We start from the raw sequence: 72,089 nt of genomic DNA, 5'->3' as shown, positions 1-72,089 counted from the left end.
GCGCGCAAACATGACCTGGCCGCGCTTCCCTCACCATGGAGCTCATTAGGCATACTAGCATGTTATAAATATCCTGGCCATGGATGCATTAATCATTGCATCTGTCTTTCAAAGATGTCTGGTAAAAAACAAATAAGCATCCTGTCCTTCGCCCAAAGAGGAAAGCCCCCTAAAAAGGCCAGATTAGGCCCAGAGAATGTAAACACATTAGAGGAGGAGATGGTGGAAGAGGAAGAGACAGTACAGGTGGAAGAAGAAGAGACAGTACAGGTGGAGGAGGAGGAGACGGTGGAAGAGATGGTGGAAGAAACAGTGGAGGAGATGGCTAGAACAAAAGGGAGAATAGTCCCAGGAGCAGCCACCTACAAGACCTCTTTTAATAGTGAATGGACCTCTAAATGGCCATTTATTACTGTAGGAAGCACCAGCTCATATTACTGGTGCTCTATCTGCCGCCAAGAGAACTCCTGTGCCCATCCAGGTGTGCGGGATGTGACAAGGCACATAGGCAGTAAGGGGCATCAGGCCAAACAGCAGGCACTGAAGTCAACCAGCGCAGTCAAAAACTTTTACTTGCCAGTGACTGCAGAGATGAGTGTGCAAGAGGTCAAGGTACATTTAAATGCATAAGGTTGACTACAATGTTCATGAATACCATTTTTCCTAATTAATACATCCAATTCTATGACTATGGCATATATAATTGGAACCAACACCAAAAATGATAAGAGTCCAAAAAGGCAACAAACACCTACAATAAACAACACAAGTCATAATTCTCTCTCCCAAATTGAATTAATACTTAGTAATTGGTTGAATTGTCAGTGCCATGTGTCACATCTTTTCTGCAAGTCTGATCAATTATTAACAACAACAAAACACTAATAATAATATGGGGGGAGGGGGGGCAGGGCTAGTCTGTGGGCATACGGCAGGGGAGGGGCGGGCGGAATGGGGGCGTGGCCGGGAGGGGGGGATATGTCACTCTTGCCTGTCTTCAAAACTTGAGAGCCCTGATATACACCTGTCTCCGAAAGGAGATAACATGCTTTAAAAGTGATGATTTACAACCCAGAGAAATCTTCCTCGTGGATGAAACCAGCCGACCATAAACCGATAGCTTATCCTCAATCAAGCTATCAACAATAAAAGGTGGAACGTTAGATATAATAACTTTCTCAGAAGGGGAACTAAGTGGAAGTACGGTTGTGTATGCGTCATTTAGCACAATACCTGTTACAATTAGCTGTCTAGCTTTCTCAATCGTAGCAATAAATACTACGATGGCACTGTTCATACGGGAGGCCAATTTAACATTCTCATGGCCAACTACATCACCAATTGCAAGACTACACTCCTCAACACTTGCAGAGGACTGAATTTTGACACCATGTTGTCTTGTGAGACGCTGAAATTCCATTATAGCCGCAGCAGTCACGCTGCCAGCCAAAGGTGGCTAACTCCTTGGGAGGGCAAAACAAAAAAATAAAGCAAACTAAAAACTATCCACAGCGTCTGTAGAGTTTGATAACAACGAAAAATAAAAAATAAACAGTTCAAAAACTCAACCACACGCGTAACGAGAGAGAGAGAGAGAGAGAGAGAGAGAGAGAGAGAGAGAGCATGATCAACAAAGTAGGACAGTGAGCTAAGTAGGCCACTGGTAACTGGCATGCAACACACAGTGTAATGACACACACACACACACACACACACACACACAAACATAAATGGTACGTTTTTTAAGTGATATAACACACAATACGCATTCCGTAATGTATTCCATATGTCGTGTCATTTTATCTAAAAAGAAAGTAGGTGGCTTCTGGTGCTCAAACTCCCTTTGTTTTCTGAAAAGCCCTGAATCTTTTTAGGTGTCTGACGGGAGTGGAGCCAATTCCATTACTGTGTAAGCATCGCCGTCCATCGACCCCCTACTAACCTACCCCAGGCCTGAGGTGTTTTATATACAGGTTGGTGTGCATAGATCAGTAATGTGTCACTTTAACATTACAGTGGTACATAACAGTCTGCTGGAAATGATCATTGTGGTTGAGTGCAAAGAAAATACAACATAGGCTACTACAAACATGCATTCATTTGACAATTTTTAACAACAGCTTTAAAACTCAGACACACAAGAGACTGTGTATAATTTCTGTAAAAAATGTATATGAAATTGCAAAATGGGTACAAAGTAGAAAATTTACGTACAGTGACATATTGTATTTATTGTTAAAAATAACACAATTCAATGATTGTTTATAATATTATTCATTTTATTGCATGCGTTTACATTTTTTTTAATTTACAACCAAGCAAGCTGAAATGACTATGATAAATATTAAGAGAGGGCTAAAAGTGAGAGAGCACATGTCTGCTCTCTCAGGTGAAGAGAAGGAGAAGGAGAAGGGCTTCATCAGATCAGCAACAGAGACATCTCAGAGTGGAAAACATCAAGAGTGGAAAACATCAAGAAGAACACAGCGTACATGCATATCTGTGGTTAAACACACACACACACACACACACACACACACACACACACACACGCACACACGCTCTCACACATACAAACTAAACCTCAACTGCCATGAGGTGCTGTACATTTTGTACAAAGGAAATGGCAGACCTGTAATCTAAGTATATCACAAATGAGCAAACGTACGACCTATTACCTGTGGTAATTACCCAATAATACACTATAATTTACCATATATTTACCAGCTAAATACTTAGTAATTAGGGGAATGTAAAAGGAAGAGTTACTAAACTGACATTTGGTGATGTGAAGTGAACTACAGCACCGCAGCCAGCGTCAACCTGAAGCAGGGAGAGACAGCGGGAGGACTGTCTACCTCAGACACCGTCTCCTCCCTCCTACCTGAACAGTTGTGGCTCGGCTGATTGGGTCGAGTCCATGGACTTTACATGAACTGTGACCTGGAGGACACCACCTGTTGAGCCTTGGTGGATACTGGGTCCACCATCTCCCTTATCTGGACAGACAAACCAGATGAGAGGCAAGAAGTCGCTGTGGTTGACTGTTGCTAGTCGACCAGTCCAGCATCTGTTTTGGCTGGCCATCTCATGAATGACTCTACTTTTGTTTCTGTTATGTGTTGTATGTGTATAGAAACACGAATCTAGAGTTTTCTATAATCATGTTATTGAACCTAACCTTTGGTCCTTGTGCACAATGATCAGTAAAGACACAAACGTTTCAGTCATCCTGTCTTACCTCACCGCTCGCCTCTTCTTTTTGAACAGTCTGAGGAAGTGTTTTCTGAAAATGTAGATACACGTACATCAGTGTTTCTCAAACTTTTTCAGACCAAGGACCACTTAGCCAATAAAAAAAACTTGCGGACCATCTAACTAAATAGTATATCCCCGGAACAACAGGCCTCCTACCCAGACCTGGCACCAGACAATTGTTAGCGGCACGTGATTTTCGCGGATGGGCACTCCTTTTTTATCGGTAGGCTAGTTATAGATATGACAATACGCTAGGCAAAGCATCTGGAACCCTGCTCCATGCGTGACTTGGTTAAGTTACAAACTATAGTTCACAGCCTCATACTCCCATCACACACTCAGACACGCCAATGTATCACTAAACACCAATAAACACAACGATGCGCATACCGACCAAGCGACCGCAGTAATTCACTACCAACCGTAGGCTAGCCGACTGGCATTAATATAGCCATCCTAGTAGTCAACTTTTCATAATTATGAGTTGTCATTGTCCAACGTCACACAACACAGATTAAAGTTATCATCTTGCTGTCTCCGCAGCGGGAGAAAAGAAATGCTGTTTGAATGCAGCTCTGCGGCGGGAGTGACCCTGTGTCAGAGGCATTATCATTTAATTTTCTTTTCATTGTCCCTGTCTTAAGCCACTGATCCATGATCTTCTTAATAGATTAGGCTACTCTTTACTAGATTAGGCTTCGACTGACTGTGTTCTCTTCGTTCTGAGTTGTATGTTAGAAATGTCGCAATCATTTACTTGTGGCCGTCGCGGACCACTACAGGGCACTTGCGGACCACACTTTGAGAGTTTGAATCACAAACAACATAAGAATATTTAATCAGCACTATACATTGCGAACTCCTGAAGTAATGTGTAAAGTCATAATATTGATGCCTGCAATGGTCTCAATTTGACTCTGAGACCATGCATGTGTCATGTAATGCAAACATTTGACAACAAACCCATTTTTATTGTTGTTGTTGTCATTGTTGAATTATGACATTATGATGTACTTAAACAAACACTGAGAAGTTAGGTGGACAAATGTATAGCAATGTGTGCAAAAACAAAGTGTGTCAGTTTTAACCCAAAAAAGAGTTTGAGGTATGCTTTGTTTGTACACATGGTAAGAATCAAGAAGAATAAAGGCTGTGTAGATTTGAAAGAGCATTAAGGTGTCTCGCCTGTCCCTTTTGCAAGTTTTTGACAGAAATAGTTCCAAAGTTATTGAAAAATAGATTCACCTCTTAATTTAACTGAAGAATACATTTCAATAGGCACAAATTACATGGGCTAACATGTAGGCAACAGGGGGAGTAGCAGTATGTAGTGTGTGTGTGTGTGTGTGTGTGTGTGTGTGTGTGCGTGTGTGCGTGCGTGCGTGTGTGCGTGCATGCGTGCGTGCGTGCGTGCGTGCGTGTGTGGAGCAGGTAGCAGATATGAAAACTGAAAGGGCAGCATTTCATTGCTTTGCAAACACTCAGAGGTTCTTGATTTTGTAGATAACAGCTCTCTATGTAAAGCAGGGAAGGAATGGTACCATGCAAAATCTATGTTCATCAGTTACAACCAAATTACATGAGGTCACATGTAGTCAACAAAGGGAAGGTAGCAGTACCAAAGAGTAGTCTGTGTGTGCGCGTGTATGTGTGCGTGTGTGTGTATGTGTGAGTGCGCGTGTGTGTGCACGTGTGTGTTTGCCTGCACTTGTGTGTGTATGCATGTAGTGTATGTGTGTGCGTGTGTGTGTGTGAGTGTGTGCGTGTGTGCATGTGTGCGTGTCTTGGTGGATAACTTGGTGGAGCAGGTAGCAGATATGAAAGCTGAAAGGGCAGCATTTCATTGCTTTGCAGACACTTAGAGGTTCTTGATTTTGTAGATAACAGATGTGCAGACATTTCCATCTGGAATCATCAAGATCTAAAGGAGATATGCATGGTATTATTATTATTTATCTAACAGTTGGAATTTTCTTTGATATAAAAGCAAAGAATATATAACTTACTGGCATCTGTTCAGTAATATGATCAAGGTCATCTCTATTGTTGTAGCCTCTATGGTTGGCATTGGCTATACAGTATATAGGGGAAAAAAGAATTAGCTGATTATCTAAAGGTTTTGTTTAGAATTATCAATCATGAAGCGTAATCTAAGAAAACTGGAGATGTACAGTATGTCACTTTGAAAAATAGTAAATGTAATTACAAGTGCATATTCAGGTCATTTGATCAACATTGCAAAGTGTGTTATTTTGTTCTTTCAGTCATGACAACGCGCACTGAGACATGCTCATGTAATGCATTCTAATAACTATTATTACAGATGATATACCTTTGTCATGTTTGTGGTTCCTGTCTTGGTAAATTAAAATGACCAAGTAACATATGAGCACAAAACACAGTCCCAACACAGCAGCCAAGTGAGCCAACACATAAACAACAGGATCCACAGCTTTTTCTGGAAAACAGCAGAAAACAACACGCTGAATGTAAAGACACTTCTCTGTGGCACATCATAAAATAACATGCGTCAAGTCATCTGTTAATGCTGCTACATGCTGCAACAATGTTTCTCATCTGCAATAATCATATTTGATAAAAACAAATACCTGTGTTCAACACTGTCTTCTTTTCAGTGTTCATTTGTTCACAGTTGGCCACTGCACAGATGAACGCTCTATCCTCATTAAAGCTGAGGTCAAACTGTCTGTGTCCTATATTTTAAAGAAAGTTGTAAATATAAAAGTGGTTAAAATGTCTCAATACTCCTAAATTGTTGGGGCGTTCTGTTGAAACACACATGTATTACCTTTGAGAGCCAAAAACGTTCCACTTCCAAATGTAACCTGTTTATGCAATGTCCCTGCGCAGTAATACATTGCTTCATCAGATGATGTGAGGTTTGCGATGGTCAGATAAAATGTTCCATAAAATGTTCCTTCAGACTGCTGTATGTTCATCCGTCCATTTTGAGAGTCTTCAGAAAACGAAGGATTCCAGGATGTAGTGGCTCTAAAAGACCTAGCCACCCAAAAAGGCTTTTGTCCCAGTGTTTGTTTGTACCAGGACAGTGTTTCATGTTTGAAAGCCTCAGGGAAAAAGCAATCTAAAGTCACTGTATCTTCAAGTGCAGCTTCGGTTACTCGATTTAATTGAATAACATCTTGTGCGTTGTCTAGAAAAGTATGAGGGTAAAGTATATGAGTCGATTTCATGATGTAGTAGTCAAACCATTGCATCAGACATTACACTCAGAAACACCAATTACTTTATCAAACAGAAAAAAATCTTTAAAATGCAATACTTTAAAATAATAATAATTATAGCAATGCAAATTATTATTAAATTATAATTATAGTATTATATTATTATATTATTATTATATTATATTGCATTAATAAGTTAATTATTTTTAAACTTACACATGTTCATAGGAAGGATTATAAGTATCCAAAGCATTATTCAAACAGTACGAGTTTCTTGCAAGAGCACTAAGTCCACTAATATCCAACTACAGACAACACACACAGATAAATTACTGTCTTTTCAAGTACACTCAATGCAGAGTGAAAGACTTAAATTGTGCGTCAAAAAATATCACTTCCTGTTGAATTCTCCATCCAGTCGAGGAACAAACATGTGATGTCACTGGAGACCAGGTTCAGCCTCCTTGACACACACTTATTAGCATAAATCTTTTCAATTTCAAGTCAATCAGATGAGCAATCACATAATATACTTATCTAATGACAGATTCACAGAACACAGCATTGCAGCACCTGAGCTGACTGCTTTAATTCTATGTACTGCTGCTGTAACTCTATGCAAGCAATGTGATGACATGAACAATGCCTTAGCACAGTATTGGAGGTAGCTATAATACCTAGTTAGTGACAGACAACAACAATAACGTTATAAAAACAATTCAGCCCCTATATCCTACATGGTAACCTAATGTTCTGATATAAATGTTCATGGTCTTTCACTCACGTTTCTGCTTTTAGGTGGTATGGTCACAGTTCTGAAAAATCTCTTGTCAATCAGCGGTATTGAGTAAGCTCGGTTTTCCAGGACTAATAGCTAGAGTGAGTATCTAAACAGGATATCTGGCTGAATAGGCAGCCATGTCTTTTGAATAACACAAAGCCAACTGGCTCTATCGCAGGTGGTAGCCAACAGTGGATTTGCATCTGAAATTGAAATTGAAACTGCACTAGAAGTGTGAACAGAACTGGAGGTGTGGGGGTTTCTGTGACTACACTGTGTCAGAAGACCAGAGAGAATTTGTCTGGTTTAAAGCCTGTCCATCTGTTCAAACACACATAATCTAAATGTCCTTGTTCAGATTAATATTACTTTCTGTCTGACACATTTGGCTATGATGTGAGTCTTGCATAAATCAGGGGAGGAGTTCTGCCATTCTTTCATTATGTAAATTTGAAATTTTCCTCTGAGGTTGCTAGCGGTACCTAATTCCCATCAGTACCGGTGTAGTATTTCCCAGTCCAGGGCCTAGAACACTCTCTTCTATCTTGTGCAGAAAGTGAGAGGCGATCTTTGAGATAACCCCTCAAACATATTGTAGTGTGCAATGGAATAAGAATAAGAATGTTACTGTTAAATTCTGCGTCTAAAGTTCCATTTCAGAATGTACTTGTGTTTGCCTGTTTGTGTTTATGTTAGCGTGTATTTCTGTCATCACTTTGAGTCCGTATGTCATGTGTAAATATCTGTTTGTAGGCCCCTGTCTCTTTTACTGCTCACGCTCACCCTCTGTATTCAGAGATTTGGTCACACTTTATTTGGATGGTTCCCTATAGACTACCTACAGATGCTCAGATTATAAGCAAACTATGTACTTGATAGAATTAATTTCAAAACACTTAATGTTAATGACTTAAGAATGTACTAATCAAGTGCCTTGTATTAATCATGTAAGGTCTGTGTTCTGTCCGTGTTTAATTTCTGCGTTTGTCTCCCTTGTGTTGTCACATGTTTGTTCCCTTGTCTTGTCCTCGTGCTTCCTTGTTCCCGCCATGTGCTTTCCTATGTTTGTTTGTCTATGCCATGTGCCCTCTTGTTGTTGTCCGTGTCTCTACCCCTCACCTGTTCCCAATCTCCCGGTTTGTTTGTATTATTGGTTTCACCTGTGTCCTGTTAATTCCCCTTGTTTAGTCCACCTGTGTCTTTGTCTGCCCCGCCTTGATTGTTCTCACCTGTCCCTCGTTATCTGTTGCCTGTGTGTATATATAGTACTTGTTTTCTTGTTTCTCGTTGCGTCGTCGTAAATTGTTGTGACCTGGTATGTTCCTTGTTTTTTTCCCCCCCGCTGTTCCTTGTGTTCCTAGCAATTAGCGCTCTCTCCTTGTTAAAGTGATTACTCGTGCTTCTGACCTCTGCCTGTACTACGACTATTCTCCTGCCTACTCCCTGTTTGGATTTGTTTGCTATTCTTGGACTGCCTACCTGTGTACCGAACCCGGCTAGAAAAACCTTTCACCCTTTCGATCTACCCCTGTGCTGAGTCGTGCAATTGAGTCCTTCACCCACCAGTCGTAACAAATCATTATCTTGTATGAATCATGTGCTTATGTAAGCAGGTCAAGACAACTTAGATATGTGTAATATATGTATGTATGTATATGTACATATGTGTAAGAGCATGTTTGGGTCAGAGGTGATAAGGAGGGTCGAACTGTGCTTCTTTCGACCTTGTGTAAAACTGACATCCTTGCATGACAGAAAGCATAGTAAGATGACCTCGGACGTCGGAGACCCACCACGTGGTTATCCCTGCTGACCTTGAGTGATGTGTTTAATTCTGCTTCTCTCTCGTCTGCTTCCATCTGGGAGTGAGCCCGGGTTCCCTCTCTGAGAGAAGGCCCGTGCCGTTCTCTGGCCTGCCAGGATGTGGGTGAGCCCGACAAGCTTGTTGTTGTTTAATAAATATACTTATATGCAACTCTGGAGTCCTGAGGTAACTTGAGTGAATTTTCACCTAACAGTACTGAAACTCCGTTTTCTCTGTTTCTGTTTCTCTGCTTGCAGCTGTGGGAGCACATTAATCTCAGTGCTCCTGGGTTCTTGGCAGCAGTCCTGGACAAGGCAGAGTGGCTGGAGCACGTCCTCTGGTCCTCCAGCTAAATGGATTGTGTGTGCGCAAAGCTGACCTAGAGGATAGCAGGGAGGCGACTCATCAAGCAGCGGTATATATAACCCGTCAAGGTCTTTGTCATGACATGACTTGACATGACTTGTAAATGTTGTTTCTTTAGTCCAAAATGTGCCGCTGTAGTTGAGGTCAAGGAAAGTATTCATGACACAGTTAGTAAAGCATTTGACAGTGTTATAACACTTAATGACATCTTAATCCAAATTGTACCACTGAAGCTGTAATTCATGACACAATTATAACTCATCTCATCACAGCCAATGTCCAAACCAACCTCATATGACAGTTCAATGTAATATTAACACATAAAGCTAAAACTAGTTTGGCAGTTTTGGCCTGCCATGTTTCATGACAACTTATGCTATCTTGATTAATGTCATGTTGTCACAACAAACAATGTCAACTTGACATTAAGAATTACATAATTGACCGGATGGCAATGAATGACAACATTCATAAACATTCATAAAGACTCCTTGATGTTCATGACAGGTCATGGTGATGACAATGTCATGTCAAGCTTTATGCACAGCAAATGTCACCAAAAATGTATTGATTGTTGAGCGCACATGTCATGAGCATACGGCTTGTTTGCTGGTATCTAATAGACTATATTCTGCTCCATGCTCCATGCATCGATCCACAAAAGGAAACCAGGGTTCTAAATTCTATCCTTCCAATCACCAACCGCCCCCTTTAGTAAAACATTATAATGCTTTCATTGATGCAGACTAATACAAAACAATTTACGTAATCCAAATACGCAGTGAACGTTCATACAGTACATGGACTTAAGGGCTTTCTTGGGACAAACCAATGCTGGTAATTTGAAAGGTTTTAGCCCACCTGTTTACGGCTAATACAAACAGGAAAGACATGGCAGATATGACCCCTACTAAGGCCTGTGTTACCCATGCAGTGTGTAGACTCAATGCTAATCTTAGGCATATAGTGAGCATTTCTAATGAGCATACTGTATATCATACAACAATTCAATTTGGCATATAACATCCAATTATGATGTTAAGAATGGAAAAAATGTGAAATCACATCTCTCAAACTATAAGACGCGTAGCAGCCCCTAGGCTGATTTACATTAAAACACGCTTAGGACAAGGCATATGTCATCGCTGCGACTGGCACGGTGCCTGTCACGGTACTCAAGACTCACTCACCCTTGTTGTAAAATATATACGGTCTTGACAGTCAAAAAATGTACAACTATTGTTTCCCAGGGGAAACCTGGAGTGTTTTCAGCACCATGGACAGAGTCAGATAAAATTGGTTCCTGATACTATTCTCATTCTCTTTATACATAGTCAGTGTGTTCTATGAAATAACAGTCAGGACTACCTTACCACAGTCAAACGGAAGAGGATCATTATATCACATACATCACATATATCACGCACCACATCCTCACTATATGGCTCCACCATTTTCATTTTCTAAAGTTAAGTTTCAAACTTATTTTTTGGTTACAAGGGCAAACAATACATTTGATTAACCACCTTCATAAGGGAAAAAAGCATTAGCAAGAATAACAATACTAAAATCCAGACAGTTCTCTGATTATTGAAAAGCACACACATTCTACTAGTCCTGGTAAACAGTAGCAACAAGGCCTTTAGGGGTAATCATACCCATACAGTTATATTCAAAGACAATACTGATTCATTAAAAACCATCAATGACAATACATTAAATCATTCCCATTTGTTGTATTTGACTTTATTGACTGAACCTGTTTGGCTGGTCAGCTACAGTGCACACAAATAGGATGATGGTTCTATCATGTGAGTCAATTTCATTACAATGTGACAAATACAATATTCATCAGACATATCCTCTTCAGTCCATAATGTGAAATGTGCTATGTTATACTGTTGGCCCTATGAATAGTCTTTAGAGCAGGGACCTATCATTTACAGCCACTTATTGTGAAAGGCCTTGTGCTTAAATATAGGGTCATGCTGCCCTCTTCTGGCAATGACAAAATGTTCTGAGACAGCAGTCAAAGGCACAGGGGGCAGCATTGAGTCTGAAATGGAAAAGTCAAACAGTGACATGGCATGGGAGGGAGTTGTCAATCAAAAAGTACAGTGAAAATTAATAGAGCAAGACAAAATAAACCATATATGTAATGAACATGTTTCCAGTTCTATGGAGCAGCATATACTGAGTAAGAGTACCTGTTGTTTTTATTAGAAAGATTTTCTGTCAGTTGACTATCCACAGTTCACTAGCACAGAACCAGCAGCAGTGGTGGCAGCAGGAACAGCCAGTGTCTCCATCTCAATGGTGCGATTTTGTAAGCTGTCATTGATCAGGCACTGAGCTCAGCGTGTCCCCAGCCTTTCATCCTTATGACTTGGTTAGTACAAAATCTTTTAAATCAGGATTGTATTTAGTCTATGACCACATGTTTGACTAGTACAGGTGATATGTTTCTCTTGACTACCAGCATACCAAACCAAAGCTGTGTGATCTCAGACAAATATAACCAGTGTTGCTTTCACAAGATGGCACTAGAGGTCAAGAAATGTAATGAAAACCTAGAACTGATTTCTCAAATATATAATAAATTGCAGGGTCCTGGTGTGTCTCTGTAATGAGAGGGGGTCAGAGATGTGTGAAGTTTCCACTGGTGTTTGCAACCAGTCTGCTGAGACACCATGATATGAATAACATTGTTGATAGTAAGAAAGTTGGTGGCTGGAAACTTCTAGACCCTGTGTGGTTTTCAGGTTTGCACTTAAGAGGCCAGTCTTTCTGCAGTCTTTTCTTTTGTTGTTAATTACAGTTGTATTGCCCTGGTCTCCTCAGCTGTGCTCTTTAAGTCTATTGCTGTGCACGCAGGTCTAAGGTCAGTGGGCTGATGCATCATGTTGAAAGCACAAACAGCAGTAGGGGGTAGTGAGGTGAGGCTGATTCTGGGAAATAACAGCCCTGCATAATAATGGCTGGGGCTGAGAATCCTCTGTGGTCAAGCCGTAGCGCTCAAGGTGTGAGAGTGGTGCACAGAAAGCAGCGCTCTGAGAAACAAACAGGACCTCAGAGAGAGAGAGAGAGAGAGAGAGAGAGAGAGAGAGAGAGAGAGAGAGAGAGAGAGAGAGAGAGAGAGAGAGAGAGAGAGAGAGAGAGAGAGAGAGAGAGAGAGAGAGAGAGAGAGAGAGAGAGAGAGAGAGAGAGAGAGAGAGAGAGAGAGAGAGAGAGAGAGAGAGAGAGAGAGAGAGAGAGAGAGAGAGAGAGAGAGAGAGAGAGAGAGAGAGAGAGAGAGAGAGAGAGAGAGAGAGATCAACAAAGTGGGACAGTGAGCTAAGTGGGGCCTGCAACACACAGCGTGATGACACACACACACACCCAGAGAGAGACAGACACACGTCCAGAAAAACATAAATGGTCCGTTTTATAAGTCATATAACACACAATTCGCATTCAATTCAATTTATTCCATGTGTCGAGTCTGTATGCATGTTTGTAAAAAGACCCTAAAAATGAAATCAGGTGGCTTCTGGTCCTCAAACCCCCTTTGTTTTCTGAAAAGCCCCAAATGTTTTTAGGTCTCTGACTGGAGTGGAGACAATTCCATTACTGTGTAAATATCTACATCCATCGATCCACAACTAACCTACTCCAGGCCTGAGGTGATTAATGTACAGGTTGGTGTGCATTGATCAGTATTGTATCGCTTTAACATTACAGTGGTTAACAGTTAACATTCTGCTGGAAATGAGCATTGTGGTTCAGCGCACAGAAAATACAGCATAAGCTTGGATTCATAAACATGGATTTATTTGACAATTTTGACAATTTTGACAATTTTGAACAACAGTGCATTAAACCACACACAAGAGACTGTCAAAAAATGTATATGAAATTGCAAAATGGGTACAAAGCAGAAAATGTACGTACAATGACATATTGTATTTATTGCTAAAAAATAACAGAATTCAATGATTGTTATAATATTATCTATTTAATTGCATGCGTTTACAAATTATTTATTTACAACAAAGCAAGCTGAAATGACTATGATAAATATTAAGAGAGTGCTAAAAGTGAGAGAGCACATGTCTGCTCTCTCAGGTGGTTGAGAACAGAACGTCTCATAGTGGAACAAATTAAGAAGAACACAGCGTACATGCATATCTGTGGTTTAAGACACACACACACACACACACACAGACAGACACGCACACACACACACACACACACACACACACACACTCACACGTACAAACTAAACCTCAACTGCCATGAGGTGCTGTACATTTTGTACAAAGGAAGTCGCAGACCTGTAATCTAAGTATAGTTACAAAAAAAAATCACAAATGGACAAACTTACGACCTATTACCATTGGTAATTACCCAATAATATAACATAATTTGCCATATATTTACCAGGTAAATACTTAGTCATTAGGGGAATGTAAAAAAAGAGTTACTGAATTGACATTCGGTGAAGTGAAGTGAACCACAGCACCCCAGCCAGCGTCAACCGAGGCAGGGAGGCACAGAGGGAGGACTGTCCCCCTCAGACACCGTCTCCTCCCTCCTACCTGAACAGCTGTGGCTTGGCTGATTGGGTTGAGCACATGAACTTTACCTGAACTGTGACCTGGAGGACACCACCTGTTGAGCCTTGGTGGATACTGGGTCCATTATCTCCCTCGTCCGCCCCATTACGTTCCCAGGACAGACGAACCAGATGAGAGGCAAGAGGTCGCTGCGGTTGACTGGTTACTGGTAGACCAGTCCACCATCCGTTTTGGCTGGCCATCTCATAAATGACTCTACCTTTGTTTATGTTATGAGTTGTATGTGTATTAAAAAACGAATCCAGTGTTTCTATAATCATGCTAATGAAGCTAACCTTGGGTGATGTGCACAATGATCAGTTAAGACACTCTCTAGTCGCAGTGTCCCTTTTGTGTCATGCTTTTTTTCAAACCCCTTTTCCCTCACACAACATTTGCCTCTACTTTTTGAACAGTTTGGGGAAGTGTTTTCTGACAATGTAGATACATGTGCATTTATGCTCACACCACATAGGCCTAATCTGTATACTTACATATTCTTTACAGTGATTCTGGAAGAACTTGATATGCATTATTATTTGTGAGCTGATACCTAATTTGTGTTCTGTTCTATAATTGTTGGTAAATATTTTGATACAAACAATTTAAGAATAATTAATCAGGACTATAAATTGCAAACTCCTGAAGTAATGTGTAAAGTAAAGTCCTAATACTGATGCCTGCAATGGTCTCAATTTGAGTCTGAGACCATGCATTTGTCATGTAATGCAAAAATTTGACAACAAACCTTAATGATGTTGTTGTCATTGTTGAATTATGACATTATGATTTACTTGAACAAATATTAGGAAGTTAGGTTGACAAATGTATAGCAATGTGTAAACAAAAACACAGTGTGTCATTTTTGACAATAAATAAGAGTTTGAGGTATGCTTTGTACACATGGTAAGAATCAAGAAGAATAAAGGAAGTGTAGATTTGAAACAGCATTAAGGTGTCTTGCCTGTCCCTTTTGACAGTTTTTGACTAATACCCAAATAAAATTGAACATTGCAGCACGCAAAGTTATTGGAAAATAGATTCACTTCTTTATTAAACTGAAGAGTACATTTCAACGGGCAAAAAACATTTGTATTTTAAAAGTTTTCATTCAGCAGAAAGGGCACTTTTGCACTGTAGCATGTTGTCACAATACAGCTCTCTATATACAGCAGGGAAGGAATAGTACCATGCAAAATTCATGTTCATCAGTTACTACCAAATGACATGAGGTAACATAAAGGGAACAAAGGGGGTGTAGCAGTAACAACGAGTAGTGTGTGTGTGAGTGTGTGTGTGTGTGTGTCTGTATGCATGTGTGTGTGTGGGCATGTGTGTGTGTGTGCGGCGTGTGCGTGTGCGTGTGCGTGGCCGTGCGCATGTGCGTATGTATGTGTGTGTCTTGGTGGCTAACTTGGTGAAGCAGGTAGCAGATATGAAAGCTGAAAGGGCAGCAATTAGAGGCTCTTGACTTTGTAGATAACAGATGTGAAGACATTTCCATCTGGAATCATCGAGATCTAAAGGAAACAAGAATGGCATTGTAAATCTATATCGGACAGTTTTGTCTTTGACATGAAAACAGATAATATAAAACTTACTGGCATCTGCTCAGTAATATGATCAAGGTCATCTCTATTGTTGTAGCCTGTATGTAGGGAAAAGAAGGATTAGGTGATACATTCTAAACAAAAATGACTAAATACTAAAAAATATGACACAATCCTGAAGCCTTATCTGAGAACACTGGAGATGTATGTCAGATTAAAAAACAGTTAATGTAACTGCAAGTGCATATTCAGGTAATTTGATCAACATTTCAAAGTTTGTTATTTTCTACTTCTACTTCTACTTTCTACTAGTCATGCCAATGCTCAGTGAGACAAGCTCATGTAATGCATTATAATAGCTATTATCACAGATGATATACCTTTGTCATGTTTGTGTTTCCTGTCTTGGTATTTTAAACAGATCAAGTAACATACGAGCACAAAACACAGTCCCAACACAGCAACCATCCCATAAATAACAGGATCCACAGCTTTTTCTGAAAAACAGCAGAAAACAGCACGCTGTTTGTAAAAACACTTCTCTGTGGCACATCGTAAAATAACATGCGTCAAGTCATCTGTTAATGCTGCTACATGCTGCAACAATGTTCCTCATCTGTAATAATCATATTTGATGAAATCGAATACCTGTGTTCAAAACTGTCTTCTTTTCAGTGTTCATTTGTCCACAGTTGGCCACTGCACAGATGAATGCTCTATCTTCATTATAGCTGTGGTTAAAACCTACATTTTAAAGAAAATAGTAAATATGAAAGTGGGTGAAATGTTCCATAACTCCTGAATTGCTGGGATGTTCTGTTGAAACTCATGTGTATTACCTTTGAGAGCCAAAAACGTTCCATTTCCAAATTTAACCTGTTGATACACTGTCCATGTGCAGTAATATGTTGCTTCATCAGATGATGTGATGTTTGTGATGGTCAGATTAAGTACTCCATCAGACCTCTGTATGTTAATACGACCATTTTGAGAGTCTTCAGAAAACAAAGGATCCCAGGATGGAGTGCCACCAAATGACTTAGCCACAAAAAAAGGCTTTTGTCCCAGTGTTTGTTTGTACCAGGACAGTGCCTCGTGTTTGAAAGCCGCAGGGAAAAAGCAATCTAAAGTCACTGTATCTCCAGGTGCAGCTTCTGTTACTCGATTTAATTGAATAACATCATGTGCTTTGTCTAGAAAAGTATGAGGGTAAAGCATATGAGTACATTTCATGATGTAGTAGTTAAAGCATTGCATCAGACATTACACTCAGAAACACCAATTACTTTACCAAACAGAAAATAATCTTTAAAAATCTTTAAAATGCAATAATTGAAAATAATAATAATTATAGCAATGCAAATTATTAATAAATTATTATTATTATTATTATTATTTTATGAAAATAATAATACCTTAAATTAACTTACACATGTGCATGAAAGGGATTATAAGTATCCAAAGCATTATTTAAACAGTATTAGTTTCTTGCAAGATTTGTCTGTGCACTAAGTGACAACTTAGCCAACTAAAGACAACACACAGAGATGAATGGCTTTGTTTCAAGTACATTCAATGTGGAGTGAAAGACTTAAATAGGTGTGCGTCAAAGAAGAACCACTTCCTGTTGAACAGACATGTGATGTCTTTGGGGACTAGGCTCCAGTCTCCAAGTCATACGCATATGAGCATGAACCTAGTTTCTGGTGAAATGTGCAAGTCAATCAGATGAACAATCCTGTTGCAATGGTCTGTGAACATGATAAACTGACAAATATCTTTAGTATGGTTACGCATTTATTCTCTGTGAAACAAGATGATGCGTTCAGAAGATGTGCTCAAATATTTGTGGGATTTGTCCAACGATTTGTAACTGATAAGGAGGTAAATTCACACCTGAAGAGCTGAGGTGTTAATCGAATGGCGAGCGGCTCTAGAAAATCAAAAAGGTATTCAAACACTCAAACTTCAATGCATATCAATTTATTAGACCAACGTTTTGGCAATTACACGCCTTCGTCACGGTCATTACAAACACATTGTCACTAATCCTAGGTTAAAAAAATGTGGTATGTTACCTGTGACAAATCATTACATGTCTCTCACTACAAAGCATACAGTGCATGACACACATATGAGCAGACAGACAGAGAAGAAAACAAAGCACCAAACCATCATTTCCTGGTGAAGAGGTATGCAAGGCCAACTTCAAAGAACTTGTGACAGAAGGATTACATTTATCAAGAAGTGAGACTTTTGTTGTCTTGACATATTACATATGTGACCTACGTATGACCCTTGTGAGCTGAAGCCTAATTCAGTGTTAATGTTTAGGGGTGAAAGTGTGATCTGAAAAACTCTGATGATACCTTGTTGTCTGAAGCTTGAAGAGCGATAAACAAAAATATTCAGCAAAATTGATCGTCATGCTTTGACTATCATCCACATTCACTACCTATAGTCTCTGCTGTTTTCAGATTCACAGCACTGTACTACTAAGCAGCTCTCTGATTATGTTTAGGCTGTCATGCTCCAGAATGTTCCAAACTCTTCTCTCTTCATGTCACTCCGAGTCACAGAATGGAGAGCGGCTTCTTTTTAACCCAATTCAGTTAACTCTGAGCAGATCAGCACTATGTGGGGTTTACTGTGAACCTCTACAGTGTGTGTGTGTGTGTGTGTGTGTGTTTTTGTGTGTGCGTGTGTGTGTGTGTGTGTGTGTTTGTGTGTGTGTGTGTGTGTGTGTGTGTGTGTGTGTGTGTACTATGTAGTATGTAGGTGCTTCCCAAGATAAAACCTGGAGGGTTTTCAGCATTTTCAGAACCATGGACAGATGCTTTATTTAGGCAAACAGAAATGGACATTCTCTTTAGACATTGTCAGATTGCTTTCTGGGTACCCACACAATTAAATTCAAAGACAATACTGACTCATTAAAAACCATCAATGACAATAAATTAAATCATTCCCATTTCTTGTATTTGACTTTATTGAGGAAACCTGTTAGGCTGGTCAGCTAGTCAAACAGTGACATGGAATGGGAGAGAGTTAGGGGTTGGGGTGTGTGGGGGGAAGGGTCTAAAGTAATGAACATCTTCTGTCAATCAAAAAGTACAGTAATAATAACAGAGCAAGACAAAAGAGAGCATTGATAACAGAGACAGATTACAATCTCAAATCATCGCTGCGGTCAGTGAACAGTCTTGTTAGAGCTTCCCTCACCTTGACAGGAGTCTTTCGTGCCTCTTGTTTGAGGTTTTGTATGAGCTGCATTACATTATAGGCCTTTGTGTACTTATAGAGCTCTGTAAAGAAATTAGCCTCACCCTGCCTCGTAATAAGATAGGAGATTTAATTTCAGTGAAGCATCTGCCTCGTTAAATGAGTGGAAGTCAGGTGTCACTAAATAACTGCTGATGTCAACAGGCACGAGCTTTGGGTTGTACTCGTTCTCATCCCCGGTTTCAAGGAACTCAGCATCAAAGGCGCTCCGGTCACCTGCAGGCTCCAGCCGCACCATACCTATAGTGAGAAGGGCACAGTTTCTGGATTTAACACTAATCAAACAGAAAGTTGATCTCAGACTCTGAGCATCAGAATGACTCATGCCTGAATAAAAACAGAATAAAAGAGGACATTTTCATGAAAAGGTTGTAGCTAAAATGTTACAATTTGAAAGGCTTTCCTGTATTAACAATTTTGATTGAATGTCAGAAAAACTCCACTTACATAGCATATAGATATTTAAAAGTATGGTCTAAAGCAGCATTCATTGCTCACACGCACACTGCAAACACACTGCACACACACACACACACACACACAAACACACACACACACACACACACACACACACACACACACACACACACACACAAACTGATGGAGATAATTTCCAAGCACTGTTAATGACTTAAGAATATATGAATCAAGTGCCTATTAATATATTGCTTGTATGAATCATGTGCTTAAGAAAGCATGAACATGGCTTTTTTTTGTGCGTGTGTAACTTAGATTATTAGGTGCCACTTAGTCTGCATATGTACAAGAGCATGTTTAGACCAGAGGTGATAAGAAGGGTCGAACTGCAAAACTTCCATCCTTGCCTCGGACGTCAGAAATCCACCACGTGGTTATCCCTGCTGAACGCTCAACTTCTGTCTATATAAACCTTGTGCGATGTGTTTATCATTGCTTTACTCTCAGCCTTGTGCTGGGAGTGAGCCCCCGATTGCAATTGCTGTTGTTGTTCACCCACACACACTCGCAGACACACAGACACACAGACAGACACACACACAGACAAACACACACTCGCAGACACACTCACAGACACACAGACAGACACACACACTAACACATACCCTTCCAGTCGTAGACGCTTGGAGCTTTGTCGCTGGTGAGAGCAGGAGAAACTCCCTGCTGGCAGTAAGCAAAGTGCCTTGGGTCTGCCCTCAACCAGGCGGCCTTCTTCAGCACAGAACTTCCTGACAGAATTTATTTTGAAACACTGTTAATGACTTAAGAATGTATTAATCAAGTGCCTTGTATTAATAATTACCTTGTATGAATCATGTGCTTATGTAAGCAGGAACATGGCTTTTCTGCTTTCTGTGTGTGTGTAACTTAGATTATTAGGTGTTGACACCATTTTGTCTGCCTACTGTGTAAGAGCTACGTATATGCGTAAGAGAAGGAACCTGTTGTCCAAGTTTGGGTCAGAGGTGATAAGAAGGGTTGAACTGTGCTTCTTTCGACCTTGTTTAAAACTGATATCTTTGGGAGGGAGAGAAACAGAAAACTACAGCAAAGACACCAGAGGCGAGTTTACAGCTCTAATGACCCTCACCACATCCTGCTGCTGAACTCCTGCAGTGAGAGGCCAACACAAACAGATCAGAGAACAGAGAGATCAGGCTTAAGACAAGATAGGCATATTTAAAGATGCAACCATCTCTTTCTGTGGCAGTTTCTCAGTTATACTTGTAATGGCCTGTGGCCATGTATGTAATCACAAAGGTGTGATGCTATGTGTGATGCTCCCTAACTTTAACCACAGCCTCAAACCTGCACTGACACTGTCCACAACCTTAAATGATTTTTTACAAGATGGCGATAGTAATCAAGAGCTCAGCCGCTAGGATCTTACTCTCTCACTCTCACTCCCTCTTCCTCTCCTTTTCTTACAGACAGACAGACAGAGACAGCCTTACACACACACACACGCACATGCACGCACACACACACGCACACGCACACTGAGACATATAGTCAGTCTTCACTTTCACTGTCCTCAAATAAAATCTCTCTTTTTTCCCTCTCTCTCTGTCGCTCCCTCACAGAAAGATTCAAAAACGATACCAGATCATGGCTATTTGCTTATCGACTTGCTACACAATATTAAAACATTGTGGAAATGTTTTTACTTTTCCTCTCAGGAAATCTTGCCTCTCCTGCCTTGTGAAGGACAGCATAAAGGAGCATACAGTCATCCAGGCCAAGGCAAAAGGCTGCATTTTCTCCTTCTCAAAACTATTGGCCTGCAGCCTATTATGCAAAACCACATGCTCATTATTTAAATATGAATTTGGAATTGAGGAAAGACAATCAGAAACTTCCTATAATGAAAAAAGGTGTCATAAAACATTTGCTTTAGTAAACAAACTGATGCATGGTTATGCTTTGCTAAAGCCTTGTAAACACTATAGTGTTAATATAATGTTGTTGACCTGTCCCAACCACAGAACTAAATCAGATTAACACACAATACACATTTTTATATAATGTATAATATATATAAAAAAAAATAGTATTAAAAAGATGGGCAAGCAGACGTATAAGGCCAGAACCATCTCTAAATGTGATGGGTGATTGCAGGGTCCTGGTGTGTCTCTGTAATGAGAGGGGTTCAGAGATGTGTGAAGTTTCCACTGGTGTTTGCAACCAGTCTGCTGTGACGCCATGATATAAATAACATCGTTGATACTGAGAAAGTTGGTGGCTGGAAACTTCTCAACCCTGTGTGGTTTTCAGGGTCGAACTTAAGAGGCCAGTCTTTCTGCAGTCTTTTCATTTGTTGTTTGTCACAGTGACAGTGGGCTGATACATCATGTTGAAAGAACAAACAGCAGTGTTAGGAGGGGTAGTGAGGTGAGGCTGATTCTGGGAAATAACAGCCCTGTATAATAACGGCTGGGGCTGAGAATCCTCTGTGGTCAAGTCATGGTGTGTGAGTGAAACCAGCGCTCTGAGAAACAAACATGAGAGCAGGATGCAGGGCAGGGGGAGAGGGCCTGGCCTCAAAGAGAGAGATCAAGAGAGAGAGAGAGAGAGCATGATCAACAAAGTGAGACAGTGAGCTAAGTGGGCCACTGGTAACTGGCATGCAACACACAGCGTGATGACACACACAGACACACACACACACACACACACACACAGAGAGAGAGAGAGAGAGAGAGAGAGAAAGACACGTCCAAAAAAACATACATTTTTAAGTTTTAATAACGTTTTTTAAGTCATATAACACACAATACGCACTCATCAATCTATTCCATGTGTCGAGCCGTTTCATCTGTATTTTTGTAAAATCAGGTGGCTTCTGCCACGACTGCCACGAGTCAACTGCCACGAGGTGCTGTACATTTTGAACAAAGGAAGTCGCAGACCTGTAATCTAAGTATAGTTGAAAAAAATCACAAATGGACAAACGTACGACCTATGACCTGTGGTAAATACCCAATAATATACTATAATTTACCATATATTTACCAGCAAAATACTTAGTCATTAGGGGAAAGTAAAAGGAAGTTACTGAATTTACATTTGGTGAAGTGAATTGAACTACAGCACCCCAGCCAGCGTCAGCCTGAAGCAGGGAGGCACAGCGGGAGGACTGTCCCCCTCAGACACCGTCTCCTCCCTCCTACCTGGACAGCTGTGGCTCGGCTGATTGGGTTGAGCACATGAACGTTAGGTAAACTGTGACCTGGACGACACCACCTGTTGAGCCTTGGTGGACACTGGGTCCACAATCTCCCTCGTCCGCTCCATTACGTGCCCAGGACAGACGAACCAGATAAGAGGCAAGAAGTCGCTGCGGTTGACCGTTGCTGGTCAAGCAGTCGACCATCCGTTTTGGCTGGCCATCTCATAAATGACTACCTTTGATTATGTTATGAGTTGTATGTGTAAAAAAACAGTTTGAGGAAGTGTTTTCTGAGAATGTAGATACACGTGCATTTATGTTCACACCACGTAGGCCTAACCTGTATACATACATGTTCTTTACAATGCATCTGGAAGAACTTGATATACATTATTGATTGTGAGCTGATACCTAATTGGTGTTCTGTTCCATAATTGTTGATAAATATTTTGATACACAAACAATTTAAGAATATTTAATCCAGACTATGAATTGTAAACTCCTGAAGTAATATGTAAAGTCATAATATTGATGCCTGCAATGGTCTCAATTTGACTTTGAGACCATGAATGTGTCATGTAATGCAAACATCTGACAACAAACCTATTACTGTATTATTGTTGTTGTTGTCATTGTTGAATTATAACATTATGATGTACTTGAACAAACATTAAGAAGTTAGGTAAGGAAATGTGTATACAAAAGCGCAGTGTGTATTCAAAAACACAGTGTGTCAGTTTTAACAATAGCAAAGAGTTTGAGGTATGCTTTGTACACATGTTAAGAATCAGGAAGAATAAAGTCTGTGTAGATTCCCCTGTTCCTTTTGCCAGTTTTTGACTTATACACAAATAAAATCAAACATTGCAGCACGCAAACTGAAGAGTACATTTCAACGGGCACAAAATATTTTCATTCAGCAGAAAGGGCACTTTTGCACTGTAGCATGTAGTCACAATACAGCTCTCTATGTACAGCAGGGAAATAAAGGTACAATGCAAAACCCATGTTCATCAGTTACCACCAAATGACATGAGGTAACATGTGTGCAATAAAGGGGGAGTAGCAGTACCAAAGAGTAGTATGTGTGTGTGTGTGTGTGCGTGCGTGCGTGTGTGCGTGCGTGTCTCGGTGGCTAACTTGATGAAGCAGGTATCAGATATGAAAGCTGAAAGGGTAGCATTTCATTGTTATGCAGACATTTAGAGTTTCTTGATTTTGTAGATAACAGATGTGAAGACATTTCCATCTGGACTCATAAAGATCTAAAGGAAACAAGCATGGCATTCATAATTCTGTAACTAACAGTTGGAATTGACTTTAACATGAAAACAATTAATATAAAACTTACTGGGATCTGCTCAGTAATATGATCAAGGCCATCTCTATTGTTGTAGCCTGTATGTAGGGAAAAGAAGAATTAGGTGATACATTCTAAACAAAAAATGCTAAATACAAAAAAATATGACACAATCCTGAAGCTTTATCTGAGAATGTATGTCAGATAAAAAAAAACAGTTAATGAAACTACAAGTTCATATTCAGGGGGTGACAGTGGTACAGGAGGTAGATAAGTATTTTTGTAATCAGAAGGTTGATAGTTCAATTCCCTGTCGAAGCGTCCTTGAGCAAGACACTGAACCCCTAAATACTCCTTATGCGCAGTGTGCCATCAATGTAAAATGTGTATACATCTTTGGATAAAAGCATCTACTAAATGTAAGGTCATTTGATCAACATTTAAAAGTTTGTTATTTTTTTACTTGGAGTCATGACAACACTCACTGAGACATGCTCTTGTAATGCATTCTAATAGCTATTATCACAGACGATATACCTTTGTCATGTTTGTGTTTCCTGTCTTGGTATTTTAAACAGACCAAGTAACATATGAGCACAAAACACAGTCCCAACACAGCAACCATCCCATAAACAACAGGATCCACAGTTTTTTCTGAAAAACAGCAGAAAACAACACGCTGTATGTAAAGACACTTCTATGTGGCACATCATAAAATAACATGCGTCAAGTCATCTGTTGATGCTGCTTCATGCTGCAACAATGTTCCTCATCTACAATAATCATATTTGATGAAATCAAATACCTGTGTACAAAACTGTCTTCTTTTCAGTGTTCATTTGTCCACAGTTGGCCACTGCACAGGCGAACGCTCTATCTTCATTATAGCTGTGGTTAAAACCTACATTTTAAAGAAAATAGTGAATTTGAAAGTGGGTGAAATGTCTAATAACTCCTGAATTGTTGGGGTGTTCTGTTGAAACACACGTGTATTACCTTTGAGAGCCAAAAACGTTCCATTTCCAAATTTCACCTGTTGATACACTGTCCATGTGCAGTAATATGTTGCTTCATCAGATGATGTGATCTTTGTAATAGTCAGATTAAATACTCCATCAGACCGCTGCATGTTCATCCGTCCATTTTGAAAGTCTTCAGAAAACAAAGGATCCCAGGATGAAGTGGCATCAAACGACTTGGCCATAAAAAAAGGCATTTGTCCCAGTGTTTGTTTGTACCAGGACAGTGCCTCGTGTTTGAAAGCCACAGAGAAAAAGCAATCTAAAGTCACTGTATCTCCAGGTGCAGCTTCTGTTACTCGATTTAATTGAATAACATCATGTGCTTTGTCTAGAAAAGTATGAGGGTAAATCATATGAGTCAATTTCATGATGTAGTAGTCAAAGCATTGCATCAGACATTACACCCAGAAACACCAATTACTTTACCAAACAGAAAAAAAAACTTTAATAAAAAAAAAAAAAATAATAAGAATAATTTAAATTAACTTACACATGTCCATGAAAGGGATTATAAGTATCCAAAGCATTATTCAAACAGCATGAGTTTCTTGCAAGATTTGTCTGTGCAGTAAGTGACAACTTAGCCAACTAAAGACAACACACACATATGAGTGGCTTTTTCAAGTACATTCAATGTGGAGTAGAAAGACTTAAATAGTTGTGCGTCAAAGAAATACCACTTCCTGTTGAACAAACATGTGATGTCTTTGGGGACTAGGCTCCAGTCTCCAAATTCAAACGCATATTAGCATGAACTTAGTTTCTGGTGAAATTTGCATGTAAATCAGATGAACAATCCTATTGCAATGATCTGTGAACATAATAAACTGACAAATGGCCAATGATTTGTATCTGATAAGGAGGTAAACGCACATCTGAAGAGCTGAGATGTTGATCGAAAGGCGAGCGGTTCATCAAAATCAAAATCAAAATTAAAAAGGTACTCAACACTCGGACTTCAATGCATATCAATGTATTAGACCAATGTGTTGGCAATAACACGCCTTTGTCAGGGCCATTACAAACATTGGGCCTCATTCTCGAACATTTTCTGAAGTTTCTTCTGAAATGTTTCTTACGGGCTTCGGAAAAACAACGTAAGAAAAAGACATCCGACAAATTCATAAACGCTTGAAAATGTGTTCCTACGCAGCAGAAGTGTTCTGAGCTGTGCTCCACCGGAAGAGTTTTCTTAAATTGAAAGCGTGTTCTCGTGCTGCTGAATTTGCATACATACACGCCCCGCCAGCCTCTTATAAGGGCACACAACCGTAGTGACGTGTGCAGTCGGAATCGACCGAATCTACACGAAAGCAACTCGTAAACGACTCATGTCAAAGCGTAAAGCGAGCACCGGCGTTGAGTAAACGCAGATCTAACTTCAATGGTGCAGAGGTGGACCGTTGCAGGATGTAGATGTGTCCATTCTATTCCACTATAGCTATATCAACGTGATTGAGTTTAGTGCTTATTTATTTATTCACTTACATTTGCAGTGTTCGTGTACATTCACATTTATATTTAGTCATTTAGCAGACGCTTTTGTCCAAAGCGACGTAGGCTACAAGGGAAAGAACAGTCAAGCTACGAGCAATAGAGACCTAGTGTAACAATAAATACTACTTTACATAAGAAATAGAAAAACGAAATAGAAAATAAAAACTAAGTGCACAACTGCTGTAAGTGCAAGTTAAGCACTAGTCGAAGTGCCAGTTAGGAAGGGAGGTGCTCTCTGAAGAGTTGGGTCTTCAAAAGCTTCTTAAAGGTAGAAAGGGACGCCCCTGCTCTGGTAGTGCTAGGCAGTTCGTTCCACCAACGTGGAACTACAAATGAAAATTCTGGATTGCCGTACTTGCACAGACAGCAGTGCCAAACAACGCTCACTAGACGAGCGCAGCATTCTGGTGTAGTCCTTTTATTTATTTTATGACATCACGGTGTCTCGTAGAATCATGACTATACATGTGAAACGTAATTGTTAATGATACAAATATTCTTGTGATTATTATTATTATAATTACTTTAATCCGAGGATGTCTGTAGAGTTGATGTGAACGCAATCACCAACGATTTCTCACAAATTCATTAACACTCAAAAAACCCCATGGGCCATCTTGTGGTTTTTTGAGGAATCGCATTTGAGAAAACTCTGGCCGAGTTACGACTGCTATTTCGAGTTCGGAAAGTCTTCTGAAGTTCAGAACAAATCCCAGGTGAGAAAACTTTCATGAATGCCAAATGTTTTCCTAAATCCAATTCAGAAGAAATTCCTTCTTGAATTCTTCTTAACTGTGTTCGAGAATGAGGCCCATTGTCACTAACCGTATAGGTGAAAATAATTTCCTTTGACAAATCATTAGGAGCCTTCATTATATGGCAGAATGTTTACTGTATATAGAGGGAATGATTCAAAACTGTTCACCTTCAGCAAAATTGATCATCACGGTTATCCATATGGCAATCCACATTCACTATCTATAGTTGCTGCTGCTTCAGATTCACAGCACTGTACTACTAAGCAGCTCTCTGATTATGTTTTGCCTGTCATGCTCCAGAATGTTCCAAAGGGGCGCTGTTGATTAATTTGGTATGTAGACTTTGCTCAAAGTTTCTTCTCTCTTCATGTCACTCCCAGTCACAGAATGGAGAGCGGCTTCATTTAACCCAATTCAGTTAACTCTGAGCAGATCAGCACTATCTGGGGTTTACTGTGCAACTGTACTGTGTGTGTGTGTGTGTGTGTGTGTGTGTGTGTGTGTGTGTGTGTGTGTGTGTATGTGCGTGGCTGTGTGTGTGTGTTTGTGTGTGTGCGTGGCTGTGTGTGTGTGTGTGTGTGTGTGTGTGTGTGTGTGTGTGTGTGTGTGTGTGTGTGTGTGTGTGTGTGTGTGTGTGTGTGTGTGTGCGTGCCTGTGTGTGAGTTTGTACGAGGGGATTGTGGTTAGAGCAAGTGTTATAACCTTTTATTTTATTTTGATCTTAATGTATAAATATATTGATAAGTAAGGAGTTGTATGCTAACATGCATACTTTTAATCTGTTTTATGCTGTAACTGTGTGTTAGGTTACCTAGATAGCAGTAGTTAATAGTACCATGTTTTCTTCCAATCCTGCGTAAATGTACGTATATAGATCAAGTAGAGGTAGAGCAGGTCATACTGTGTAGATGCTTCCCAAGAGAAACCTGGAGGGTTTTCAGCACCATGGACAGAGGCTTTCTTTAGGCAAACAAAAATGGTTCCTGATACTCTTCATACATTGTCAGTGTGTTCCCTGGGTAATCATATTTAATGAATTAAATTCAAAGACAATACTGATTCATTAAAAACCATCAGTGACAATTGTGACAAGTGACAAATTAAATAATTCCCATTTGTTATATTTGATTTTATTTCATTCCCATTTGTTATATTTGATTTTATTGACTGAACCTGTTTGGCTGGTCAGCTACAGTGCACACAAATAGGATGCTGGTTGTATCGTGTGAGTCAATTTCATTACAATGTGACAAATACAATGCTCATCAGACATATTCTCTTCAGTCCATAATGTGAAATGTGCTATGGCCTACTTTTGGCCTTATGCATAGTCTTGCTGCCCTCTTCTGGCAATGACAAAATGTTCTGAGACAGCAGTCAAAGGCACAGGGGGCAGCATTGAGTCTTAAATGGAAAAGTCAAACCAGTGATATTGGACGGGAGAGGGTTTGGGGGGGGGGGCTGGTAAGTAACGAATGTCTACTGTCAATCAAAAAGTACAGTAATAATAATAGAGTGAGAGATAAAAGAAAGCATGGATAACAGAGACAGATTACAATCTCCAATCATCGCTGCAGTCTGATGTTGAACAGTCTTGTTCGAACTTCCCTCAGCTTGGCAGGAGTCCTGTTTCATATGAGTTGCATTACTTTAAAGGCCTTTGTGTACTTAAAGAGCTCTGTAAAGAAATTCACCCTGCCTCTTAATTAGATAGGAGATTTATTTTAAGGGAAGCATCCGCCTCGTTAAATTAGTCAGTTGGGGGGAGGGGGGGGAAGGGGGGGCAAGGAGTTGAGTAGTGGGGGCTAAAATAAAGAACATCAAAAAGCACAGTAATAATGATAAAGCAAGACAAAATAGATCATTGGTGTAATGAACATGCTTCCAATTATATGGAGCACCAGATAATAAGTAAGAGTACTTTTAAGTAAGAGTTGTTTTTATTACAAAGATTTTCTGTCAGTTTACTATCCACAGTTCACCAGCACAGAACCAGCAGCAGTGGTGGCAGCAGCAGCAGCCAGTGTCTCCATCTCAATGGTGCCATTTTGTAAGCTGTCATTGATCAGGCACTGAGCTCAGCGTGTCCCCAGTGATTTATGAGCCCACTGCCATGTTGCAGCAGAAGTCACTGCAGGGTGTGGCACCACTTGGTTTCTCCATCATGGCCAACTGTGAAGGGTGAGAAAGAGGAGTGAACTTCATCCTGAGTTAACCTGATAACCTGTGCTAATATTTGCCTTGAGTTCATTGAGGAAAGGAAGGGAGAAGGCTTTTGATCCTTACTGTCCTTGATCATGACTTGGTTGGTATACAATCTTTTAAATTAGGATTGTATTTAGTTGAAGACCACATGTTTGACAAGAACAGGTGATATGTTTCTCTTCAATACGAGCATACTGAACAAAAGCTGTGTGAAATATAACCAGTTGCTTTCACAAGATGGCGATAGAGGTCAAGAAAAATCATGAAAACCAAGAACTGATTTCTCAAATATATAATAAATAAGTAAAGAATATTTAAATACCTTTTTCTGACAGTTTCTCAGTTACACTTCTAATGGCCTAAGGCCACATATTAAATCACAAATGATCTTATCTGATCAAATCTGATGATATGTGTGATGCTCCCTAACTTTTACCACAGCCTCAAACCTGCACTGGCACTGTCCACAACCTTAAATGATCTATCACAAGATGGCGCTAGTAATCAAGAGCTCAGCTGCTAGAATCATATTCTCTTACGCTCACTCCTTCTTCCTCTCTTCTTTTCTTACAGACGCACAAACAGACACACACACACACACACATGCTGTTGAACAACTTGTACAATTCAGGGTAATGTATTGATAGTACATTCATTTACGCTCATGTTTGTATATAACCTCGTTATGTGAATTCCTCATGAGAATAGTACAATTGCCTCCTGACCCACAAAGCTGCTTCAATTCATTTCTACTTAAGGTCACACATGCAGCACTGATAATCATAAAATGCTGTGAATTATGAAGCTCTCCAAGTATAGTATAGTGTTAATGTGATTTTATGGTCCTGACTCAACCACAAAACTAAATTAGATTAACACACAATACACAATTTAGTATATGATGTGTTTAAAAAATAGTAATACTAAGGTGGGCAAGCAGAAGTAGAAGGCCAGGACCATCTCTAAATGTGTTCGGTGAGGCTGGAGCCTTAGTGATGGGTGATTGCAGGGTCATGGTGTGTCTGTAATGAGAGGGGTTCAGAGATGTGTGAAGTTTCCAGTGGTGTTTGCAAACAGCCTGCTGTGACACCATGATATAAATAACTTTGTTGATAGTGAGAAAGTTGGTGGCTGGAAACATCTAGACCCTGTGTGGTTTTCAGGTTCGCACTTAAGAGGCCAGTCTTTCTGCAGTCTTTTCTTTTGTTGTTTTTTCACAGTTGTATTGCCCTGGTCTCCTCAGCCGTGCTCTTTTAGTCTATTGCTGTGCACGCAGATCTGAGGACAGTGGGCTGTAGTGAGGCGAGGCTGATTCTGGGAAATAACGTCTCTGTAAACCACTGGGGCTAAGTATTATCTGCAGTCAAGCCATGGCGTGTGAGTGATGTACAGCAACCAGCGCTCTGAGAAACAAACAAGAGGGCAGGATGAAGGGCAGGAGGACAGGGCCTGGCCTCAAAGAGAGAGAGGGAGGGAGACACATACAAAGAGAGAGAGAGGGAGAGAGAGAGATAGAGAAAGAGAGAGAGACATATAAATTATAAACAAACATATATTCACACACACACACACACACACACACACACACACACACACACACACACACACACACACACACACAGCTTTATGTACAGGTTGGTGTGCATATATCAGTACTGTGTCACTTTAACATTACAGTGGTTAACAGTTAACATTATGCTGGAAATGAGCATTGTGGTTGAGTGCACAGAATATACAACATTGGACATGCATTAACATGCATTAATTTCACCATTTTTAACAACAGTGCTTCAAAACTCAAGAGACTGTGTATGATATCTGTCAAAACATGTACTGTATATGAAAATGTATGTGCAAAATGGGTACAAAGCAGAAAATGAACTTCCAGTAACAGTAACTATTTATTGTTAAAAATAACACAATTCAATGGTTGTTATAATATTATGAACTTTATTGCATGCGTTTTAAAATGATTTATTTACAACCAAGCAAGCTGAAATGACTATGATAAATATGAAGAGAGGGCTAAAACAGAGAGTGCATGTCTGCTCTCTCAGGTGGTTGAGAAGGGCTTTATCAGGTCAGCAACAGAAACATCTCAGAGTGGAAAACATAAAAAAAGAACACAGCATGTACATGCGTATCTGTGGTTTAACACACACACACGCACACGCACACGAACACACACACACACACAAACACACTCACACATACAAAAAAAACTCAACTGCCACGAGGTGCTGTACGTGCTGTACAAAGGAAGTCACAGACCTGTAATCTAAGTATAGTTTAAGACCATATTTTTTTTTAAATTAAGACAATTAATAATCCACTGTAGTTTCTCTATACTCACTACCTGTGGTAATTACCCAATAATATGCTATAATTTACCATGTATTTACCAGGTAAATACTTAGTTATTAGGGTAATATGAAAGGAAGAGTTACCGAATTGACATTTGGTGAGGTGAAGTGAAGTGAAATACAATTTTAAATGAATCTATTATTACTATTACGTAATATCAACCTCATCCACCATTTTAGACGTATGAGCACAGAGAAAAACATAGCATATTAGTACAGATGTACACAAGTTACTCTATCTTCTTCCTCCCTCGGTTTTTAAGTAATAATAACCTGTAATAACTTTGTAAGAACAATGCGTAATATGTTTTTGCAAAACAGACAGAGAGATACAAATTTCAAAGTGAATGAAAAAAAATTAAGCGTAGTTCACTTAATGTACATTGTATCACTGAAATGAAGCCCCATGACATAGACAATATGTCTGAGTAAAACAGTAGTTTTACACTTTAAGTACTGATCCTTGCTGAACAAATTAACCAGGATAACATCATTACTGTAAAGACTCTTGAAAGATAGACCTGCTTTGTGAACTCCCTTGTTTATCGTACTTAAAAAAAAAAAAAGATTGAGTATAGTTATCTACAGCTAAGCTAAAGTGTGTGTCTTTAACTATGGGTTTGATGATATCTATCTTTAAGAATGTAGGTTCATATCTTGACAACCCATACTACTTGTGTATTGACATGTGTCTCAACTGAAACAACAGCAAGGTAAAAAAAAAAAAAAAAAAACTACAGTACATGATCCTTTAAATGTAGATGACAAGATGCAAACCCAAGTGCATTCTGTCTACAAAAAAAGGTCTGTGACACTTGGTGCCCCACATGACAGAAGGCAACAACATACAAAGCCAAGTGAACATAGTCGCCTTTCAGAGGTCACAAAAAACACAGGAAGGAAGTGGTCAAACTGCCACCAGACTGAATTTAACCTCAAAGTGCTGTGCTGCCAAAACACTTAAAAGGATCAACAGTTACATTAAAAATACAAATCTAACTGAATAACATGAAATATGTAATATTAAACTCAACAAATACATTTAAAACCTGTAATAATGATCTAACAGCTAGTTGCTGAAACTACAGATGTTTCTTTGAAGTCAATATCAACACACATTACAGGAGTTCAGTAAGGAAATTGTGTGTTACAGTGACCCTGGGTTGTTTTCCCTTTGTGCTAGTAGCGTTGAGTATCGGTTCATCTACTGTCACTTCCATAGCAATTTCTGCAATTGTCCTTTTGTGTTTGTCTATAACAGAATAATTCATTTCAATCCATTATTGCTAGTTGGCTAAATTAGCAAAGCAATTTAGCTAGAGCAACAGATTGTGAATGTACCTTCACAGAAACTAAACTCCAAAATGATTTCTACTTTCTGTCCGGATACCGTGCTCGAATCGGGAACACGTCCGCCCGCCTTCAAGACAAAAAAACGTTCAGCTTTTCTTTGGTGGTGCAGGAATTGTATGAAATGTTTCAATGAGTTCACGGTTTAGTTCAAGCAACAGAATGGAGGAAACTTTCGTTTTTTACGGTAGAATTTTACAGTATTGAACGTAATGATTTGCGCGCAGGATTTGATATTGGGCTAAGTAGCCTCTGAACTAACTTAATTCAAAAGCAATGTAGGATAAGAAAACGCAGAAATTGTGAGATTTCCTTCGCCATATATTCTAATGTATTAATTATGAACAATACAATTCATAAGGGGATTCAATTACAGGCATGTTGGCAATCCAAAACGTTTTTTGATTACTGAGCTGTTCCTGTGGTTACCTCACCGTGGTGATATCTTGCTTAAGCGACTCTGACAGCTTGTTGTCTTTCAGATGAGAGGCGGATTGGGAGGGTGCGGGACAAAGAGGGGGGTCCGCTTTTCATCTGAAAGCGCCATGACACATTTATTAACCTCTGACATCGGAGTACATGCTCTCACGTGGCAGGTCTCTCTTCTTCTTTCCTCCTTTCAGTTTCTTATCCGAGAAGTGCAAAGCAGCATAATTTATCACTTCTTCAGCATCCTGGGCAAACAACAGTTCGGCCTACATGTTAGCTCTTTCTGAACATATCTGAGTTCAAGGTTTTAATTTTGACTTACATGAAATAAGACACATTTAACATACTCTGTAATGTATATGAATATCATAACGCTGCATTATGTTTTTTGTACCTGCCCACTTGATGGATCTCTGACGGACCTGTCTGTGTGAACTTGCTGAGACTTCACTTCTTAAAAACATTAAATACATGAAGAAACAGATTAATAAGGGGGGGGTGGATTCTCTCAAAATTACATGACAATTTGATATTCAATATAACACATTTTATTTACAAAGTGCCAAAACAATACAATTGTCTTAAGGCGCTTTACAGAGCCCAGAGCCTGGACCCCCCTGGAGCAAGCACAAAGGATATATAAATATGATCATTTTGTTCTCACAGATGATATACCTTTGTCATGTTTGTGTTTCTTGTCTTGGTAAATTAAGTAACATATGAACACAAAACACAGTCCCAACACAGCAGCCAACCCATAAACAATAGGATCCACAGCTTTTTCTGAAAAACAGCAGAAAACAACACGCTGTATGTAAAGACACTTCTCTGTGGCACATCATAAAATAACATGCGTCAAGAATCTGTTAATGCTGCTACATGCTGCAACAATGCTCCATATCTGCAATAATCATATTTGATGAAAACAAATACCTGTGTTCAACACTGTCTTCTTTTCAGTGTTCATTTGTCCACAGTTGGCCACTGCACAGACGAATGCTCTATCTTCATTAAAGCTGTGGTTAAACTGTCTGTGTCCTATATTTTAAAGAAAATTTTAAATACAAAAGTGGATGAAATGTCTCATAACTCCTGAATTGTTGGGGTGTTCTGTTGAAGCACATGTGTATTACCTTTGAGAGCCAAAAATGTTCCATTTCCAAATGTAAGGTCTATATCCAAATTCAATGTGCAGTAATATGTTGCTTCATCAGATGCTGTGATGTTTGTGATGGTTAGATGAAATACTCCATCAGCCCTCTGTATGTTAATACGTCCATTTTGAAAGTCTTCAGAAAACAAAGGATTCCAGGATGAAGTGGCTCTGAACGACCTTGCCAGAAAAAAAGGCTTTTGTCCCAGTGTTTGTTTGTACCAGGACAGTGCTTCGGTTTTGAAAGCCACAGGGAAAAAGCAATCTAAAGTCACTGAATCTCCAGGTGCAGCTTCTGTTACTCGATGTAATTGAATAACATCATTTGCTTTGTCTAGAAAAGTATGAGGGTAAAGCATATGAGTCAATTTCATGATGTAGTAGTCAAAGCATTGCATCAGACATTACACCCAGTAACACACAGTTTCACTTTACCAATCAGAAACATTTCTTTAAATGAAAATAATCTTATTTTAAATTAACTTACACATGTGCATAAGAAGGATTATAAGTATCCAAAGCATTATTCAAACAGTTTGAGTTTCTTGCAAGTCCACTAATATCCAACTTAAGACAACACACACAGATGAATGACTTTTCAAGTACATTCAATGTGTAGTGAAAGACTTAAATAGTTGTGCGTCAAAAAAATATCACTTCCTGTAGAATTTTCCATCCAATGACTCGTGGAACAAACATGTGAAGTCATTGGGGACTAGGTTCAGCCTCCAAGTCATACGCATATTAACATGAACCTAGCTTCTGGTGAAATTTGCAAGTCAAACAGATGAGCAATCAAATAATATACTGATCTAATGACAGATTCACAGAACACAGCATTGCAGCACCTGAGCTGACTGTGTTAATTCTATGTACTGCTGCTGTAACTCTATGCAAGCAATGTGATGAAATGCAGTTTGGGGTTGCTGTGACTACACAGTGTCAGAAGATCAGAGAGAATTCCTCTGGTTTACTGCCTGACACAAATACACAAATAATTTAAATGTCCTTGTTCAGATTCAGATGGCTTTCTGCCTGACACATTTGGCCATGATGAGTCTTTCAGAAATCTTTGAGGAAGAGTTCTGCCATTCTTTCATGATGTAAATTTGATAGATTAATAATGTTTTTGTTTCCTCTGAGGTAGCTAGCAGTACCAAATTTCCATCAGTACTGGTGTATTATTACCCAGGCCTGGGCCTAGAACACTCTCCTCTCTCTTGTGCAGAAAATCAGAGCCATTTTTGAGTGAATCCCTCCAACAAACTGTTGGGGTTGTGTGCTTCCGTGTGTGTGTGTGTGTGTGTGTGTGTGTGTGTGTGTGTGTGTGTGTGTGTGTGTGTGTGTGTGTGTGTGTGTGTGTGTGTGTGTGTGTGTGTGTATTTACCATGAAGTGAAACTTTTGTTGCTTTGACATTTTACATATGTGACCTACGTATGACGTATGTGATCTTAAGCCTAATTCAGTGATGTGACGCCCTGGCTTTGCCGTGCCGTTTGGGGTTACGCCTCTTCCTCCCACTGCCTATTGACACTAGGCTCTGGGGTTCTATTTGGTTATGACTCCTGTTCTCTGTTCAACATGTAGGAGGAGCTGAGTTACAGGCTGTTGCTAATCAGGGGCGGGGCTTCAGGTGATGGCCATCACTATATAGCCGGTGTTCCGGAACCTCAGAGAAAGGACTCTTTTCTGCTCTAGCTGACGCTGGAAGGCTGGCTGCAGTATTCCCATTGCCTAACTTTATGCATTACACATAGTCTACATTACTGACGCGCATGACACTTTGTTTTACCGTTCCTCTCACTTACTGACTTGTGTATATTTTGTAAATAAATGTAATAATTGTTAAACGTTACCCGACTGTGTCTTGTCTTCCCTCTGTCATGGCTACTGAGAGCTAAGCAGTCGTGACAGTGTTAAAGTTTAGGAGTGAAAGTGTGATCTGAAAAAATCTGATGACACCTTGTTGTCTGAAGCTGGAATAGCAATCCAAATTTAGCAAAACTGATCGTCATGGTTTGACTATCATCCAGATTCACTATCTATAGTCTCTGCTGTTTTCAGATTCACAGCACTGTACTACTACGCAGCTCTCTGATTATGTTTAGGCTGTCATGCTCAATAATGTCCCACAGAGGGCGCTGCTGATTAATTTGGTGTGTAGACTTTGCTCAAAGTTTCTCTGTCATGTCACTCCCAGTCACAGAGTGGAGAGCGGCTTTATTTAACCCAATTCAGTTAACTCTGAGCAGATCAGCACTATGTGGGGTTTATTGTACAACTGTACTGTGTGTGTGTATGTGTGTGTGTGTATGTGTCTCTGCCTGTCTGTTTGTTTGTTTGTGTGTTTGTGTGGGGGGGGGGGTTGTGTGAGGGGGTTGTGGTTAGAGCAAGTATTATAACCTTTTATTTGTATCTAAATGTATAAGTATATTGATGAATAATGAGTTGTATGCTAACATTCATAGTTTTAATCTGTTTTATGCTGTAACTGTGTGTTAGGTTATCTAGATAGCAGTAGTAATTAGTAAATGTTTACTATGCTTTCTTCCAACACTGTGTTAACGTATGTATATAGACCAAGTAGAAGTAGAGCAGGTAATAGTGTGTAGGTGCTTCCCAAGAGAAACCTGGATCGTTTTTCAGCACCATGGACAGAGGCTTTCCTAAGGCAAACCAAAATGGTTCCTGATACTATCCTCATTCTCTTTATACACTGTCAGTGTGTTCCATGCAATAACAGTCAGGGCTACCTTACCAGTCAAACGGAAGAGAACCATTATATCCACATCCTTACTATGCTTTCATTAAGTGCAGATTATATCTGCCATTCTGATACATTGCTTTGAAACGTTGTTCACTGAAGCCATCATATTGTGCAAAGTCTGTCGATGTTTTATAAGTTCCCAAAATGTAGGGTGTGTGGCTTAATATGGGCTGTACATGGACTCACTTTGTAGGGTCCACATACATGTCGGACTGGAGCTGTTGTCTGTGTGGGGTAGACCTGATGGGAATGTCCATGACCTTCGCTGGATAAAATGAGGGCACTGGGCTAAAATGGGCTAATCTGAAGCGGGTCTGTTCAGGATTCTGTGGGTCTGTTCAGGACTTGAACAGCATGAAATGCAAAGTCATCTTGAAAAAGAAACACCGCCAACAACAACAACAACACTGTCAAATCCCCAGGAAAGTGAAGGCTAAGGCATTTTATTTATTTTTTATTCTAAAGCACTCTTATGCTGCTTCGATAAAAGCCTTTGCTAAAAGGCTAAATATCATTGGGAGCGTATACTAACCCGTGGTGTCAAACTGGATGCGTTGACAGTCAGTGGGTACGGTGGTGAATCTGCAGCTATAAAGTCCGCCAGTGATGTTGGCCCCCTGCTTCCCCATGCGTTGTCATGAGGAGCAACTACCACTAATCTGAATTATGATAAACAATAGTAATGATATTATATGTCCATATGCCAGGGATATGTCAGACATTCATGTCAGTATCAAGATGTAATCTTTTTTCGCCTCTGGGTATGAGTGTCCAGAGCTGAGTATTTATTATATTTAATGATTTTTAAAATCATTTTTCATTTCAAGTGAGATATTTCTGCTATTTCAAAAAGAATGTAAGCATTAATCTAAATATACAGCTGTACTCTTAAAATGCACCATATTCATGCATATCATTTTTGACAATCAAAAACACACAGGTTACAGAACAACTACAGAAAAGTCACCAGAGGCGAGTTTACAGCCCATAATGACCCTCACCACATCCTGCTGCTGAACTCCTGCAGTGAGAGGCCAACACAAACAGAACAGAGTACAGAGAGATCAGGCGTAAGGCCACTCACACTTGCCTGTCACCCAGGTGCTTTTGGTGGTGCATGGCCAGAGAGAAACCAAACAGGCTCCCTGGGTCCACGTCCTTCCTCAGGGCTCCGGCCGTGTCCAAGTTAAAGGCTGAGACGCCAGCAAACTGACACCAGTCCAGAACCAGCAGCAGTGGTGGCAGCAGCAACAGGCAGTGTCTCCGGCTCAATGGTGCCATTTTGTAAGCTGTCATTGATCAGGCACTGAGCTCAGCGTGTCCCCAGTGATTTATGAGTCCACTGCCATGTTGCAGCAGAAGTCACTGCAGGGTGTGGCCCCACTTGGTTTCTCCATCATGGCCAACTGTGAAAGGGTGTGAAAGAGGAGTGAACTTCATCCTGACCTAACCTGATAACCTGTGCTAATATTTGCCTTGAGTTCAATGAGGAAAGGAAGTGAGATTACCTTTGATCCATACTGTACTGCCACAGATAGTCCTAAAACAATGTCTGAACTATCATTGGTCATGACTTTATATTCTCCATGAAAAAAGCAGTGGCTAGTACGAAATTAGGTGTTTGTGATCTTTTCAATTAGGATTGTATTCAGTCTATAACCAGATATTTGACCAGTAAAGGTAATATGAGAACAAGCATACCAAACAAAAACTGTGTGATCTCAGACAAATATAACCAGTGTTGCTTTCACAAGATGGCGCTAAAGGTCAAGAAACACCCAGAATTGCTTGCTGACATATTTTAAACAATGTTTTAAAATTAAAATTACTCGCAGCACAATGAATTGCATGCTAAAGATGGACAGCATAAAATAGCATACAGTCATCCAGGCCAAAGCAGAAGGCTGCTTGTCAAGACTAATGGCTTACAGCCTAGTATGTAAAAGGACAGGCTCATTATTTAAATATGAATATGGTACTGAGTAAAGAAAATCTCAAACTTCACATGATGAAAAAGCTGTGATAAAATATTTGCTTTAGTAAACAAACTGATGTGCATTTATGCTTTCTTAAAGCTTTGTAAACACTATAGGAGTGTTAATGTGATGTTGTTGTCCTGTCTCAACAACAAAACTAAATCAGATTAACACACACAATACAATTTACTATATAATATATTTTAATTGAAAAAAAGTATATAGTATTACTAAGGTGGACAAGCAGATGTAGAAGGCCAGGACTATCTCTAAATGTGATCAGTGAGGCTGGAGTGATGGGTGATTGCAGGGTCATGGTGTGTCTGTAAAGAGAGGGGTCAGAGATGTGTGAAGTTTCCACTGGTGTTGGCAACCAGTCTGCTGTGACACCATATATAAATAACATTGTTGATGGTGAGAAAGTTGGTGACTGGAAACTTCGAGACCCTGTGTGGTTTTCAGGTGTGAAAGTAAGAGGCCAGTCTTTCTGCAGTCTTTTCTTTTGTTGTTTGTCACAGTTGTATTGCCCTGGTCTTCTCATCCGTGCTCTTTTAGTCTTTTGCTGTGCACCAGATCTGAGGACAGTGGGTTGTAGTGAGGCGAGGCTGATTCTTGGAAATAACATCCCTGTAAATTGCTAGGGCTGAAAATCCTCTGCGGTCGTGCCATTGCGTGTGAGTTGTATACAGCAACCAGAGCTCTGAGAACAAAAACAAGAGGGCAGGATGTTGGGCAGGAGGCCAGGGCCTGGCCTCAAAGAGAGAGAGCGAGAGAGAGAGAGTGAGAGAGAGAGTGAGAGAGAGAGAGAGCATGATTAGCAAAGTGAGACAGTGAGCCACAGGTACCTGGCATGCAACATACAGCGTGATGCATGTAAAAACATACACCCATACACACATACACACGTCCACAAAAACATGAATGGTGTTCACACAAATCATTTTTTCAAGTCATATAACACACAATACGCTATCACTAATTTATTCCATGTGTCGAATCGTTTCACCTGTATGCTTGTAAAAAGACCCTTAAATGAAATCAGGTTGGCTGTCACACAAACACACAAACACACACACATACACACACACACACACACACACACACACACACACTCGGTTCAAGCCCTGAATGCTTTCTGAATGCTTTTTAGGTCTCTGACTGGAGTAGAGCCAATTCCATTACAGCATAAATATCGCCATCCATCGATCCCCTACTAACCTACCCCAAGCCTGAGGTGCTTTATGTACAGGTTGGTGTGTATAGATCAGTATTGTGGCACTTTAACATTACAGTGGTACATAACAGTCTGCTGGAAATCATTATGGATAATAATCGTCAGTGCATTTGTTCCTGACAGAAAAATACAACATTGGCTACTACAAACATTCTGTTTGAACAACAGTGCGTAAAAAACACACACACACACACACACACAAGTGTATAAGTCTGTAAAAAAATGTAAATGAAATTGCTAAGTGGGTAGAAAGCAGAAAATGTAGTTCCAGTAACATATTGTATTCATTGTTAAAAATAACAATGATTAGTATAACAATATTTATTTTTAGGCACGTGTTTAAAAAATATTTATTTACGACCAAGAAAGCTGAAATGACTATGATACTATTAAGAGAGGGCTAAAACAGAGAGCACATGTCTGCTCTCTCAGGTGGTAGAGAAGGGCTTTGTCAGGTCAGCAACAGGAACATCTCAGAGTGGAAAACATCAAGAAGAACACAGCGTACATGCGTATCTGTGGTTTAACACACACACACACACACACACACACACACACACACACACATACACACACACAAACACACACACACACAAACAAAACTTCAAATGCCACAAGGTGTTGTACATTTTGTACAAAGGAGGTCACAGACCTGTGATCTAAGTATAGTTTAAGGCCTTCAAAAATCACACTTGAAGACAAATTTACAGAATGAATAATCATCTGTGGTTTCTCTGTACTCACCTACTTATTACCTGTGGTAAATAGCCAATAACATACTATAATTTACCATGTATTTACCAGGTAAACACTTAGGTACTTTGTACTTAATACTTAGTAATAAGGGGAATATAAAAGGAAGAGTTACCAAATTGACATGAATGAAGTGAAATACAATTTTTCACGATTATTATTTGTATTATTATTAGTAGTAGTATTATCATTATTATTATAAATATTGTTATATTTTAAATACTTAAGGGTCATTCCACGCTAAACGGGACAATTAAAGGAAAATTCCCCACTCGACCATCTCAGATTTGGCTGAAAAAATTCAAGGTTGTGTCAGGTTCCTGCGGAGCTCCGCTCCGGCCATGCCCCCTTCAGCTCAATAACTCTCCCAGCTGCACGCTCATCAGCTGCGTTCAGGTCCCCAATCACACAAGCACATACACCTGTTCCACTCTCTCGCCTCACCAGCACCACGCTCAGTCACCGGAGTACTGATCATTCACACCTGTATCCTCACTCACCTGCACCGCGTTTACAGTCACCTGGTGCCTAATCACCCACACCTGTCACAGCCCCTACATATACCTCACTCTCCCTTCACGCGGTGTCTGGTATCGCACTTCAACGGATTCACAACCCTGGATTTCCCCCCGGCCTGACTTTCATGAAGATTACGTACTCTCCCGTCATACGGCGTTTTCCTCAGTTCCCAGCAGTGCTACGAGCCTGCGCCCTTCCGTGGGTTGTGACTGTGTTCTCGAGGATTAACCCCTCAGCATCTCCGTGTCTACAACCTGTTGTCTGTCCTGTGTGTCCCTGGCTGTCTCTGTCTGCAATAAACTCTGTTACCAGTATTCCTATCTCGGAGTCTGTTCGTTCCGTGACAGGTTGTTCATACACTTCTTAATATGAATAGTCCCAAATATTAGCTCTCTACTCCCAATAGTTTTGTCACTATAGGATGTTTTAGGGGGGAGGGGGTGCCAATACTTAAGACGCTTTTTGAGCAGCGTTTTGTGAAGAGCCATTTTCAAATTGCTATTACTAGAAAAGTATTTAAGCTAGCTCCTTCAAACTTTCTAGGCTTAAAATATGATACCATTACTTGAAAAATATCGACTTCGAAGGGTGTGGCTTGGGTATATCATAGTATTTGGGGTGCTTGCATTTGCGCGAAAATTTTACACTATGCTCTGTCGTAGCATCTTTGAAGGACTGTGGAAAGCTCAATGTTAAAGCTAGAGACTTGATATTAGATGATGACAGGAAATGTGTGCACACACTGCATGCTGTTCCCACCCCCTCTCTCTTCCCCCTCGTGCTTATTGGCTAATGCTTTACATCTGTGTACCTTCAAGGATCGTCTGGTGAAAAATGAATCTGAATGACACTCAACCCCCTTCCCTGTGTGTCAAACAATTAAAACCTCATAAACTACTATCTGGTATTCACTGTAAGGTAAAGTTACTTTACAGATACAGATTTATTAAAAAAAATTGAGATGCAGGTCTCACATTCACATTGGAAATGCAGATCAAATTTCAATACAAAGCTAATTAGAAAATAATCTCTCTCTCTTTCTCTTGAAACACTTTTCACTATTGTGACCAGTGAAAGACATACAACTGATTGATGAATACTTAAATGGGCTAACAGCCTGTAGGCCTACTTGACAATGAAATTGGCTCCACTCCAGTCAGACACCTAAAAAGATTCAGGGCTTTTCAGAAAATATTCAGGGCTTGAGTCGCAAAAGCAGCTGTGTGTGTGTGTGTGTGTGAATATGTTTGTTTATAATATATATGTCTCTCTCTCTCTCTCTCTGTCTATCTCTTTATTTATCTCTCTCTCTCCCTCTCTCTCTCTCGTTTGGTCTCTCTCTGTTTCAATCACTATATTCAATTACTAGAGCCTCATAACTGAAAACACTTTTTACTATTGTGACCAATGAAAGACATACAACTGATTGATGAATACTTAAATGGGCTAACGGCCTGGTGCCCTATTTGATCAGATAAGTGGCTGTGCTATAGGGCACAATAGGGCCTTGTTGACCACCTAATCCAAATTGATGTTTGCAGCTCTCTCTTTTTATCAAAGGTAGCACAAGTTGTGAGAGGCACTCCTGGCCCATGGTGGCAGGCAAAAACATTTGGATAGTTCAATACATTCTGCCTGTGCGCTGCTGGCAGGAATTGTGAGATATATTGTATAGATGCAGATTTGGAATGCTCAATCCATGTCTTACATTTCAGACTTCTGTACATTTTGCTACAGGAGAACAGTGTGAAACTCAAGCTTTCATTGCTTATTTACAGGTCAAGGAACAAAGTGGGGGTTTTCATTGCTGCATGCCTGTGTAGATTTGGAACAGCATTACGGTGTCTCGCCTGTCCCTTTTGCCAGTTTTTGAGTTATACACAAATAAAATCAAACATTGCAGCAGCAAAGTTATTGGAAAATAGATTCACCTCTTTATTTAACTGAAGAGTACATTTCAACGGGCACAAAATATTTGTATTGTATGTTTTCATTCAGCAGGTGTGTGTGCACTTGTGTGTGTATGCATGTGTGTGTGTGGGCATGTGTGTGTGTGTGTGTGTGTGTGTGTGTGTGTGTGTGTGTGTGTGTGTGTGTGTGTGTGTGTGTGTGTGTGTGTGTGTGTTCATGCATGCGTGTCTTGGTGGCCAACTTGGTGTAGCAGATATGAAAGCTGAAAGGGCAGCATTTCATTGCTTTGCAGACAATTAGAGGTTCTTGACTTTGTAGATAACAGATGTGAAGACATTTCCATCTGGAATCATCAAGATCTAAAGGAAACAGGCATGGCATTGTAATTATATATCAAACTGTTTCTTTGACATGAAAACAATGAATATGAAACTTACTGGCATCTGTTCAGTAATAAGATCAAGGCCATCTCTATTGTTGTAGCCTCTATGGTTGGCATCATCTACATGTAGGAAAAAGAAGAATTAGGTGATTAACTAAAGGTTTTGTTTAGAATTATTTATCATGAAGTGTAATATGAGAAAACTGGAGATGTATGTCACTTCAAAAAACAGTTAATGTAACTACAAGTGCATTTTCAGGTAATTTGATCAACATTGCAAAGTTTGTTATTTTGTTCTTGGAGTCATGACAACGCTCACTGAGACATGCTCATGTAATGCATTCCAATAGCTATTATTACAGATGATATACCTTTGTCATGTTTGTGGTTCCTGTCTTGGTATATTAAACTGACCAAGTAACATATGAGCACAAAACACAGTCCCAACACAGCAGCCAACCCATAAACAACAGGATCCACAGCTTTTTCTGAAAATCAGCAGAAAACAACACGCTGTATGTAAAGACACTTCTCTGTGGCTCATCATAAAAATACGTGCGTCAAGTCATCTGTTAATGCTGCTATATGTATGCTGCAACAATGTTCCACATCTGCAATAATCATATTTGATGAAAACAAATACCTGTGTTCAAAACTGTCTTCTTTTCAGTGTTCATTTGTTCACAGTTGGCCACTGCACAGACGAACGCTCTATCCTCATTAAAGCTGTGGTTAAAACCTACATTTTAAAGAAAATAGTAAATATGAAAGTGGGTGAAATGTCTCATAACTCCTGAATTGTTGGGTGTTCTGTTGAAACACATGTGTATTACCTTTGAGAGCCAAAAATGTTCCATTTCCATATGCATCCTCTACATCCAATGTCAACGTGCAGTAATATGTTGCTTCATCAGAAGGTGAGATGTTTGCGATGGTCAGATTAAATTCTCCATCAGCCCGCTGTATGTTCATCCGTCCATTTTGAGAGTCTTCGGAAAACAAAGGATTCCAGGATAGAGTGCCTCTCAATGACCTAATCACATTAAAAGGCCTTTGTCCCAGTGTTTGTTTGTACCAGGACAGTGGTTCGGTTTTGAAATTCACAGGGAAAAAGCAATCTAAAGTCACTGTATCTCCAGGGGCAGCTTCTGTTATTCGATTTAATTGAATGACATGTGCTTTGTCTAGAAAAGTATGAGGGTAAAGCATATGAGTCAATTTCATGATGTAGTAGTCAAGCATTGCATCAGACATTATACCCAGAAACACCAATTACTTTAGCAATCATACAAAACCTTTAAAAATCTTTTCGGTATAATTGAAAATAGTAATATCATAATAATACAAATACATATCATTATTTTCAAATATTGCATTCATATGTAATAAAAAAAATGAACTTACACATTTTCATAAAAAGGATTATAACTATCCAAAGCATTATTCAAAGAGTATGAGTCTTTTACAAGAACACTAAGTCCACTAATACCCAACTACAGATAAGACACACACAAATGAATCGCTGAGTGAAAAACCCAAGTAGTTGTGCGTCAAAAAAATATCACTTCCTGTTCCTGTTTCCATCCAATGACTCGAGGAACAAACATGTGATGTAACTGGGGACTAAGTCCAGCCTCTGACTTAATCCCAGCCACAGCAGAGTCGCCTCTGCTGTGGGCAACACTGTTCTTACAGGGGTATATTAACAGAGAGTCGCCTGATAATTGCTGCTGATAATTATGATTGAAAAACCTTTCTATGGAAATCATGGATTTGGTGTACACAAGGCTCTATGGCAAGTTGCACACAAAGATTGACACATTTGTTCCCTACGGCCAATCAGCATTATGTGGCCGCACAATTGACAAAAAAAACCACCACATTATTCAATAATTGCCCCTTCTGGGCAAATGACACCCACAACGGTGTACTGTCACGTACACCCACATAAAAAATCTACCTAAAATTAGATAAATGTCCAAGACGACCCCCCCAACACAGGAATCATGTGAGCCACAGAACCTTCTGTAAAATAAATAAATAACCTATAGAGACAATTATCTGTATGCCATGTGTATGAAACGTGTGAGTAGCATTCGGAGTGAGTTAGAAAAATAGCGCCATCAAAATTAGACTCAAATTGTACTATTTATTGTTCACAAATACACACACACACACAAACACATATATGAATGCATACATTAACACAGACACAAACACACAACATACACCTATATACACATACATATAGTTTGAACCGTAGGCATCAGACATCTGGTGAGAGATTTCAACTTTCTCAATGTCTAATGCCTACGGTTAAAACTACGGGAGGCGTAGCATCAGGAACTTGATGCTTCTTGAAAATTAGAACTTTTCACAAAGAGGCCAGACAAGAGAGTGAGGAGTTCATATAGTGGTGGAGGGAGTGACAGGTGCAGGTAATCAGGCAATCAGGAGATTGGGAAGGTGAGGCCGGTGAGTTGAATCAGGAGGGGGCGTGGCAGAAGCAGGGCTCTGGAACTTGACTGTAAAAATGACAGTAGATCCGTGTGCTGCACGGTCAGGAGGTCAAGTTCAGGATCACTGTAGAATCATTTCTACTCGATGTGTAAGTATGACTACTGTATTATTGCTATGAGCATTTTCTATTTGTATCAATCCTACTTTAATCTCGATGTTACTGATAAACAAACTTTCAATCCACACATGCTGCTGTGGATGCTTGGAATAGTGCATACTAGGGGTACTACACATGTGAATGGTCAGTTCCAGGCCACTGGTCTGTAGAGGATTAGGTGAAAACTAATGATGAGTAAGGTTCTTGACAGATGTAGACAGCTATCCTGTAAAACTACTAAACATGTGAGGTAGTATTAGGTATGTATGAACCTGCAGTACTAAACACTGGTGTTATTGGTGTATTAGCACAAACATTCTACTAGTCCTGGTAGTAGCAACAAGGCCTTAAGACAATATTCATTAATTAAAAACAATAAATAAAATCAGTCCCATTTGTTGTATTTGACTTTATATATAATAATCCTGGTCAGCTACAGTGCACACAAATAGAATTCTGAATCTATCATATGAGTCAATTTCATTACAATGTGACAAATACAATGTTAATCAGACATATCCTCTTCTGTCCATAATGTGAAATGTGCTATGATATACTGTTGGCCCCATGCATAGTCTTTAGAGCAGGGACTTGTAATGTACAGCTTGCCACTTATTGTTAAAGGCCTTGTGCTTAAATACAGGGTCATGCTGCCCTCTTCTGGCAATGACAAAATGTTCTGAGACAGCAGTCAAAGGCACAGCAGTAAACATTGAGTCTTAAATGGAAAAGTCAAACAGTGATATGGAAAGGGAGAGAGTTGGGGGATGGGGTGTGTGTGGAGAGGGGGTTGGGGTGGGGGCTGATGTAACGAACATCTACTGTCAATCAAAAACTACAGTAATAATGATAGAGCAAGAAAAAAAAGCATTGATAACAGAGACAGATTCAAATCTCCAATCATCGCTGCAGTCTGATGTTAAACAGTCTTGTTAGAACTTCCCTCTGCTTGACAGGAGTCTTTCATGCCTCGTGTTTTAAATGAGCTGCATTATGTTAAAGGCCTTTGTGTACCTAAAGAGCTCTGTAAATAAATTGCTTCATCCTGCCTCTTAATTGGATAAGTGGAAATCAGGTGTACCTACGTCAATAACTGCTGATGTCAACCAGCTCCACACAGGATGTGGCGTTTGTCGCTGGTGAATGCAGGAGAGACTCCCTGCTGGCAGTAGGCAAAGCGTTCCTTCGTCCTGCCCTGAACCAGGCGGCCTTCTTCAGCACAGAACTTCCGGTCCCAGGAGAACTCGTCCAGCTTGGATATCTGCAGGTCCTGCTCCAGGATTATACAGCGGCCAGGCATCAGCCGAGACTCCTCTGACTCCCATCTCTGGTAGCGGTCGTCACATACTGTTAAGTCTCGTCCTGTTTCCTAGTTATGTTTTCCTTATTTTATAATTTATTCTTCAGTTCTGTGTTGTGTTTGTTTACTCATCTGTCCTCTCGTTTCAGACACCTCACGCCCTGCCCTTGTGTGTGCCCTGCCTTTGTTGATTGTCTGCCCCGCCTTGATTGTTTGCATCCCTCATCACCTAGTATATTTAGTCCGTGTGTTCCTGTATCTCGTTGCCAGTTCGTCTTAGTTTCCTCCATGTTTCAAGCATCCCAGCGATTTCTCTTTGTGTATTGATTTTCTAGTGTTGCCGATCTCTGCCTGTGTAACGATCACTGCTTTAGCCTTCTCCCTACTGGATTTATCCGCATGATCTTCAAACTGCCTGCCTGTGTACCGAACCCCGACCTCACCTACATCGCCGTCTTCTCCTTGTCGGATTTGTTTGCCTGCCTTTTGACTGTCTAACCGTGTACTAAAGTACCAGAAAAAGTTATTGATTGTACCATACTCCTGTCTCTGAGTTGTGCGATTGAGTTCTACTATCTGGCACAACACCGCCCTTTACACATGCCTGAAAGAGAGAGAAACAGAACACTACAGCAAAGTCACCAGAGGCGAGTTTACAGCCAGTAATGACCCTCACCAGATCCTGCTGCTGAACTCCTGCAGTGAGAGGCCAACACAAACAGAACAGAACAGAGAGATCAGGCTCAAGACAAGACAGGCATATTTAAAGATGCAACCATCTCTTTCTGTGACATTCTCAGTTATACTTTGAATTCTCTTTGGTCAAGTATGTAATCACAAAGGTCTGATGCTATGTGTAATGCTCCCACATCCACAACCTAAAATGATTCACAAGATGGCGTTAGAGTCATACTCTCTCACTCCCTCTTCCTCTCACCTTTTCTTACAGACAGACATACACACACAACCACACACACATGCACACTGAGACACATAGGCAGTGTCTTCACTTTTAATGCCCTCAAATCAAATATCTCTCTTTTTCCTTCTCTCTCTCTCTCTCTCTCTCTCTGTCGTTCCCTCACAGAAAGATTTAAAACCATACCAGAACATGGCTATTTGCTTGTCGACTTGCTACACAATATTACAACATTGTTGAAATGTTTTTACTTTTCCTCTCAGGAAAACATGCATGCTTTTCTGAATACATAGAGATTAAGTACCAATGATAATTATCAAAAAACGTTTTACTTGGATAGTCTGCAGTAACAATAGACATTTACTTTTTATTTTACAAATGGAGTCTGAGGTAATTTACATTTTTAATGCTGTTAAACAACTTATTAAAACCACAAGCTCATTATTTAAATGTGAAAATGGTACTGAGTGAAGAAAATCACAAACTTCCTATGAATAAAAAAGCTGTGATAAAACATTTGCTTTAGTAAACAAACTGATGTATAGTTATGCTTTCCTAAAGCTTTGTAAACACTATAGTATAGTGTTAATGAGTGTTGACCTGTCTCAACCACAAAACTAAATCAGATTAACACACAATACACAATGTGATATATACTATATTTATAACAGGCCAGGACCATCTTTAAATGTGTTCGGTGAGGCTGGAGCCTTAGTGATGGGTGATTACAGGGTCATGGTGTGTCTGTAAAGAGAGGGGTTCAGAGATGTGTGAAGTTTCCACTGGTGTTTGCAACCAGCCTGCTGTGACACCATGATATAAATAACATTGTTGATACTGAGAAAGTTGGTGGCTGGAAACTTCTAGACTCTGTGTGGTTTTCAGGTGCAGACTTAAGAGGTCAGTGTTTCTGCAGTCTTTTCTTTTGTTGTTTGTTGTCACAGTTGTATTGCCCTGGTCTCCTCAGCCGTGCTCTTTTAGTCTTTTGCTGTGCACCAGATCTGAGGACAGTGGGTTGTAGTGAGGCGAGGCTGATTCTGGGAAATAACATCTCCACTGGGGCTAAATATGTATTCTCTGCAGTCAAGCCATGGCGTGTGAGTGATATACAGCAACCAGCGCTCTGAGAAACAAACAAGAGGGCAGGATGCAGGGCAGGGGGACAGGGCCTGGCCTCAGAGAGAGAGCGAGATAGAGAGAGAGAGTAAGAGAGAGAGAGAGAGAGAGAGAGAGAGAGAGAGCAAGCTCTGAATGTTTTCTGAAAAGCCCTGAATCTTTTTAGGTCTCTGACTGGAGTGGAGAAAATTCCATTACTGTGTAAATATCACCATCCATTGATCCCCTACTAACCTACCCCAGGCCTGAGGTGCTTTATGTACAGGTTGGTTTGCATAGATCAGTCTTGTGTTGCTTTAACATTACAGTTGTACATGATCATTGCGGTTGAGTGCATTCAGTAAAAACACAAACAAATGGTGTTGTAAATACAACAGAAAATACAACATTGGCTAAAAAAAATATGCACTAATTTGACAGTGCCTTAAAAAAAACACGCACCCAAACACACACTAGAGACTCTGTATGAAGTCTGTCAAAAATGTATATGAAATTGCAAAAATGGGTAGGAGGCAGAAAATGTACTTCCAGTAACACAATTCAATGATAAGTATAACATTTCTCATTCTATAGCATGTATTTAAAAATTATTTATTTACAACAAAGCAAGCTGAAATGACTATGATAAATATTAAGAGAGGGCTAAAAGTGAGAGAGCACTTGTCTGCTCTCTCAGGTGGTTGAGAAGGGCTTTGTCAGGTCAGCAACAGGAACATCTCAGAGTGGAAAACATCAAGAAGAACACAGCGTACATGCCATCTGTGGTTTAACACACACACACACACACACAAACACACACGCACGCACACACACACATGCACATACAGACACACACATACACACACACACACATACAAACAAAACTTCAACTACCACAAGGTGTGGTACATTTTGTACAAAGGAAGTCACAGACCTGTAATCTAAGTATAGTTTAAGGCCTTCAAAGGTCACACATTAAAACAAACTCAAAGACTCAATAATCCACTGTACTTTCTCTGTACTCACCAACTTACTACCTGTGGTAATTACCCAATAATATACTATAATGTATCATATATTTACCAGGTAAATACTTAGTATTTAGGGGAATGTAAAAGGAAGAGTGACAGAATTTAAATTTAGTGAAGTAAACTACAATTTTGATTTCATCTTTTATTATCATTATTGATTTTAATATCTATATGTTATAATACAATTCATACAGTTAACTTCATACACATATGAGCACAAAGAAAAAAACGATATTCTAAATTATTTTTTATTATTATTATTATTCTATACCAAGCTCTATTAAAAATAACAATGTGTGTATCTGTTTCTTTTATCAGTGATAACTCTGGCTCAGTGTAGGACATGGAGAACAGTGGACACAACAGTATGGAGTTAGATTTGTTTCGTAATTCACAAACAAACGGAACGCGATTCAAACGAACGAAACGCGATTCACAAATGAGATTTGTGATTCACAAACAAACGAAACGCGATTCACAAATGTATTTCATGATTCACAAATGTATTTTGTGATTCACAAATAAATGACCCCATGACATTTGTTTGCAACCTGACGAACACGAGTTACAAATCCCTGCATTCGTCTGTGTGGATTTTTGGAACTTTCCTAACGCGTTTAGATTCACAAATGCATTTTTTCTAAAAGATATTCTCTGCAGCCTATCAGATCTCTTCCAATTTTAGCCAATCACATTATAGTGTCTATGTGGACTACAAACCACCCGTCATGGTTATGGACATTGTCCGAGATCATGAGCAATGGCATCTGGTAGCTGCTCACCAAATGTTAGTGAAATATAGCTTGTTAATCTTATTTAACCGATTATCATACATGGTTTAATATTCTTGAGAATGGCAGGATCCATGTTTAGTCATTTTAAGTGTTTCCTAGGCTAACGTTTAGCAAGCTAGGCCTTGCTAACATGGATAGAGCTACGCTTGCTGCATATGTTTGCTCTCTCGCCACATCTTACATGGTTAAATTGTGTGGCATGTCAAAATAATAAAATTGTGTGGCAGTAGCTTGGTAGTTAAGCATTGGTAGCTAGAAATAGGTCATTTCATGCCCAGTGTAAATTATAGCAGACATCTGAATGCTGGGATGGTCAATTCATTCGAATTTAGGCTAATATTCCGTAGAATTCTGAAGCACCTTATGTGTGTCTGTGCACTGTGTATTTATTACCTTCCCATAGCCTGTCTCACCAGTGGCGTAACCTAGTAACGACGGGCCCAGGTGCAAGATATTATGACGGGCCCCCCTTGAGAACGCAAAAAAAAAAAAAAGAATCGTAGCGTTCCCTACTTCCTAAGGTGTAAGGCGATAACAAGGTGTTTGTTATCGCGATGGGTGCCTACACAATGAACTAAGTCTTGTTTGACTCTCAGCGGGAACATTTCTTACCGTAAAAATTGTTAACTGTTGCATGGTTGCTGACACACCACTGAGGGCAGAAGCAGCGATGCTGATCCCAGCTGAACTGCTGCACTGCTGACTCCGTGGGCTGGCGACTAGTTGATGGGCTAGTTAAAAAGCCAAAATAATCTAATTTAGGCAGCTTTGCCGCCTTCTCCTCCTGTTCTTTTTTCTCGTGCCCTTTTCTACTTCCACTCTTGTGCTTAAAAGGCATTGTTACGAGTAAAGTTGTGCTGTGCAGTGCTCAATGAACTAAGTTATCAGAATTGGTTTAACTATAACGTATTGTATTGTCACATGATCAAATAGAGACTTGACATTGGACAACAACATACATATTACCGAGCAATCATCATGCAGTTTTTTGATAGTTTCTATAGTGTATGTAGGATAAGCATATGATTTTGTTATAAATTGCTAATTTTCCCCAAAAAATAATAACAACCATGACTGAGATAAGTTTGCCTTTTCAAGTGTATATAAAGCATTTGACATTGCCATCTATTTAAAACCAGCGCATATTTGAACATAAGCATATCCAAAAAATTGACGCTGTATTGAGACTGAAGGTGGATCCGTCGAGCGACGACCGTCACTGTACTTGGTGGGATGGCGCTCGTCGAGCCACACGTGTTTATCTTTGGGCCCGTCTACGGGCCGCGACATCCCACGGGCCCAGGTGCAGCCGCACCTGCTGCATCCCCTATAGTTACGCCCCTGTGTCTCACCCTAGTATTGTCGGTATTGGCGGCATTAGGTATGGTAGGGGCCATAGTTACAGCCCTAACTATGCTTTCTGCTGCTCGGCTCTCTGGCATTGGGGAAATATTCCTAGCTAGGGCTTGCACAAGAACATGTGCTGCTGCCTCCACTTGACTTGACAGCCCCTGTTTTGAAAAAAAAAATCGTTTTACTGATCTGTTCACTAAAGTCCCATGTAAGATGTTACCTGGCTAGAAAGCAAACTAATTCAGCAAGCGTAGCTCTATCCATGTTAGCAAGGCCAATGTTATGTTAGACATTGACTAGCTAGCTTGCTAAACGTTAGCCTATGGAACACTTAAAATGACTAAACATGGATCCTGCCATTCTCAAGAATATTCAACCACGTATGATAATCGGTTTAATAAGATTAACAAGCTATATTTCACTAACATTTGGTAAGCAGCTACCAGATGCCATTGCTCATGATCTCGGACAATGTCCATAACCATGACGGGTGGTTTGTAGTCCACATAGACACTATAATGTGATTGGCTAAAATTGGAAGAGATCTGATAGGCTGCAGAGAATATCTTTTAGAAAAAATGCATTTGTGAATCTAAACGCGTTAGGAAAGTTCCAAAAATCCACACAGACGAATGCAGGGATTTGTAACTCGTGTTCGTCAGGTTGCAAACAAATGTCATGGGGTCATTTATTTGTGAATCACAAAATACATTTGTGAATCATGAAATACATTTGTGAATCGCGTTTCGTTCGTTTGAATCGCGTTTTGTTTGTTTGTGACTCGCGTTTCGTTTGTTTGAATCGCGTTTCGTTTGTTTGTAAATTATGAAACAAATCTAACTCCATACAACAGTGCTATAATTGGCGGATATAAGGATGACGCAATCTCATGGTCTTAAACTTTTTCCCATGACTGTAACTCTGACACCATTTTAAAAGAATGCTTTATTTACATGCTCAATGTTACTGTATATCGACAGTTATACAGACATATCATCTCAAAATCAAAAACAATTTAATAGAAATTAAAGACATTTGTGAAATCAGTTAAGTATACATATTGAATAGCAACAGTTGTACAGATGTCTATATATACACTATTATCTAGTATTCAATATTCACAGTTATTTAGAGACACTTTTACAAATAATTATTTAGCACTTTTTAAAACGTAACATCTGAAAGATTTCACAAGATAAGAAATAAATCACAATGCGTTAAAAAGTAATCAATATTTCTAGATTTTAACTATTTCAGCTGTTTAAGGAGAATTTTTGCTATGTTAACAAATTAAATGGTGAATACTCTACAAGTGTGTGTTTATCATCGCGGGCCTCGGACATCAGAATACACACTCTGCTGAGGGGGTTCTCTTCTCTGCCGGCCCTCTGGTGTTGCTCTCTGAGAGAAATGCAGTGCTGCATAACTCAAACTTTCATCACATTTCTGTGGGAAAAGAACATACATATTTTCAAAATTCAGATCTGATAAAGACCTAGGTACAGTCCTCTCAACAGTGGTAGTCAGATAGCACTTGAACAGAAAAGCTATAATGTCATTTGACCTGATCAGAGGCCTCTCTGCCCATGTGTGTGTTTGGCCGGACAGGTTTAAAAGGTCGTCCTGTTAAAGCAAAATTACATATTGTCGGATGTTAAGACTTTGACTCATTTCACATCTACCAATCACAGCATCTAGAAATTCTTTATCAAATTCTGTTCAAACTATCAGTAAAAATACCTTGGCAGTTCAGACATGTTCTTTTTTTGTAATGTGAATAAATGAGATAAATGTCCAAGATGACACAGAGGCATAATGTCCCCCCCAACACAGGAATCATGTGAGCCACAGAACCTTCTGTAAAATAAATCAAAACTTATAAGGAAAATGATCAGAATACAAAATAGTGCCATGAAAAATAGACCAAAATTTTACTATTTATTATTCACAGATACATAAACACACACACACAAATGTATGAACGTATACATAAACACACACACAATATACACATGTACACATATATACACACGCATATATAGTTTTAAACAATTTAGCCAATTTAAACAGTTGAAATATCTCACCAGTTTGACCTGTTGTGCCATTCCCCAATAATATCTGTCCACATGTCTTCACAGCACAGTAGAAGGTTGAAGCATTGCTGTCATTGCTTGTAGCTAGCTCATGCATACACTTCATCATGGAGCTAGTCTCACAAGTATTGCTGCTGTTTCTGTAGGCATAAATAAGTCCTGGATGGGAATCTCTTGAAGCAGGTCCAAACCAGTACAAACTGAGCTCTTCTGTTCTGGTCTCACTTACTCCTGGACACAGAAGAGGTTCTGAGTCCACAAAATGAACTGGGTCTTTTGTCGGGGATTGGATCACTGTCACCACGTTGGAGTTTTGCTGTGTCTCGTCTGTTCCAGTAAAACAATTCAAGTCATTAAAGTATTTGGAACTTATGGTTCCTCTGTTGAATGGTTCCTGATTGAAAGCAAAATTTAATGTTATCAACAAATGTAACTATAACTGCAAAATTACCTTTTATTCTTACAAAAGTTCTTTCTGCAAAATCCAGAAAGGCCCTGTTTCTGGTGGCACAGTAATATGAGGCTTCATCTGACCAAGTGCTGTTCCTGATTTTCAGATAAAATCCTCCTTTTGTTGTCTGACATGAGATGTGTGAGTCTTTAAACTCACCAACATAGCTGGGATCTGTATTTTTCCGTGCCATGCATATACACCTTGGCATCTGTCCTAATCTCTGCTGATACCAAAATAAATACTCAGGACTGTCTTTGAGTGCCATACATTTCACCGTCACAGTCTCACCGAGCCTAGAAAAGATCACTTGGTCAGGCTGAGAGACCACAGACCCAGTAACTACATCTGAAAATAAGATAAAATTTGACATAACACACACATTAAAAACACACTGCTTCACAATTCGTTATGTGTTATATATCTTGCATCTGAAATATGAAATGTAGCCTACTTTACAACACATCTGCTGTATAAATGTAAAAGAATCCGCCAGCTTTATGTTAAGATGTTAATCAAACTAACCTTGGGTAATAAAATAAAATTTGACATAACACACACATTAAAAACACATTGCTTGATAATTCGTTATATGTATATAACCAAAATAGCCAGCTTTATATAAAGATGTTAATCAAACTTACCTTGGGTAATACACACAAGAATAAAAAAGGACCCAAGCAACCCTTTCATCGTGTCTCCCCTCTAGTACTTATCTCTGGTGGCTGTGGCCCTTTTATGTCATGCTTTTTTGTTCAAACATCTTTTCACTCAGAGTACTTCCTCCTCTTCTTTTTTTCAGTTTGAGGAAGTGTATTCTCAGAATGTAGTTCCACAGACATTGATACAGTACACTGACACATTCAACAGTAGGGACCATTTACCTACATCTCTTTTTTTTAAATGTTCATGTTCAATCAGCATCAGCAATCCTGTTCTTACTCTCACTGCTCTACAGGACTTCCATCTTTCCCAGCTCAGCATATCTGACTGAACTCACCAGGGGCAGGGGTTGGTAGAACATATGCAGGACAAGGATGGCAGCACAATCTACTGCCTCAGAGGGACACATGTAATAATCGATTCAATTTACAAAAACATTCAGCTAAAATATTTTGGAGGGCTTGCATTTTGGAGAAAGGGGCAGGGGTTGGTAGAAATTCAGGACACGGATGGCAGCACAGTCCACTGCTTCAGAGCGAAACATATATCCAATTTACAACAGCAAACATCTTTAAGCTAAAACATTTTTCTTAAAATGCAAACGTCTACTGGAGGGGTTGCATTCAGGAGAAATAAACATCACATTGACAGTCAAACTTCAAATTGTCTGGAGCACAAGCATGTTGTGAGAGGGAAGCAGCATGAGATGCTTTTGTGACACACTGCTGGTTCACAGGGCAATGCCAAGCTATCACTGAGTCCATAGAATACACACTGGCTGTCTAACGTCTAATGTGTCATCGCTCCCAATAGTTGGCTGCTTGGGTGTGATTCCTTTCTCATAATACAGCTGTCCGTTTGTGTTTTTGGGACATTATATGTTCATGGTTTGTTTTATATACTCCCAAGAGTAGTGGTGTTTGTGTTATTGTCACTGCATCATATATTTATAAGCTAAAGGGTTCATTATCAGGAATAACAGAACAGCTGTGATTTGGTTGCAGGCATAATCAGTCGCAAAGATGTCTTTTCATGTAGCTGCTCATGTTGCATCAACCTGAGAACTGAATGGATAACACATTAAGTAGTTACTCAAATACTCAAGGCTTCTTGTAAATGACACTGTGTGAAACTTCCTCACCCAAACCCATAGGCTGATTAGTGGACCACAGACAGGGGCCTGGGTATCGGTCCTGCTTAACTCTTCTCATTTGCAGTCCATTAGTCAGCAGAACTGCGAAACTGCAGATCATTTTCCCATGCACAATGTTTTAAGACTTAACAGTCTGACTTCATCAAAGTAACCCTCAAGTGGTCTCCTCAACAGTCACATAACATATGTTCAAAATAGGTAATAATTATTTTCAAGAAGATTAAAACAAACACATCAATATTTGTTTATTCATTTATTTCATTAGATATGTTATTTATATAGATACTGTATTAATGGATCACCTTATACAGTATGATGTGTATTACTTAAATAGGTGTTAAGTTTGGATTGGTAAAGAAAATAGAACTGAATTCAGAGACATTATTTGAAAGAATGCAAAAGTAGCTTTGATAATAGCATGTATAGCTTTCCAGCATTCAAATTGAATAATTGGAAGTATCCAACATTTTAAGAACAGAGGAATGTAATACATGAAAATAAAATGAAATCAATGAATGTTACAATAGGGGGAAATGAAAATAAAACAAACTGACTACAGTTGCTTCTGTCAGATACAGTATGATACAGTAACCAGGACTGAGTGGTCAGAGTTGGACGGCAGAATAGACAGCGTCTGGTAGCAGCTTCCTCTTAGTTCTCCTCCCTCTGGTCTCCTTCTTAGAGAAGCTCAATGCTGCATAAGTTAAACCCTCTGCAGCCTCAGCCTATGGGAGCAAAGAGGGATGATGTATATTGCAAAAAGAAATCACAAAAAATTAAGAAATCGATCAAATCTGTCATTGAACTCATTAGAATAATATAAGTGAAAAATCAGTCATTGTATGCGTCTTCTCATTGTAATTGTAATTGTAAATTGCAAATGTAAATCTCTGCATGTAAAATAACTTTTAGTAATCATATAAGAACTCTTCATGGAGTATTGTCTGCTACTGAAAACTAAACCAAGACAAAAATATAACTACATATGATCAGGACAAAGAACATACAGTATATCTCTCTTACCTGACCTCTTCTTTGTCTGGTTTCACAGCTGCCATCTCTAACATGCTGCAAGTCGCCTACTATCAACCAAACAACACACATAGACTCAACAAAGGCAGCTTAACAACATTTAAAAGTTACAACATGAATCAATGATACTTACTCTTGCAGTTGTCACATGTAATTCTCCTCTTGCAGTTCAAGAAAAACAGAAAAAACATCAACGCAACACAGCAACCCAAAGCCACGGCCAAACCAACCAGCAGAGTATCCACAGGCTCTGCTGCAAATGAAGCAGAGTGACTATGTCAAATGCAATATAAGTAAAATATTGTATTATAAGAGTATAAATAGTGGTATAAGCAGTATTAAAACTATGATCATTTGTTCAGATATGCTATGCTGATATGTTACAAGATACTGTACTACTTTTTATTCTGGCTCACAAATATCTACAAAGATTTATTTAACTTTAACTTTAACTCTAAGAATTAGCAACACCAAAAGCACACGAGTCTTGTTGAGGCCAGAATAACTCTTAATTTTAAAAAGATTGTGCTGTAAAATTCAAACCATCACTATTAATTGGATACACGTTTACAGCTACGTATCTCCAAACCTCACCAACAAATTTAGTTTGACAAAGTAATGGCAATAACCTACCAATGCTGAGTGCTGTTCCATTCCCAAACAGTATTTGTCTGCTTGTGGCTATGCCACAGTAGTAAGTTCCAGCATCAGAGATGTTGATGTCCTTCTTAGAGAGACTGTAGACACAGCGACCCTCACACTGACCACCCCTGCTGTTGTTGGTGTAAATGACTCCTGGATGGGAATCTCCTGAAGCTGGTCTGAACCAGAACACTCTGAGGTCTTCTGTTCTGGTCTCAGTGAGAACTTCACACTCCAGTGTCTTTGAATCACCTGGGTGAACTGGGTCTGATCCCGGGGCTTGGATCACTGCTGCAGCGTTGGACCTCAACTGACCTTTTTCTGGAAATCATTTCATACACACAAACATCGATCAGCATATACATGTTGGGCGCTTTCAATGCAATTTTAATATCATGACAATATTCCAATGGTAGAGATAGCAAAAGTATATAGAGATGCAGGTAATGTGTGTACTGAGGGTACCTTTCACAAGCAAATATGTTCCATTTCCAAAATGTATTTCATACACAATCCTGACTCCACAGAAATAAAAAGCCTCATCAGATGACTGAATGTTTGAGATAGACAGGCGGAATGATACAGAACCATTGTGTATGAAGAAACGGCTATTATTGAATTCATTGTACAGTACAGAAGGCAGAAAATGCTGAGATGATCCTACAAGAAGCGGCATCTGGGCAACACTTTGCTTGTACCAAACTATAGGATCAGTTCGGGTTTTTTCTGATAGAAAGCATTCCAAAGTTACAGTGCTGCCGGTCATAGCCATCATCACTGGAGTAGGCTGAGAGATGCCCTCGTTTACAGGAGCTGGAAGTAATAATACATTGTCACTTTAAAATATTGAATTGCAATTTATTTTTCTTTACAACAAAGAATAGAAATACTAATAATAAATTCCATCGTAAAAAAACTGATTCTACTTACAGCCTGTATGCCAAACTGCCATCCAAATGCTGAAAATAAACACTATGGTTTGAGACACTTTACAAATCATCATGAATGTTTCACTGCAAAGCAGACAGTGTGTGGAGGGTGTCTAGGCAGAGAATGACGGCAGGTTTCCACTTAAAAAAAAGACCATACTGTCACTTCCTGTGACACTGTCATGTGAAGCCTGGTTAAGAGAATGAGTTCATAAATAGATTTTGTTTCATGATGCCCATCTTCCAGATTTCAGTTTTTTAGTAACCACTCTTGGAAAATATTTGTGTTCAATGAAGTTCAGTAAATTGTTATGAAAAAGCTTTGATGTGTAAAGTCATGTCAAATGTCAGCAAGCCAAAAATACCGCTGTGATCATAGATTATGGATACAGTAGTGTAGTTGTTGTTACCACACATGAGGCAGTTGTTCATGCCAGTAGTGTCATGCACCAGAATGTCCTGAAGGGGTGCTGATGATTCAGCAACTACAATAACTTATACATCCTATCAGGTACAGCTGTAATGTGTTGTTACATTCAGAGTGTATTCATGTAATACAAAGCAAAAGCCCAGTTCACCCCAATGTGGCACAGATTTATTCACAGCTTTTGTTAACGCTTTCAATCTCATACACTGGGTTAAAGTCCGGTCTGGAGGGTGGCACAGAAGTTCACATTTGATGAGTCTGGGCAAATGGATCCATGGGTTAAGCTCACCAGCCCTAGTGGTCAGGCGTGGTATCTCTGTTATTCTTGAGAGAGCAGAATTCCTCATTATTCTCTGAGGTTTACTGTTGGTTGTTATGTGCTACATATGACTTATGGCACTGACAACAGCCATTCAGTGTTTTCATAGGGTGTGAAGAATAACAAACACGTTTCTCAGTGCTTTCCCTCTCTTTCTCACTTAGCTTAGTTGCTAATCCCAGCCTTCAGGTCTTCATCACTTCAGTCACTGCTGTTATTTGTCACTGTCAATCTGATAGGCCTTATCCCATTGACAAAGCCCCCCTTAAATTCATAAACTCTTTGTTTTTGCCTTCTTGTGAGATCAGTGTACACAGCTAATATGATGAGGCAAATGTAGGAACTTCAACTGTCCCTAATCTAAATCTGCAGCTGCAGTATTACAGTATTGCAAGCTTGATAATAATACCCAATGTTTCTCAAACACCTTGGTATATCATCATGGTATATTACAATAGTCTGGGAAAAACTGGGTAACACTGACAGGTGTCATGTCATGGTTATGACGGTGTCATCACAGGCTTTATGCACACCCCTTCAAATAAAATGTTATCAAAGATTTGTATTGGAATTGTTGAGTGCACATGAGCATACAGCTTGTTTGCTGGTATCTAATAAATTCAAATCTGCTCCATACTTTTTGAGAACATTTCCACATCAATCCACAAAAGGAAACACCTCTGGGGAAATTTACCAGGGTTCTAAATTCTATCCTTTTAATGACCAACCGCCCCCTTTAGTCAAACATTATAATGCTTTCATTGATTGGTAGACTAATACAATACAATGTACGTAATCCAAATAAGCGTTAGCTTTTGAATGCTGTTGTTAAGTAATTCAAAGACTGTTTGAAACACGCCAAAATTCATCAATCTGTCTTAAAATGTACAATAAGATTGGCATCCTTACTTTAAAATGAATTAACATTAATCTGTTTGCGTGGTGCAGGTAATAGTGCTATGGAGACGTTTGGAACTGAAACGCTTTACTTCTCCAGCGCCACCCAAATCACTCTTACACTAATCAACTCTTCTTCTGTGCTCTCAACTCCCTACTTAACCTTGGTCTTACCTGTAAACACGTTAGTGATCTGCAACAGGACGGTCTATAAAGAGAGCATCATTTCAAGGTCAATGTATATGCAGACCATTCTATAAATACACTGCCCATACACAAACTCTGCAGTGGGGTCTTGGTAGGTCAGCACTGCATGCCCAGGCCAACACTTCCTGGCCCATATTCTCCAACCTAGAGGGGTTTAACATGGGCTGTATGCATGGGACTCATGCATAACCAAGGCATAAGCAAAACCTAACTGTACTGAAACTGTAAACTGGGTCTTGGTTTGTCCACATGTTTGAGTGGCAACTTTAAAGGATTCTGCAGTCAGGATGAGAGGCTAATTCACCATGTACCTGTCCAGGGTTTTGTTTGAGTTGACCCCTACCATGTAAAACTCACACTGGGCATGCTTGCTCTGAGGGGACACATCAACACAATGTTCTGGGGTGATCAACCAAAACAGTATTTTGGGGATAGGACTGGAAAAATGACATAGATCAACGTGTAAGTATGATTACTGTATTATTGCTTTGAGTATTTTCTATTTGTATCAATCCTACTTTAAGCTCGATGTTACTGATAAACAAGCTTTCAATCCACACATACTGCTGTGGATGATTGGAATAGTGCACACTAGGAGTACTACACATGTGAATTAAACAGTTCCAGGCCACTGGTCTGTAGAGGATTAGGTGAAAACTAATGATGAGTAAGGTTCTTGAGAGATGTAGACAGTAATCCTGTAAAACCACTACTATTTTGGTAGTATGTATGAACCTGCAGTACTAAACACTGGTGTTATTGGTGTATGAGCACACAGATTCTACCAGTCCTGGTAAACAGTAGCAACAAGGCATTTAGGAGTGACCATACACATAGAGTTATATTAAAAGACAATACTTATTCATTAAAAACCATCGATGACAATATATGAAATCTTTCCCATTTGTTGTATTTGATTGTATTGACTGAACCTGTTTGGCTGGTCAGCTACAGTGCACACAAATAGGATGCTGGTTCTATCATGTGAGTCAATTTCATTGCAATGTGACAAATACAATGTTCAGACATATTCTCTTCAGTCCATAATGTGAAATGTGCTATGTTACACTGTTGGCCCTATGCATAGTCTTTATAGCAGGGACTTGTAATGTACAGCTTGCCACTTATTGTGAAAGGCCTTGTGCTTAAACACAGGGTCATGCTGCCCTCCTCTGGCAATGACAAAATGTTCTGAGACAGCAGTCAAAGGCACAGGGGGCAGCATTGAGTCTTAAATGGAAAAGTCAACCAGTGACATGGAAGGGGAGAGAGTTGGGGGATGGGGTGTGTGTGGGGAGGGAGTTTAAGTGGTGGGGGCTGAAGTAACAGACATCTACTGTCAATCAAAAAGTACAGTAATAATAACAGAATAAGACAAAAGAAAGCATTGATAACAGATACAGATTAAAATCTCTAATCATCGCTGCAGTCTGATGTTAACAATTCAATTCAGTTCAATTTAATTGTATTTATATAGCGCCAAAACAATAGAATTGTCTCAAGGCTCTTTACAGAGCCCAGTCCCAGGACCCCCTTAGAACAAGGACAATGTTCAAGTTCAAGTTCAAGTATTTATTTGTCAGATGCACAGAAAAACAGAGTGAGACTGGGCACTGAAATTCTTAGGACAAGACACCGTACAACAAACTACCATAGCATAACATAAATAACATAACATAACATAACATATAAGTACTATAGAACATAGATTACACATATAATAAGCATATAATAAATATATATATATATATATATATATATATATATATATATATATATATATATATATATATACTAACCTAATATACCTATACTAACCTAAAGACAAATCAAATGTGCCTGGTTTCAGGTAGTGCAATATTACTGATAGTGCAAACAGTACAAAACTGTAACATGTAAAGTGTAAAGTGGCGAGACTGTACCACTGTCCATTTAAAAGCCTGATGGCCCTTGGAAAGAAACTGCTCTCCAATGGCGACAGGGGCAAAAAAAACTCCCTATTAATCAGGAAGAAACCTTAAGCAGAACCGCAGCACATAAGGGGCCACCTGCTTGAGGTTGGCCGGGAAGAGATAGGAAGGGGGGGGGGGGGGGGAGTCGTATGGCAGAAGGGGAGGGGAAACAACAAGTGGTAAATGTGCACAATTGGCTGGTGTGTTTGGAATCATATGGGTGCACACATATCGCTGAAACCACGCCAAACATTTCACTTCACGTCCATTCATTTAACGTCTCCATTTTGTTGCAGAAATGTTGTTTCCGTCAAATCACTGTTATTCAGTTGTTTTTGCATACATGAAAAAGAATGACGATGTACATACCATGCTTGTTTAACGAACAAAGTTGAGTGGGTTTTTGCCGGCATTGGATATTTTCCTGTCTTAGGAAGTGCGCTCCTGTGCCGGGACAAGTGTATGGTTTGAGCAGGTTTGCGAGGAACATGGTTTCACCCTCGATTAACCCTGTGCTGTGGGCCTGTGATGGTATGGGCCAATTAGGGGTAAATTACCTGATAAAACTGTTAGCATGGTAGTAGTTGGGAAGCTTCTGTGCTGAGTGCTTCTTTGGTGAGAGTTTTTTTGCTGAGCTTAGTCTATGCTCTTCTCTATCTTCCTCAGAAATGTGAGGCTGTTACCTTTGTGTCTCAATTTAGGGATATTTTGTACTACACTGTACAACTGGCTGTACACATACAGCTGTTTGTAAATATCTTTTGTTTCAATTTATATTACCAGTCTTTTTGTTTATTTTTTCACGTTCTTATTATGATCATGAATATGCACCTGGTGAAGGGCAAATAAATAAAAAATTACAAAGTGTTTGTCTCCCTGCTGCCTTTTTGTGCCTACCCTAAAAGACCCTTGACACGATTACCTTTTGACAGATGGTCACATACCAGAAAGGGAGAAAACAGAAAACTACATCAAAGACACCAGAGGCGAGTTTACAGCCCGTAGTGACCCTCACCACATCCTGCTGCTGAACTCCTGCAGTGAGAGGCCAACACAAACAGAACAGAGAACAGAGAGATCAGGCTTAAGACAAGACAGGCATATTTAAAGATGCAACTATCTCTTTCTGTGACAGTTTCTCAGTTATACTTTTAAGGGCCTATGGCCATGTATGTAATCAGAAAGACCTGATGCTGACACACACACACACACACACACACACACACACAAGCACACTCTGAGACAAATAGGCAATGTCTTCACTTTTGCTCTCCTCAAATAAAATCTCCCTATTTTTTCTCTCTCTTTCTCGGTCACTCCCTCACAGAAAAATGTAAAACCATACCAGATTATGGCTATTTGCTTGTCGACTTGCTAAACAATATTACAACATTGCTGAAATGTTTTCATGTTTTCTTTTCTTCTCAGGAAAAAAACAGAAAACCACAAAACTAAATCAGATTAACACACAATACACAATTTAGTATCTAATATACCCTATTTTTTTATATATTATATACTAAGGTGGACAAGCAGATGTAGAAGGCCAGGACTATCTCTAAATGTGCTCGGTGAGGCTGGAGTGATGGGTGATTGCAGGGTCCTGGTGTGTCTCTGTAATGAGAGGGGGTCAGAGATGTGTGAAGTTTCCACTTGTGTTTGCAACCAGTCTGCTGTGACACCATGATATAAATAACATTGTTTATAGTGAGAAGGTTGGTGGCTGGAAACTTCTAGACCCTGTGTGGTTATTTTAAGTGGCCAGTCTTTCTGCAGTCTTTTCTTTTGTTGTTTGTCACAGTAGTATTGCCCTGGTCTCCTCAGCTGTGCTCTTTTAGTCGATTGCTGTGCACACAGGTCTGAGGACAGTGGGCTGTAGTGAGGCGAGGCTGATTCTGGGAAATAATGTCCTTGCAAACGGCTGGGGCTGAAAATCCTCTGTGGTCAAGCCATGGCGTGTGAGTGATATACAGCAACCAGAAACTCTGAGAAACAAACAAGAGGGCAGGATGTTGGTAGGAGGACAGGGCCTGGCCTCAAAGAGAGAGAGAGAGAGAAAAAAGATAGAGAGAGAGAGAAAGAGAGAGAGAGAGAGATAGAGAGAGAGCAATGTGCAACTACAGCATTGTAACAAAAGCATTAACAAATGCATTATCAAGAGCATAACAAAAATACATCGACTAAAAATGCGTTAACAAAAGCATAACAAAATTACATTAAGTGTTTCTTTTTTCAGCGACTAATAAAAGCGCTTTATGTAGAGGTTGGTGTGCATAGATCAGTATTGTGTCACTTTAACATTACAGTGGTACATACAGTAACTGTCTGCTAACTGTCCTTATGGAAAACAATCATTCGGTAAAAACACAAACAAATGGTGTTGCAATGTTGTGCTGTGTGTGCACAGAAAATACAACATTGGCTACTACAAACATGTACTAATTTCACCATTTTGAAAAACAGTGCCTTAAAAACATACACACACAAGAGACTGTGTATGAGTCTGTCTTTATTTGTATTTATTGTGAAAAATATCACAATTCAATGATTAGTATAACATTATGAATTTGATAGCATGCGTTTAAAAAATTATTATTTACAACTAATCAAGCTGAAATGACTATGATAATAGGAAGAGACGGCTAAAAAGTGCGAGAGCACGTTTGCTCTCTCAGGGGGTTGAGAAGGGTTTCATCAGGTCAGCAACAAAAAACATTTCAGAGTGGAAACATCAAAAAGAACACAGTGTACATGCGTATCTGTGGTTTAACACACGCACACACGCACACACGCACACACACACACACACACACACACACACACACACCCATACACACACACACACCCATACACACACAAAAAAACACACACACACACACATGCAAACAAAACCTCAACTGCCACAAGGTGTGGTACATTTTGTACAAAGGAAGTCACAGTCCTATAATCCAAGTATCGTTTAAGGCCTTCAAAAATCACACATGAAGACAAACTTAGAGAATTAATAATCATCTGGGGTTTCTCTGCACTCACCTACTTATTACCTGTGGTAATTACCCAATAACATACTATAATTTATCATATATTTACCAGGTAAATACTGGCACTTAATACTTAGTAATTAGGGGACTATGAAAGGCAAGAGTTACCAAATTGACATTAGATGAGGTAAAATACAATACAAAAGTTAATATTTAGGAACGAGTGACAGAAGTCATACTGTGGGTGTATTGGACTGTTGGACTATTGGACTGTTGCATCCCTATTTCAGTGGTATACTTCAGCAGTGAAACCCTGTCTTGCGTGAAGTTTTGAAAAATGACGGCTTGTTGCCTGAAGCAGTAACAGCAATAAACATTCAAATTTGATCATCATGGTTTGACTTTTATCAATATTCACTATCTATAGTGACTGCTGTTTAACACCACTGTACTACTAAGAAGCTCTCTCTTTATGGTAAAGCTGTCATGCTCCAGAATCTACAGTACTTGTGTGCATTTAGAAGAAGTACGAGGGGAACAGTCAAGTGTAGCTGCTTCCCAAGGGAAACCTGGAGCTGTTTCAGCACCATGGACAGAGATACACGAAAGTGGTTCCTGATACTATCCTCGTTCTCTTCATACATAGTCAGTGTGTTCTATGAAATAACAGTCAGGACTACCTCACCACAGTCAAACAGAAGAGGGCCATTATATCACATACATCACATATATAATGCACCATAGCTTCACTATTTGCCTCCAACATTTTCATTTTAGTTTAACCTTTACACTTTTTGGCTTTGAGTGGACAATCTTGTGGTTTTCCAGCAGCTCCAAAGACATTTACCAAATGGATAAGGCCAGCCTCAGATGCCCACTGTATATTCAGGACTGACTACTGAGGAATCGTTTCCAACAGCAGGTGCTTTCACTATTTGAGTAGAGCTTGTCATGTTAGCATTGCAATTCATATCCTCATTCAAATAAATGTATTCATATTTTTCTGAATTCATATTTATTTGTCATATTCTAATTAACAGTACACTTATAAAATAAATACATATGTTATCAAAGCATCACACTTAAAAAAAAAAAAAAAAAAAAACATCCACCACATTGGTATTGGGCCCTTTACTGTTGAATTTGATTGACCACCTTCATAAGGGAAAAAAAGAATCAGCACGAGTAACAATACTAAAATGCAGACATAAATGAGTTAACAGTAAAACCATGGGGGAGAACAAGACAAACAAAAAGAATGCAGACCATTATTAGATAAGTGTGTTTCATTAATCTGGACCACAGTGCTGTAATTAAAACTGTGCATTTATAGCATATTTTAACATGAAATGAATTACACACAAATGCACTACTCTTCTCAATGAATGAATATTCAGCCTTTGTCATTTTAGGTGTTTTACATCATAGTAAACAACCTCTGTTTGCAAGTCCTTGTTCTTTTCTTCCCTCTTCTTTCTCTTTGTAGAAAAATGCAGAGAAGAGTATTCATGTTCAAGGTAATATGCAAGGAAATTCTGCCAAAAGGTACACACTGGAACTTTCTTGCTTTTGCTTTTAGTTGATCACTGTTGTTAAGCAATCCAAAGACTTTTTGAAACACGCCAAAATTCAACAATCTGTCTAAAACTTTAAAATGAGATTGGCATCCCTATGAAATGATAGCATATCTGAGAGGGTTATTGGAAGCCCAGCCGCAAACATTACAGCACTTGAGTTACCTGAGGTGCCTCTAGCACAGGGTTGTTACAGTACAGTTGATTAGGAGTCGTCTCTGTTAAACAACAATAAAGATCAATATGTAAAATTATGAAAATGGTTTCCAGTCTGTATAAATGCAGTAGATAAGATGCAGTGCTTACCTTTGCAGTGATCACACACAGATCTCTTTAAATGTGAAGCAATAAGAAGGGTCATCGCAGCAACACACACACCTAATGCCACTCCCAAACCAACAACCACAGAGTTCATCCAGTTTTCTAGAAAGACCAAAGTACAAACTATTGTCTCATAACAGCACACCTCACCTCGTGCAAAATAAGAATATAGCCTACCCAAGATCTAACATATATGCAAATATACAGTACACTGCCGTTGGAGGACATATATACATAAAAAAAATGTTCTAAACAGTTTTATCTACTATCTACCTACTTTCACCAACTATTTACTTGTTTTTGTGGACATGCCACAAGGGATGGCCTCATCTGTGCTGTCAGGCCTCAGTTCAGTTTATGTAGGGTTTGCACAAGTAGGCCTACATATTTTTTAAATCAAGAAGGCCTAATTCCTTGACAAATCCGTCTACAACTCACAATTACTGCACGTTTATTTTTATCACATCGACAGTCTGGTTTATCAAAGCACTTCCTCTTGTTTACCACGCGCTCTAACTGAAAACGGAGTGCACGCCAGAGCTAGTGTATAACTTCAGATCCGCGGGATGAACGAGTACTTGATGTAGAAACTCGAAAATTGATCTAGCTGCTTAATTACTCAAATACTCGAGTAGACAACTCTGTACAACTCATACTTTAAAGTAATGTTCAAAACAAAGTCTAAAATCTTTTTTCTACCAAACGTTGTTACATTCCAAAAGGGAGTAGCCTGTCTTGTTGTGATATAGGCTATAACATATGCTAAATCGGAATGCCCTCAATGCCTTCCCTTCGGACTTCTACACTCATCTATGGTATATTCATGAATACAAATATACAGTATTTTTGCAGGACATTGATTAAGGTCATAACCTACATGTTTTAACAGTTACAGTGCCAGAATTTGTATTTATGTATTACCAGTATTAGGGGGGATATCGCAAGAAGACGGCTTTTGTGCATTCTCAGAGCTCGACTCAGTATCTTCAAAATCCAAAAAAAGCAAACACACAAATAGTGAATTAATATCAATTGTATTTATACCCCTGAGACAAGCAATACCCTTGGCTGGTAGGGAAACCTACCAAGTAGATCTGGTGGAAAAGTTAAATCACCATTCTATATCAATGCTTTGGAAACTTTGATTGGTAACTATAGCAGCCATAGCAAATAACAGTAGATTGAAACGCTGACCATTGATACAGGCTATTACAGTGAGTGTGTCATGCAAGGTAATACAGGAAAAAAATAAACATAATTCTGTCATTTTGCCAATTGGTGTAAAAAATATGAATTCCGTCGTTAAATAACATGTTGTCTGGAGAACTAGCAAGCTGGCAATCTAGCAAGCATAGATTGAAAAAAATGCAAACTAAAGGATTCAGGTTTAGAAAGAGTAATCAAATGTAACCATTCGAAGAACTATAGCGGAACACCTCGGCAGTCGTTATCCCTTACGTTAGCGATGCGTCAAAATAATACATATGAGGAGTGCACTGTATTACGCTATATTAATATTATACTAACATAGATATGAAGGGGAACAAATTATACCTTCAAAATCCAAAGAAGTTCCGTTGCCAATCCTAACCACAAGTCCTGAGATAGCACCACAGTAATATATTCCTGAATCTGAATCTTTTGTGTTTAAAATCTGCAAATAATGTATTCCTTCGCGGATGATGGCTTGGAAATGTTTGCCAAAGCCATCATATTCTGAAGTTTTAAAAGTTCCTACAATATATTGGAGATGTTTTGGTGGTTTTAGGTGAAACCAGGAGATGGACCTGAAGTCAGTTGTTAGATCGGCGTCACATTTCAGAGTTATATTATCTCCTATCTTTGCTGTTACTGTGGTGTCTGGTTGGTAACGTTTTCCATCCGAAGAGCAAACAGAGAGAATAGAGAGAGAAAAAGGGAGAGAAAGAAAATGTAAAAGAAGGAAAGTTGGAAACAAGCACGTAAGTTCAGAAACAACAACAGGCCTAAGAAACTTTAGAAACTAAGTAATATAATTATTTGTATTCATGTTTATATACGATTTGGTCTTACCTGTAAACACAGTAGTGATCTGCAACAGGACGGTATATATCAAGATCATCATTTCAAGGTCAATGTATATGCAGACCATTCTATGAATTGAAAACAATCAGTGATCAGTAATTTAATTAAACTGCTCTCCTTTCAACCCGTTGCTTCTCACAGTGTGACTTCTAGGACTACTTGGGTTTCTAAAGAGATGTACATGGTGAAAAGACAATAATACATGTAAAAAACATTGTATGTTTATTACCTGTAACCACTTACCTTAGTTGATCAGCATCACAAATGCACTGAGCATTTACAGGACCTAAGAGATGTCTCCACAATGACAGACATGCTGGGCAATGCTATTTATGATGTCAGGCAAAGAGGCGGAAGTGTCACGCTTTGCTGTTTGTGTGCTTTGATACAGGAACCACAGAGGAGAGGTTTACCCGTCCACATCATCACCACATCTGTTTCAGGTTGTCTTTTAACTTTTCTCTGAAGGCCTTTCACCATATAGTATCAAATATGATTGAGTCTATTCATGTTTATTGTGAAACAGAATTATGGACTCTCCAAAAGATTTTCTGACATTCATGACACCATGTTGTTATAGTCCTTATTAGTATGCATGTTTCAAGCACAAGCCATGTGCTCCATGTTCAGAGAAGTTGACTGCACACTCTGGGTCTCTGTGTTCTCTTCACATCCTGTAGTGACCACATATGGCTGCCCATACATGATCTCTGCAGTGGGGTCTTGGTAGGTCAGCACTGCATGCCCAGGCCAACACTTCCTGGCCCATATTCACAAACCTAGAGGGGTTTAACATGGGCTGTATGCATGGGGCTCATGCATAACCAAGGCATAAGCAAAACCTAACAGTCAATTTCATTACAATGTGACAAATACAATGTTCATCAGATATATCCTCTTCAGTCCATAATGTGAAATGTGCTATGTTATACTGTTGGTCCTATGCATAGTCTTTATAGCAGAGACTTGTAAATTACAGCTTGCCACTTATTGTGAAAGGACTTGTGCTTAAATACAGGGTCATACCTCCCTCTTCTGGCAATGACTAAATGTTCTGAGACAGCAGTCAAAAGCACAGGGGGCAGCATTGAGTCTTAAATGGAAAAGTGAAACAGAGACATGGATTAGGAGAGAGTTGGGGGATGAGGTGTGTGTGTGGAGGGAGTT

At 39.5% G+C, this 72,089-nt stretch overlaps 3 protein-coding genes and 2 long non-coding RNA genes across 9 annotated transcripts in view; all 5 read right to left on the bottom strand.

Moving 5' to 3' along the window:
• Window positions 1–16,514, bottom strand: part of LOC116220698 — a 27,201-nt gene extending 10,687 nt beyond the window's left edge. Inside the window, exons 1-2 of the long non-coding RNA XR_004163799.2 lie at window positions 16,400–16,514; window positions 16,209–16,304 (exon numbers count right to left, since the gene is read on the bottom strand). This is a non-coding gene — a long non-coding RNA (uncharacterized LOC116220698). The remainder of the gene's footprint in view (window positions 1–16,208; window positions 16,305–16,399) is intronic.
• Window positions 16,515–43,920: 27,406 nt separating this feature from the next.
• LOC116220749 lies at window positions 43,921–45,605 on the bottom strand. Of its 4 annotated transcripts, none has more exons than XM_031568861.1 (6): window positions 45,513–45,605; window positions 44,942–45,292; window positions 44,752–44,847; window positions 44,480–44,596; window positions 44,164–44,228; window positions 43,921–44,085 (listed from the first exon to the last, which is right to left on the bottom strand). In XM_031568861.1, exons 1-6 carry the CDS (start codon window positions 45,547–45,549, stop codon window positions 44,023–44,025), a joined length of 729 nt encoding a protein of 242 aa, XP_031424721.1. In that variant the 5' UTR covers window positions 45,550–45,605; the 3' UTR covers window positions 43,921–44,022. The 4 variants fall into 4 exon arrangements, with proteins under 4 accessions (XP_031424721.1, XP_031424724.1, XP_031424723.1 ...); XM_031568864.1 differs by having other exon boundaries at window positions 44,942–45,159; XM_031568863.1 differs by having other exon boundaries at window positions 44,942–45,141.
• A 9,279-nt stretch (window positions 45,606–54,884) lies between these two features.
• Window positions 54,885–56,141, bottom strand: LOC105894059. Its single transcript, XM_031569800.1, has 3 exons — window positions 55,762–56,141; window positions 55,302–55,637; window positions 54,885–54,895 (listed from the first exon to the last, which is right to left on the bottom strand). Exons 1-3 carry the CDS (start codon window positions 56,132–56,134, stop codon window positions 54,885–54,887), a joined length of 720 nt encoding a protein of 239 aa, XP_031425660.1. The 5' UTR covers window positions 56,135–56,141.
• Window positions 56,142–57,815: 1,674 nt separating this feature from the next.
• On the bottom strand, window positions 57,816–60,037 carry LOC116220851. Of its 2 annotated transcripts, none has more exons than XM_042708002.1 (5): window positions 59,717–60,037; window positions 59,243–59,572; window positions 58,743–58,862; window positions 58,601–58,659; window positions 57,816–58,302 (listed from the first exon to the last, which is right to left on the bottom strand). In XM_042708002.1, exons 1-5 carry the CDS (start codon window positions 60,024–60,026, stop codon window positions 58,183–58,185), a joined length of 939 nt encoding a protein of 312 aa, XP_042563936.1. In that variant the 5' UTR covers window positions 60,027–60,037; the 3' UTR covers window positions 57,816–58,182. The 2 variants fall into 2 exon arrangements, with proteins under 2 accessions (XP_042563936.1, XP_042563937.1); XM_042708003.1 differs by having other exon boundaries at window positions 58,234–58,302; window positions 58,606–58,659.
• A 7,569-nt stretch (window positions 60,038–67,606) lies between these two features.
• On the bottom strand, window positions 67,607–69,761 carry LOC116220751. Its single transcript, XR_004163834.2, has 3 exons — window positions 68,844–69,761; window positions 68,703–68,755; window positions 67,607–68,441 (listed from the first exon to the last, which is right to left on the bottom strand). It is a non-coding gene; the product is annotated as an uncharacterized LOC116220751 (long non-coding RNA).
• Window positions 69,762–72,089: the final 2,328 nt, after the last annotated feature.

Source organism: Clupea harengus, chromosome 6 (assembly GCF_900700415.2).
Source record: "Clupea harengus chromosome 6, Ch_v2.0.2, whole genome shotgun sequence".
Lineage (NCBI taxonomy): Eukaryota > Metazoa > Chordata > Actinopteri > Clupeiformes > Clupeidae > Clupea > Clupea harengus.
Note: the sequence above shows the minus strand (reverse complement) of the source record. Positions and strands in the feature narration are given on the sequence as shown.

Bases quoted from the DNA above. Each gene is read 5' to 3' on its own strand.
- LOC116220749 (XM_031568861.1), bottom strand. From the start codon at position 45,549: ATGCTTTGGATAGTTATAATCCTTTTTATGAAAATGT. The intron at 45,293-45,512 runs GTAAGTTCATTT...ATACTTTTCTAG, and splicing joins AATCCTTTTTATGAAAATGT to ACAAAGCACATGTCATTCAA. The intron at 44,229-44,479 runs GTATATCATCTG...TCCTACATGTAG, and splicing joins GAACCACAAACATGACAAAG to ATGATGCCAACCATAGAGGC.
- LOC105894059 (XM_031569800.1), bottom strand. From the start codon at position 56,134: ATGTCAAATTTTATCTTATTTTCAGATGTAGTTACTGGGTCTGTGGTC. The intron at 55,638-55,761 runs GTAATTTTGCAG...TTACTGGAACAG, and splicing joins AACTTTTGTAAGAATAAAAG to ACGAGACACAGCAAAACTCC.
- LOC116220851 (XM_042708002.1), bottom strand. From the start codon at position 60,026: ATGATGGCTATGACCGGCAGCACTGTAACTTTGGAATGCTTTCTATCA. The intron at 59,573-59,716 runs GTACCCTCAGTA...AATGATTTCCAG, and splicing joins AACATATTTGCTTGTGAAAG to AAAAAGGTCAGTTGAGGTCC. The intron at 58,863-59,242 runs GTAGGTTATTGC...CTTCATTTGCAG, and splicing joins TGGAACAGCACTCAGCATTG to CAGAGCCTGTGGATACTCTG.